We start from the raw sequence: 72,089 nt of genomic DNA, 5'->3' as shown, positions 1-72,089 counted from the left end.
CTATTGAAATCTGAAAATGTGTAAAATCCAGGATAGACTCCAAAACACTTTCTAAACTTCATATGAATTTAATATATGATCACACTTTAAACAGGTAAAATTGGTAAATTTAAAGCGGTTATCCAGCTATAGCATTAGTAAAAGAAATGCATAATGCTGTGTTTACACAAAACGATTATCGTGCGAATTTGCACGATAACGATCGAATTCGAACGATAATCGTACGTGTAAATGCAGCGAACGATCAAACGACGAATGATACATCGCTCATTTTGATCTTTCAACATGTTATCAAATCGTCGTTCGTCCTTCACAAAAAATTCGAAAATCGTTTCGTGTGAACAGTCGTTCGCCGATTTAACCAATGTGTGAGATAGGCTTAAGCGTTCGCAAAACGATCGCAAAACTAAATTTCCGTACGATATATCGTACCGTCTTAACGCTGATCGTTATGAAAAAAAAATCACTACTCCGACATCGTAAATCGTACGATCGGACCAGTTATTACGTGTAAACGCACCATTAGCTGTCAGTATCTGTGCAGGACCTGGAGCCTTAGCTCCAATCAAGCCTGAGGCTGGGACTACAGGTTGCATTTGTACCAGCATTTGTATCATATTCTTGCCTGTGATAGTATCTAGCGCCTAGTTTACTTGACCTAGCGGTTTCCTGCATTTATTCTCTGGTTACCTGACTTCGGCTATTAACCCTTTGACTACCCCACTGGACACGATTTAGTACTTTGCTGCTCGGTTGGTTTTGACTTGGACTCCTGACTTTCCCTTTATTGTGTTTTGTATTGTCTTGTTTTGTTCTGTGTTCCACTCAGTGAGATCAGGGACTGCCGTCCAGTTGTCTGTTGCTATTAGAGCTTCTGAGGCAAGTAGGTAGGGGCAGCGGGGCGGGTGCCAGCTTCAGGGCTCACCTGTCCTTGTGTTTCCCTGTCCCTATCCTAACACCTGGTCTTATAAAGGCTTTTGGATGCGATCAGTGTAAGTGGCTCACCCTCTTAGAGATCAGCTCAAAATGTAGTCTCCCCCTTCTCATCCTCTAAAAATATGTCAAGCTTATGAATTTTGCACCACCAGACTGCATAACCTAAATTTAGATTCCCAAACACATACTAGATATCAATATAAGGACTGAACCCTGCAAGGCCCCTGTCTAATTTTTTAAAGGTAGGCTCAATGAAGATTTCTAAAATCTGGACATGATGGACTCAGGATTAGGAAATTGAAGCCATTTTATCAAAAGTGTTTTATAAACAAGTGATTAGTAATTACTTTCTGCAGTCTTATACGGCTTTATCAACATTGTAGCTTCTTTGTAATGCTGGGAGGATTATTCTGAGGTCAAATTGCTAATAAACACACTGGGGGAGATTAATCCAGGGTGTAAAATTTAGACTGGTGCAAACTGCCCACAGCAACCAATCACAGCTCAGCTTTCCTTTCAGCACTGCCTAAAGCTGAGCTGTGATTGGTTGCTGTGGTTAGTTTGCACCAGTCTAAATTTTACACCCTTTGATAAATCTCCCCCACTGTGTTGAAACCCTTAAAGGAGAAGTCTGGCGAAAATTTTTATTAAAGTATTATATTGCCCCCCCAAAAGTTATACAAATCTCCAATATACACTTATTACAGGAAATGTACATAAAGTGCTTTTTTCCCTGCACTTACTACTGCATCAAGGCTTCACTTCCTGGATAAAATTGTGATGTCATTACCCAACTCCCAGAGCTGTGTGGGCTGTGACTGCTGGAGAGGATGAGGGCAGAGGGATGCTCGGTGTCCCTCCAGTGCTCTGTGTCCCAAAGTGTCCCCTGCCATCACCCTCTCTAGCAGCCACAGCCCGCACAGCTCTGGGAGTTGGGTCGTGACATCACCATTTTATTCAGGAAGTGAAGCCTTGATGCAGTAGTAAGTGCAGGGAAAAAAGCACCTTATGTGCATTTCCCGTAATAAGTGTATATTGGTAATTTGTATAACTTTGGGGGGGGGGGGGGGGGGGGGCAATACAAAACTTTAATAAAAAATTTTCACAAGACTTCTCCTTTAACCTCTTAAGGACCCATGACGTACCGGCACGTCATGGATCACTGTCACTTAAGGACCCATGACGTGCCGGTACGTCATCCCTTTAAACGGGCGCCGCGGCCGGCCGGGTCCCGATCGGGGGAGATAGCCTGCTATAATACATAGCAGGCCATCTCTCCCTGTCGGCATGGAGGGTTGTTAACCCCCCCCATGCCGACGATCGCCGCTATTGGCTGATAAGCCCATAGCGGCGATCGGAACCTTTCCGGGCCATCGGTGGCCCGATGACCCGGAAAAAAATGGCGGTCGGTGCTGTCCGAGGACGGCACCGACCGCCATTACTGTAAAAAGTAATGGTGGTCACGGTACCACCGTCCCGATCGCCGTGAACGGCCGGCCAGCCGGCCGGCCGTTCACGGCGATCAAAGTCCCCACAAGTAATAAATACCTGCTCCGGACCCCTCAGCTAGGTAGCTGAGGGGTCCGGAGCAGGTATTTGTACATTACTCACCTGTCCCGGGGTCCTGATCGGCGTCTTCCGGGTTCCCGGCGTCCACTTCCTCTTGTTGGGACTTCGGCTTCTTCCGTGAGTCCCGATCGTCTCTTTCCGGCTCCAGCGTCGTCTATTTTCGTATTTTTCCGGCTCCAGCGTCGTCTATTTTCGGATCTTGCGCTCTGCTTCCCTGTAGTGGCTGATACGTGTATTACACTTATCAGCCGCTACAGGGATGTTCAGAATGTAGTAAAAAAAAAAAATTTTTTCCCAATTTTTTTTTTTTCTATTTTCCGCACCCTATCGCCGCTGAGTGTTGATCAGCATCGCACGAAAGTGCGCTGCTAATCAGCAACTCCTCCTTTTTGGCGTAGGGTGTTTTTTTTTTTATATCCTACTGCCACGGTCTGCTGATAAGTGCCGAACATAAGTGCGGCATTCATCAGCAACACCATTTTTGGCGTAGGTTTTTTTTGTATACTTACTGTAAAAAACACGTAAAAAAACACTACATTACACCACACTACATTGAATAAAGTTTTACACTACACCACTACATACCCCATATACCAATCCCCATATAAAGATGGCCCCCAGGGTGTTTTCGGTGTCGGACGCATACATTATTATTGCCTCCGACACCGAAACAGCCAGTGAGGATGAATTGGGGGGATCCTTCTTTCCTCCATTCATCCTCATCCTCCTCATCATCCAGTGACGTGTCTGGGAGTAGCGTAGCGTACGCTGCCCCCCAGACACGTCTTTTCCGCCAGTACCGTCCCAATAAGAGATGACGGTATGGCGTGAAATTCTACAAACTCTGTGAGAGTACCTCAGGGTACACTTACAGATTTAGGGTACGTGCACACTGCGGAATGGCGAAGGATAACCCTTCGTGCATTCCGCAGCTGGCACCCGCCGGCGGACTGATGCAGGGGCGCGTCTCCGCCTGTGTCATAGACTCTATCCTATGCATGGGCGGATTCCATTATCCGTCATTCCATCAACACGTTGGACGCAGAGCGGAATCCGCCCGTGCATAGAATGGAGTCTACGACACGGACGGAGACGTGCGCCTGCATCAGTCCGCCGGCGGGTGCCAACTGCGGAATGCACAAAGGGTTATCCTTCGCGATTCCGCAGTGTGCACGTACCCTTAGAGTGTATGAAGGAAGGGACACCCGAATCCAGCCGCCAGATGCCCCCCCCCCCCATCCTCGGAGTTAGTGGGGAGATCGTCCGGGAACTGATCTTCCCACTGCTGGATAAAGGTCACCACCACCTGTACGGGGATAACTTTTATACCAGCACCCCCTCTTCCGGTCCCTCGCTGCCCGAGCTACTGTAGCTTGCGGCACGATCCGAACATATCAGAAGTAGTAATAGAGCCCTAATATTTAGCAGCCATGGAGCGGACCCAGCGCTTCTGGATATGAAGGACCCCGTATCGCACCAGGACAACATTTTCCAGGTGACGTCCCCCACACTGGAGAACAGGAGACCCCAGAAGAAGTGCAGAGTGTGGGGTAACAGGGGGATCAGGAAGGACACCATTTACCAGTGTGACACCTGTCCTGATCCCCCCGGCCTCTGCATACTGGATCGCTCCAAGGCGCACTACACGTCATTGGGGTTCTACATTATCTAAATTCTGTCCCTTATTCCTATTTCAGGGGTCACGTTGATCCAGGGATTATTCTGATCGCCATTATGGAGTCGGGAAGGAATTTTTCCCCTGTGATGAGGCTACTGTCGTCTGCCTCACGAGGGGTTTTTGCCTTCCTCTGGATCAACACAGGTTGAGTTTGATGGACACCTGTCATTTCCAACCTTATAAACTAATAATTGGCCTAATACCCCCAAATAAATTAGAATGGTCCCTTTTCCCCAGCTAAATAGGTATGGCTGCCATTCCCATTAGAGGAGGCCATGATGCAATTACAAAGCCTCTGTGCGGCCAGGACAGTAGAAACCCCCCACAAGTGACCCCATTCTGGAAACTACACCCCATAAGGAATCTAACAAGTGGGGCAGCGGGTATATGGCCCCCTGGTGACGGCCACATTTGGGACGTGAAAATGAAAAAAATAGTATTTTTTATTTTCACGGCACATGTCCTACACATGTGCCCATCACTAGTGGGGTCCATATGCTCACTGCACCCCTTGTTAGATTCCTTATGGGGTGTAGTTTCCAGAATGGGGTCACTTGTCGGGGGTTTCTACTGTTCTGGCAGCACAGGAGCTTTGTAATTGCGACATGGCCTCCATCCCCCATTCCAGCCTCTAAATGGCGCTCTGTCCTTTTGGTGACTTGCCCTGTGCCCATATGGCAAATTATGTCCACATGTGGGGTATTTTCGTACTCAGGGGAAACTACCCTACACGTTTTGTGTTCATTTTCTTTTTTAACCCCTTGTGGAAATGGAAAAAAATCAAGGCTAGACCAACATTTAGTGTAATTTTTTTAAAATTTTTACTCTAAATCATTGATCTTGTCTTGATTTTTTCATTTTCACAAGGGGTTAAAAGATAAAAAAAAACACAATGTGTAGAGCAATTTCCCCTGAGTACGGAAATACCCCACATGTGGACATAAAGCGCCATGCGGGTGCAGGGTAAGCCTCCAAAGGGAAGGTGCGCCATTTGGTTTTTGAAGGCTGGATTTGGATGGAATGGATTTCGAGGGGCCATGTTGCATTCAAAAGGCCCCTGTGTTGCCAAGACAGTTAAACCCCCCACAAGTGACCCTATTATGGAAACTACACCCCTCAAGGAATGTAACAAGGGGTGTAGTCAGCATATGGACCCCACTGGTGACGGGCACAAATGTGGAACAATGTGGCGTGAAAATGAAATATTAAATTTTTTACACTATAATGTTGGTCTAGCCTTGAATTTATCATTTTCACAAGGGGTTAAAAGAGAAAAAAACACACAAAATGTGTAGAGCAATTTCCCCCGAGTCCGTAAATACCCCACATGTGGACATAAAGCGCCATGTGGGCGCAGGGCAAGCCTCCCAAGGGAAGGAGCGCCATTTGGATTTTAGAGGTTGGATTTGGCTAGAATGGATGATGAACGCCATGTCGCATTTACAGAGCCCTTGTGCTGCCAAAACACTGTAAACCCCCCACAAGTGACCCCATTCTGGAAACTACACCCCTCAAGGAATCTAACAAGGGGTGCAGTGAGGATATGGACCCCTGGATGACGGGCACATTTGTGCCATGAAAGTGAAAAAATGAAAATTTTCACTTTCACGTCACATTTTTCCACATTTGTGCCCGTCACCAGTGGGGTCCATATGCTCACTGCACCCCTTGTTAGATTACTTGAGGGGTGTAGTTTCCAGAATGGGGTCACTTGTGGGGGGTTTCCAGTGTCTTGGCAGCACGAGGGCTCTGTAAATGCGACATGGCCCTTGAAATCCATTCCAGTGAAATCCAGCTTCCAAAAGCCAATTGGCGCTCCTTCCCTTTGGAGGCTCGTCCTGCGCCCGCTTGGCACTTTATGTCCACATGTGGGGTATTTCCGTACTCGGGAGAAACTGTGCTACATGTTTTGTGTTTTTTTTTTCCTTTTATCCCTTTGTGAAAATGAAAAATTGAAGGCTAGAACAACATTTTAGTGTAAAAAATACTTTAGTCTTTTTTCAAGCCATATTGTTTGGAAAATCTGTGAAGCACCTGTGGGGTCCAGATGCTCACCGCACCCCTTGTTACATTCCTTGAGGGGTGTAGTTTTCTAAATGGTGTCCCTTTAGGGGTGTTTTTTAGGTTTTGGCACCCCAGAGCCTCTGCCAACCTGAAGTGGTACAGTCAAAAATGACCAAAAATAACGGAGCCATTGAAATTCACTAGGCGCTCCCTTATATCTGAGGCTTGTGGTTGCGTCAAATAGCGCAATAGGGCCACATATGGGGTATTTCTATAAACTGCAGAAATGGGGCAATCAATATTGGGGTGCATTTCTCTGGTAATAGGTTTATAATTATGAAAAATATTGGATTACAATAAAATCTCTGCACAGAAAATTAAAATTTTCAAATTTCTTACACACTTAGCTTTTATTTCTGTGACTCCCCTAAAGGGTTAAAAAACTTTCTGGATGTGCTTTTGCAGAGTTTAGGGGGTGCAGTTTCTGAAATGGGTTGCTTCGTGAGGCTTTCTAACACACAGTCCCCTCAAATACACTTTAAACCTGAACAGTTCCCTAAAAATATCTGATTTTGAAATTTTACTGAAAATTTGGAAATTTGCTGCTAATGTTTTAAGCTTCCTATTGTCTAAAAAAAATGAAATATAGTTTAATAAATGCCGCCAACATAAAGTAGACATGTTGCTAATGCTATTTAATATATAATTTATGTGGTATAACCATTTTCTGTATAAGCAGAAAAGTTTTAAAGTTGGAAAAATGCATTTTTTCACAATTTTTCACGCTATTTTGGGTTTTTTCATAAAGATTCGTTATAAGTATCGACTCCAATTTACAAGAAATGTGAAGTACAATATGTCACGAGAAAACAATCTCAGAATCAGCCGGATAGGTAAAAGCATCCCGAAGTTATTAATGAATAAAGTGACACTGGTCAAATTCATAAAATTTGCTCCGGTCCTTAAGGCCATTTCAGGCTCTGTCCTTAAGGGGTTAAGGTCTGATTGTATTTTTTCACCTACAGACCCACATGAGCCCTTTTTTTGGGGCCACTAATTGTACTTTGCAATCGCAGACTTAAAATTTATATGCATGGTGAAATTAAAAATAAAACACAATTTTTTTTATTGGGAGGAGGGGTTGTGTTTACGCCGTTCACCCTATGGTAAAACTGACATGTTATCTATGTTCCTCCAATTGGTGCGATTACAATGATAGGCAACTCGCATAACTTTTATTTTATTTGACGGCATTTAAAAAATTTAAATCTTTAAAAAAAAGTGTTCCTTAAAACTGCTCTATTACCATTCTTTTAATGCTTTTATTTGTTGGTCTATGGGGCTGTATGAGGTTTAATTCTTTTCGCGCCATGATCTGTACTTTCTATTGGTACCTTGTTTGCGTATATGCGACTTTGTGATCATTTTGGTTTTTATTAACATTTTTCAGGACTTGATTACCAAAAATGCGCAATTTAGCAATTTTTTTTTTTTAACATACACATTAATTTAAAGTCCCCCTGGCGGACTTCTAATACAACTACACTGATCTATCATATAGATCAGTGTAGTAGGCTTAATACAGCACTGATATATTAGATCAGTGCTGTATTACTCTGGGCTGCTGCAGACCACATCTATAGATTACCGATCTGGGATCAGCGTCATTCCGATGGGTAAGGCTCAGCGGGGTAAGGAGAAGGGATCCTCCTCTGTGATCGCTTCGCGGGGGCCACCACAGAGGGGAACCGCAGGGCATTCAAATGCAGCTGTCATGTATGACAGCTGCATTTAAATGTCCTAATTAGCGCGCGGGATGATCGGCCCATGCCCACTAATAGCCACGGTCTTGGGCTGCTGAAAGCAGCTGGGATCGCAGCAGTTCAGAACGGGGTCGCAGAGCGGCCCCTCTGTGAACTCCACTAAAGGTGCTATGATGTACGAGGTACGCCATGGGTCGTTAAGGGGTTAATTCTTATTCGCATTACAAAGAAGCTACAATGTTTCAGGTTAAGCCTGCTAGGGACTTGTTTACATCAGCTGTCTCAGAAGGGAGGTAGGTGGAGGGGAAGAAAGGCTCTCCCATGGGTTTATGTGTCTTCAGCAGAAATCAGCTGCTCAGAACTGGGGGAAGGAGACTGAATAGACAATAAAAAGTATGGAATGAATTGTTTGTCTCACCATGGGCAGCAACATATCAACATTTATGTTTGAGTGGAATACCCCTTTAGACAGTAACCTGGGTGCTCACCATGATGACATTCTGCTACTAGCTAATGTTACCGCACAGATTATGGAGCTTTCCTTGCTGTTGTCACCATTTTTGTCCACTATATGGGGATCTTCTACAGATTGATCCTAACTGATGTCTCCTTATCCTTATATACCTGCTTTTTATACAGTTACTTTATGTCTAGCTCTAAGGAATTAGGATTTAGCTTCTTTACTCATGCCTGTCTTATAATTCTTCTGTTACCTGCAGATACCTTTGTCTAATTTATGCAATTACTTCTTTTAGGTACTATCTTTCACTTTTGTAATGATGTGATCTGGTTATATTTTGGAAGTGAAAATAAATATATGGTTTAAATAGGCACAAACTTTGTATAAATCAATAGTACATGGGCTATAAGAACATTTGTAATATATCTTATCAAACAAAAATGCTTCCTGCTAAACTGTCTTCTACCCTGAAAAATCAGCTAAGTCCTGCCCTGTAGCTAGCTCAGTTATCAAATTACAAGGAAGGCTTCACTATGGAGGGGGTAAGAGGGAGGGACATTAGACTACCCACCAGCTCTGGGAGAACTGAGAATTACAGATTAAGGCCATGATCAGACGTGGTAAAACAGCGGCCATTCTGTGACACAGCCATGTCACTGAACAGCCGCTGTCTGAGATGAACATCACTTTTTAATTGGAATTCAGGCACATTTGGGTGTGCCCGCACTCCAATTAGCCATAGCAGACAATTTAACGTACATTATCTGCACAGTCTATTTTGTGCGGCTACTGTTCAATGAATAGCGGTCGCATAAAATAGACATGTGAGTTTTCTGTACGGCCGCATGGAATCCCCGCCACAGTGTATACAGTGCATATACACTCTGTCCAGGACTCCATAGGGGTTAATGCGATCGGCTGTTGTGTTGAAATCAATTCAAAATGGCTGCAAATAATTTCCATGTCAATGATTTCCATGGCTGTAGCAAACAAGGGCCATTGTTCAATACACTGCGTGAACGGCCGTTGTTTGCATTGATTTCCAAGTGAAAAATAATGGCCGTTCTTGTCATAAAAAATACATTGTGTGAACATAGCCTAAGGATTCCTTCACACGTAGTGAGTTCGCTGCGGTTTTCACGGTGCACGTCTCTCAGTGAAATCTGCTGTGATAGTCAGTACCATTATAGTCTAGGGCCCTGCATTCTCCTAGTGGATTTTCATTCTGCTGTGAGAATGTAGTGGCAGCCATGTTTAATCCCTTTAGGCTGGAAACACACACAGTAGGTTTTGTTTTTGTTTTTTGGAAAACTGCCACTACAGTTTTGTTGCCAAAACCAGAAGTGGATTCAAAAGGGATGGAAACTATAAAGGGAATACATGTACTTTTCATTCTTGTTGGATCCTCTTCTGGTTTTGGCACAAAAACAGCAGTAGTAATTTCCAAAAAACTGCTGTTTGTTTCTGGCAGCAGAAAGCCCTGTGTTGGCTCTTAAATTGGAAATTGGAAATTAAAGAAATAAACTTTTACTACAAAATCATAGAACTTTATTAAAGTAAAGGTATAAATATTTTTAACTTCTCTGGAATACCGCAGAACCATTTTTAAACTAATGTATGTGGATACTATTTTGATGTCTAATATTAAAGGAGAATTCAGCCAAATTTTTGCTTAGGCCCCTGTAAAATAGAAAAAAATATATATACTTACTAGAGATGAACGTAACTTGAGCATACTCGATTCTGATCGTTACGCCGTAGGCTGCATCCATGTTTTCCTGGACTCCCTAGGACTGCATCGAACTTCTTCAGCCACCGTTATTCAAACACAGAACAACTGGACTTGAGCATGCCAGATCATGCCAGGCAGATCAAAATGCAGTGCTGTGTTAGGCTACACATGGCTGCTGAAGAGCCAGAACAAAACACTAGCAGGTTTTTCTAAAGACAAGTTCATACTACCCTGAGGGTGGGTTAACACTATGGAATTCGCCCGTAGAAGTTCTGTCAGATTCTGGAGCTCGTACCTGCTTGCGTCGGCGTGCATCTCCACCCATACCATTGAAATCATTCTATGGCCGGGCCGATTCCACCTTCCACCGAAAGAACTGATATGTCAATTCTTTCGGCAGAAGGCAGAATCAGCGTGTCTATAGAATGGGGTCTATGACACGGATGGAGACAAGCACCATCGCGAGTGGGTATGAGCTCCAGAATCTGACGGAACTTCCACAATGGATTTTTCGTCTATTTTCCAAAGTGTGCACATACCCTTAGGCTAGCTTAAATGAAAGCTTAAGGGTGCGTTCACACATACAGGATCTGCAGCAGATTCGATGGCACAGATTTTTCAGGCGCATCTACACGCGGCAATACCAAATATGTTCTTTTTATATGTTACTGATGGCTGTTAAATCCATATTTTTTGTAATTTGAGGTCCTACTGTAGTACTGCCAGGACTTCTGTAGTATGAGTAGGAAAGTTGGGGAAATAAAGGTACAGGCACATGTATTGAAAATTCACAGAAGGTCTGTACTAAAATCCATTGTAGCCTATAAGGCACCATGGCGGGATGAGCTTCAAAAACGATATATATGTGCGTTCTTTGTTATTATACATACACAACAGTCTGTACTTTATTCTTTTTTTAATCGGATTATCCCTAAAACTTAATACTAACAAATAAAACCATGCAAATTGGCTATAAAACATATTATATAGTATACATTAACAAAGAGGAATAACATTCTGGCATTTAATTTTCCACTTTATATAAGCTTTAACACTGTACATGAGAATTGAATATTTCACTTTTTTCATATTAAAGGGGTTGGCCACTTTATATTAAAATAGGTCTGTATAAAGTATTAGTAGTGTGCTTAATGTATATACTGACAGCAGCTCCCTGTTTACCTCATAAAGCTAAAATCAGACTTCCCTTCACCAGGCTGGGCTGCCCTGCTCTGTTTTGTTTCAGTCCACAAAATGGCCGACATGGAGGAGCATGTGACCATGCCCTGTCCACTGTGTCCTCAATAGACATATACAGGCTCAGTGGTGGACACTAGGGGGCGGGGCATGGTCACATGCTCCTCCATGTCAGCCATCTTATGGACCAAAACACCACAGAGCAGGGCAGCCCAGCCTGGAGGAGGAGAGTCTGATATTAGCTCTATGAGGTACACAGGGAGCTGCTGTCAGTATATACAGTGAGTACACTTACTAATACTGTACACTGAGCAATTTTACTATAAAGTGACCAACCCCTTTAAGGGTCTATTCACATATACAGGGTATTAGATGCATGGTTTTGATTCAGCAGGGTTTTCGCTTTATTCTTTTTTGGGCTTGTAACAAAAGACAAAACATGCCACATTTAGCATCAAAAACATGCAGCTTAACACACTGAACATGTGAAGGGAATCTTAAGGGGTATTGCCACAAACTTAATATAGTCTTACTGTACGCATACTGTAAAATAAGAAATATCTGCAATTTTAAACATTTACCAAAAAAGTTTTTTCCCAAAATTCTTTTTCTTTACAAAAAAATCTAAATGTTTGGGATTTCTCTTTCACAATGTTTTAAAGTTATGTACTTTATGAGTCTTCAAAAAAGTATTGGACATTTAACTTTGTGAGTAATTTATACAGTATGTCCACATTTTGAGCAAAGAGCCAAAAACCTACCAGTATTACTTTGCATGTAGGTGGTTATAGGCTATATATTCTGTATGACTGCCAAGTTGGTAGTCTGACTACCCTATATGTTGCATGGTGACATTCTTAAAGGGGTTATCCAGCGCTACAAAAACATGGCCACTTCCCCCTACTGTTGTCTCCAGTTTGGGTGGGGTTTTGAAACTCAGTTCCATTGAAGTAAATGGAGCTTAATTGCAAACCGCACCGGAACTGGAGACAACAGTAGGGGAAAAGTGGCCATGTTTTTGTAGTGCTGGATAACCCCTTTAAGTGTTCTATTCAGTGGTCACTATTTGTAGTGGCCTAAACCACTCTTTCATTTCAAATGTTGAGCCATACTTCTTCTTTCCACAGCTTGGAGCAAGAGATCTGCTTGGTCTGTGGTCACACTGACTCATAGTTTAATGACTTTTTCCTCCAGTAGTACAATAGGATCAGCAGAGCAAGGACTGCAATACTCAAGATGACCACAGCAATAGTGAGTCTGACAACAGCCCCTAAAGAAAATCACAAAGTTGTTTATTAGGACAAATATACATGTAGTTTATTACATAGGTTAATCTAGCTTTATTAAGTTGTCTTAAACTAATTAAACTGATTATCGTCCTTACTTGGCTGATTACGACTGCTCAGGCCAATAATCGTTTTGTGTACTAGCCCATCTTAAAAGGCAGACATGTCAGCTGATCGTGGTGTTTCAACATGTTAAAAGATGATGATTTGTGCAGTGATGTTTTGCTGTGTGACGCTCCGATTAATAGGAGCGTCGGCAGTAGACTGCCGCTGACATCAGTGGGCCGCCCAAACGGTCTAAGTATTGTTCGACGGCCCCTCCCACTGCTCCCCACTCGCTGTCTGTGCATGTAATAGCACAGACTATACTCTACATAGAGCACAGAGGAGGAGAAAGAAGAGGAAACAGACAGTAGAAAGGAGGTTGAGAGATCAGTCTGTGTGGGGGGATAAATGTAGCAATATGATAGGGGCCTATAGGAGCAGTATGTAAGAGAGAGTGGGGCTGTGGGAGCATTATTTATCCCATGGCTCCACTCTCTGATATATAATGCTCATGCTCCAATGGCCCCACTGTCCAATATATACTTCTCCTATAGCTCTGGTCCGTCGTTAAGCATTTTTTAGCATATTACTGGTGCATATAAAACTATAAATATGTTATACTTACCTGTTCCATTGGTGCTGGTGTCTCTTGCTAACTGCAAAACCTCCACTTCTCGAACTCGTCTTGGGAGTGACAGCCCGCTCAGCCAGTTACTGGCTGCGGGACTGTCCCATCTGAATCAGTGATTGGCAGTGATAGGCAGTCGCTCCCAAGACAATTGCCGGTAAGCAGCAATATGTTGAAAAATGCTTAACACCAGACAACCTCTTAAAAATACCTGATGTTTATTTTCATTGTCAGCCCATTAACGTGGTACTGTGGTGACAACAATGCCACTTGCATTGAATGGCAGCAGAAAGGGGTGCCAGGCCCCTCTGCTGCCACCAATGTTGTATCAGGAACTGTATAGCTGTCTAAGCCCTTCAGTTCCTATTCCCCTCCTCAAGTGCTTCTGCACAGCTGTTGACAGAGCAGGGTCTCATTGATATTGCTATTACCACTTGCTCGGCTAGAACCACAGCCAGAGTGAGCCGTGATAGCAGTCCCCACTCGTGGTGAAGAGGCTGAAGTGGGCTCAGGACTTAAGCCTGCTCCATACCCAATGACTCTCAACTGCTTTCAGCAGCTAGGGGCCACCTCTAGTAGCCAACATAGAGCTAACAGGGGCATGTACATGGCCTTTCAGGACATCAGAAGTAATAGGCCAAAATTACCTCACCAGAGCGACTGGAGTATAATGTGGTCTGGTCCATTAGCCCTTGTTCCTGAAGATATCTCTGGTAGGGTGAAACTAATTGCAGGGGTATATTTAAAGCGTAACTATAAAATATTTTGACCTTTCAGTTTTAGTTAGCTTAGGTCATGATAAGAATTTTTGCAATATACATTAATAACCTAAAATGAACAGTTTTTTAAATACATAAGGCTGATTATCCCCTTATAGCCCTCTCTGGCTCTGACTTATTTCTGCATTCCTGCTGGACACGCCCCCTCACTTCAGACCCGTACCTAGAGTACGGACTGTGACAGGAGGATCAGATAACAGCCCTGACACAGAGAGTAACATAAACAAAACCTCCTCCCCCCCTCCTAGCAGCACGTTCTCCCCCCTCCCCTCACAGAGGTGACTAAACAGAGCTGAGGGTGTTGTGTGTGAGGAGCAGCGCAGGGAAAGAGCTGGATGGAGGCACAAGTGTATCCACTGCCACCATCACTCCAATGTACTGCATGAGTGAGAGTGGGTGAGTCATTGAGGGGAGGACTACAAGTCCCAGCACAACACAGCTGTAGTCCTTCCATAGTACAAATAACATTCACTATCAGATGTCTGCAGCAGGTGCCCCCACCTCCATGGCTGACATTATCCTACAGAGTTATGAGAGCAGATGACTGTATCTAATCCCACTGTGTGTGATACCATCTGCTGGAGCTCTGTATCTAATCTTACATTGTGATACTGTATGTTGGGGCTCTATCTGATCCTGCTATGTGTGATACATCTGCTAAGGTGGTGCTCAGTGAATGGAGGGGCGCAGCCAGGGAGATGAGGGATAGGCCACACCCACTTTCTCTCAGCCAGGAGAAAAATTCAACTGGGGACCTGTCAGCAGGTCATGATGGGAGTTGTACTTCTGCTGCCTTTGGCCATCCAGGTTGCAGAAGTACAACTCTCATCATGCCTCTATTGGCAGGCCATGATGGGAGTTGTAGTTCTGCAGCCTGTGGCCATCCAGGTTGCAGAAGTACAACTCCCATCATGCCCTGCTGACAGGTCATGATGGGAGTTGTACTTCTGCTGCCTGTGGCCATCCAGGTTGCAGAAGTACAACTCTCATCATGCCTCTATTGGCAGGCCATGATGGGAGTTGTAGTTCTGCAGCCTGTGGCCATCCAGGTTGCTGAAGTACAACTCCCATCATGCCCTACTGACAGGTCATGTTGGGTGTTATAGTTCTGCAGCCTGTGGCCATACAGGTACACTAGGGGCTGTGTGGGTACCTGTGATTTATGTTGACCATATTAAAAACAATTTTATTTTTTTCTCATCAGGAAATCCTGAAGGTTTTTCCTGATGGTAAAAACGGATTACTGTCAGGAAATCCTGATGACATTTGAGGTCTCCTGATCAGGATTTCCTGACAGTAAAAACTGACACGGACGTGTGAATGGGGCCTAAGTCTTATTTGACATTTGACCTAATTTTATTAGGATATTATAAAAGATATTCTATGGAAGAGAAGATATGGAGGCACTCACCGTATAAAATTCTTCTTTATTAGTAAATGTCCATTAAAACCAACGAACAGAGTGTGTAGCAGTCGGCGGGGACGCCGTTCAGCAGCTGATAGTGTGACAGCTGTTTCCCGCGCGCATGCATGATTCTTCAGGCATTCACACGGGAAACAGCTGTCACACTATCAGCTGCTGAACAGCGTCACCGCCGACTGCTACACACTCTGTTCGTTGGTTTTAATGGACATTTACTAATAAAGAAGAATTTTACACGGTGAGTGCCTCCATATCTTTTCTTCCATAGAATATTGCTATTGTTGCTTTTGCTGCACTTCTGATGGATGAGCACCCCATTGTTATTCCTTTACCGCATGTCTAAGCCCTGAACTCCCATTGATTGTAGGTGGTAGTGCCGATCTGCTGTATCTTTATTGAGATATTATAAAAGATATTGTGGTGAATATTAGAGTAGATTATAGTAGATCATTGTCCAGGGTCAAATGTTGTGTCAAAACTATCATTTTTAACCCCTTATATACAGGTTTATTCAAGTTCAATACTTATTAGGGTGAACTCAGGCTCCAGAGAACCTAATACCCATGATGAGACAACCCTTTTAGGTTATAAGTAGACATTATAATTATCTGTTCTACATAGTGATAAAAGGAAAATGTGATCATACCTGAGATTTTATTATTCCCATCTACCTCAGCTTCACATTCTTTCTCCCAGTCTTCTACAATTATTGAAGATGTCAGCGCAGTAAAGTTTGCCAGAGGACATGATGAAGAGCATCCTGGCAAAATTAGTAAGTATGGATCTACTGATGAGTCATTCCGGTAATACATTTCAACAGTGTATTCCCTGTTAGAAAAAAATATAAAAAATGAATGTTGTACATGCTACATTATACAACCTAACTAAAGTATATTAAAGGAGAAGTCCGTCACGGGGCGAAAAAATCATTCCGGGCTGGGGGTGTCTGGCTGTCTTCTAAGCTCCCCTACGGCTTACTCATGATCAGGTTGATGGATGCCCTGCTCAGCGAGTCAGTTACTGGAGCAGGACACCGCTGCAGTAACTAATCGGCTGAGCAGGCTAAATCCCACCCGCTTGTGACATTCAACCCAGGTCGTGATGTATCCGTAAACCAGGAGAAGAGGACAACCGCAAGATACTAGAGCCTAGTGATGTGTCTCAGTGCGATCACAGAGACACATTAGCATATTGTCTTTTTGATTTCCCCACACCCCCTGCCCATAATTTTTTTTTGCCCCCCACCAGACCTCTCATTTAAGTGTTTATCTCTTAAAACCGTATATTATCTTCTATATTGCATAGACCAGTATTAGCACATCAGATCAAATTGAAAGTTATAACATTGGCCACTAGGTGTCGCTGTTTCTGCTCCTCTGTCTGTTATCCATACAGGCTTGTCTATGACAACTGAAGGGCTTAGATGAAATGCAGGAAGTATGGGCGGGGCATTCAGAGCTCTTTGCTCTCCTGTGCTGTCAATCACACTGCAGTGAGCACAGCAGCAGACTGCTGCTGCTATAATTTTTCTACAAGGGCCACTGTAAATGTAACTTTTCGTTGTTATATTATTACTTTCATCCTTTCCAAAGACATGTCTATCCTGAAATGTTATTTTACCACAACTGCAAAATTCACAGTAAAATAAAACATTTTTTTTTCAAAATATGCTGCAAAAATGGCATTATGTTACCATTTATGTTAAAATAATGCAATTTTTGCCTAATTTTGCCAAAATCTCAGCAAAATTAATATTATGTTACTGCGATTTTTAAAGCAATTCATAAGATGGTCCCTTACCTGTAACAATGTGAAACATAAAACAAAGACAAGACAAACCAACATGGAAGGAAGCAACGTAGTACAAAATCAGAATCCAAGTAGCGAGGTCAAGGTGCAATAAGCCAGAGTCAGGTAACCAGTAATAGCAAGACACAAGAAATACACTAGCACACCTAAAAAAGACTAATAGCTAGCGAAGGGTTAACAGATCAAGGAAGTATATAAAATAGGTCAGGGGTCCAGTCCAGCATGTGATTGGACCAGAAATAGAGATTCCGGCAAGAGTAAGTGGAAAGATAAGATGTCAATCACTTTGTCATAGACAAACATGTACTGCCAAGAGGCAGTGAAAAAGCAACAGCGGTATCTAGTGGCCAATGTTATAACTTTTAATTACACAAAGAAAACAAAAAAGGGAATTACAAATATGTTTAATTCTGTCAAAATATGCAAAGTTGTTTTTAATGACAGTGCTTATTTAAATTATCAATAATGAACAGACAAACCCTATAAATGAGATAAATTCTTCTTTTTTTGTGAATAATGTATATAACCACAAAGTTTATGTACAAGATGTGAGTTACAAACATGGTATACTTGTTTTAATATAAACTGTGAGTGCCATACTGAGGTGAAACTGCAATACCAATACCATATCTAAAGAAAAACAAAAGGTTCTCTCCAGCTCTCTTTAAAAATAATTCAGTGCTTTATTCTTAAAGACTGACACTTTTCAGGCTTACTAGTCCTTAATCATGGCTGTGACATATGGAACTTCACACAATCCACAAAATAGTGGTGCGCTTCTTGCGCCACATCTGATGCAGCAAAAATAAGCATGCCTCTATTCTGTGGATCACTGTGGGGATCGGAATGCAATTGTTTCCTACACTATAACAGGCGACAACCCTTTATTATGAGAAGTTCCATAGGACCCAGCTTTTAACAGAGCCATAATTAAAGGCTAGCAAGCCCAAAACGTGTCTGTATTTTAATTATGAAAATAAACCATTGAATTATTTTTAAAGAGAGGTGGAGAGAACCTTTTGTTTTTCCTTATATAAGATGCCCCTGGGTCAGGGATTACTCTCACGGGTTCCTGGAGCAGCATACAGCCTGGGAAACACATCATGAGACATTAAAGGATCTATGAGGAGTGCTGACCAATTGCTGCTTCTGGTTACAATCCCGTATCTACATTGGAAGTAAAAATTTAGTTTATTTCAACAAACAACTGGGCACTGGCTGTACTTCTCCTATACTTGCTGGATTGAATTTATGCCTTTATCTGTGGGGTACCTCGTGTATTAAAACTTACCACTCATGGCAGAATATAATAATATATGTGAAAGTGTCAGCTGTATCACTTTCTAATTAAGCCTTCAGGAGATTTGCCCTCATGTTTGTCCTTACCTCAAACAATGCCAAGGAGAACTTTTCGCATCTGCTTTCACAATTATATAACATAGTCTTTGCATTTTATTTGTCACCTACCCATCCGCAGCTTTGTAAAGTTCAAAAATATGGCACGAAGTGTAAGGAGGGATTTTTCCATTGGAGACATTCAGAGCCATCTGCAGAGCAGCTATTGTGGTATCATGCTAGAATAGAAGTATAGATTGTCTAAGAAAATGAGTTTTGTCACTGAATAGTTAATAATTAAGATATAACTTATATTGGAGCAATTAAAAATTGTATACAAATAAAAACTATGGGAGGATGGAGGATATTTACAAAGGGTATGGTTTTAAGTAAACACCCTTTAGTATTGGTTTGCACAGGATTTATCTCATGAGAGGCTCTCGCGAGAACAGTATTTATCATTCTACACCTCCCATAAAGTTGAAGTTTTTATGCAAAAAAAACAAACACCCAGCTCTGTTAAGAAAAAAGGTTAAAAAAAAAAAATTACAAGTCTTGGATTGTGACGAAAGTTTTTTTTTAACCCCTTCACGTCAGTAATCTGTATATATATGATCCTACTGCACATACCCCGTGCAGTAGGAATGTATATATACGTTCCTGACTGAGGGGCTACAGATGTGTGTGGGACCGCTGCAGTGAGAGCGGCCCCACACACATCAGTGTCCCGGGAGCCCAGCATAATGACAGGCAGCTGCGATCTCGCAGCTGCCTGTGATTAACCCCTAAATGCCGTGATGCACAGTAGTCAGTGACGGGACAAGCTCCTGTCACTGACTGATCTGTGGGGGTCCCGATCGCTTGTACCGAAGGGAGGGGGTAAGTCACTTTCCTTCGTCCTGTCGGATCGGTGTTCTATCCATAGAATCTGCTCTCAGGCAGGCTCTATGCACAGATCGCTGATAACACTGATCTATGCAATGCTATGGCATAGCATTAGTACATGCAATCTAATGATTTCATGTTTTACTGTAAAATAAAAGTGTAAAAAAATAAAAATAAAGGCTTTTAAAAGTATTTAAAAAACCTTATATAACCCCCCAATAAAAGTTTTAAATACCCCCTTGTCCATTATAAAAATCAAAATATGTAAAATAAATAAACATATTATATATCGTAGCGTGCGGAATTGTCCGATTTATTAAAATATAACATTATTGTTCCCACATGGTGAACCGCATAAAGAAAAAAAACCCACCAGGATTGCTGATTTTTTTAAATTACATATCAGAAAATAATTCTTAAAAGCCAGAGATATTAATAAAAACTAGAGATCATGATGCAAAAAATGACACCCCAACCAGCCCTGTAGGTCTAAAAATAAAAGCTGAGGAACATTGCATTAATTTGACCCGGACATCCATGCATCAATGGTCTCGGTCTTGAAGGGGTTAAATAAAAAGTGTTTCCATTGTGGCAGATAAGAAAAACTAAAAAAAAATTTGGTAATGCTGTAATTGGACTAACCCAGAGAATAAACGCGCATATTTAAAAAGGTGTATATTTAAAACACATAAGAATACAGACAAAAAATTTTTTTTATCCTCCCAAATTCATAAAAAGTAATTATGATTTTTAATATGAAACCCAAAATGGTGCCGGTACAAAAACAACTTGTCCCGCATTGTTAGGGTCCATAAACATCCTAGGAATGGACAGACCCATGGCCGGGCCGCTACTTGAAATTTAAATACATGAACATAAAATGCATGAACCAAACCTTATACTGTCTTGTGTAATTCTGTCTCAGAAAATCATATAGCAGCTTAAATAATTCAATTGCGCTGTTTTTTTTTTTTTACAAAAGCTGTGAAGATGGTGGGTATGTGCCATTCACTGGCGGAACTACCGCCGTAGCAGCCGTAGCGGCTGCTACGGGGCCCCGCCGCATCAGGGGCCCGTGACGCGGGCCCCTGGAGCTTACATATCCTGCAGCACCCGGCGGCTGAGCATGCCTCCCGGGTGCTGTAGCCGGGGGCCGGTCCCGTGCTCCTCCCGACCCGGAGACTCCTTTCCCCAACCATAGGGAAAAGGAGTCACTGGGCCAGGAGGAGCACGGGACCGGTCCACAGCGCTCATGTCACCCCCTGTCTGATGCTCGGCTGCCGTCTGATGCCGCGTCCTAGCCCCGGCAGCGCGCGTATCATAGAGTTCTGTGTGGGCTTGTGCTGCGGTTCAACTTCCGGCACAGAGACGTGTGCCGGAAGTCGCGGCCACAGGCCCACACAGAACTCTATGATACGCGCACTGCCGGGGCTAGGACGCGGCATCAGACGGCAGCCGCGCATCAGACAGGGGGTGACAGGAAAAAGGCTCGACGGGGGAGCGTGTTGTTAGGTGAGTTTTTTTTTCTTTTTTTTAAACTTACTTTCCTCGGAAGGGGGCATCTATAAGGAAGGGGGGGGGGAAGAGAGGGGGGCATCTATATGGAAGGGGGGGAGAGAAGGGGGCATCTATAAGGAAGGGGGGGGAGAGAAGGGGGCATCTATAAGGAAGGGGGGGGGGGAAGAGAGGGGGGCATCTATAAGGAAGGGGGGGAGAAGAGAGGGGGGCATCTATATGGAAGGGGGGGAAGAGAGGGGGGCATCTATATGGAAGGGGGGGAAGAGAAGGGGGCATCTATAAGGAAGGGGGGGGGGAGAGAGGGGGGCATCTATAAGGAAGGGGGGGGAAGAGAGGGGGGCATCTATAAGGAAGGGGGGGGGAAGAGAGGGGGGCATCTATATGGAAGGGGGGGAAGAGAAGGGGGCATCTATAAGGAAGGGGGGAGAGAAGGGGGCATCTATAAGGAAGGGGGGGCAAGAGAAGGGGGCATCTATAAGGAAGGGGGGAGAAGAGAAGGGGGCATCTATAAGGAAGGGGGGAGGGGGACATCTATAAGGAAGGGGGGGAGGGGGACATCTATAAGGGGGGGAGAGAGAGGGCCATCTATAAGGGGGGACACCATAGGGGGAGAGCAGGCCATCTATAAGGGGAGAACATAGGGGGAGAGGGGGACAACATAGGGGGAGAGGGGGATATAAACGTACAACATTGGGGGAGAGGGGGACATCTATAAGGGGACAATAAAGGGGGAAAGTGGGCCATCTATAGGGGGGGCAACATAGGGGACCATCTATAAGGGGACAACATGGGGGGGCATCTATAAGGGGGACAGCGGGGGGGGGGCAACATAAGGAAGCTATCTATAAGGAGGGGCGACAGAGAGGAGGGCCATATACTAAAATGGGATCACATAGAGTCAGCCTACCCACTAAATGTGGGTGTAAAGGGGCCAATACAGATGTGCAGTTGGTAGAGATGAGGATGGTGACAGAGTGTGGAGCCTAATATGTCTGTCTGGCAGATTATGTGGATTCGTGGCTCGAAGAAGTTCTCATAACAGCCCAGGGCAGATGGAAAAGAAAATGAAAAGGGAAGAACTCCGATCAGAGAAGACGTCTCCTGTAAGTCACCTGATGTAACTGTACTGTAATTTATATGGTGTATAGAACCTGTGTAGAGCTGAGTGTGTTGATGGCGTAGTGGTCGATCGAGAGGGGGTGGGGCCCCAATCAAAAGTTTGCTATGGGGCCCAGCCATTTCTAGTTACGCCCCTGGTGCCATTTGTATGGAGGGGGCATAAAAGGATGCTGTTACAAGCTGCAACACTTCTGCTATAAAATGTGCAGCACAAAATCCACCCCAAATCACGTTGATTTTGTTGCAGATTTTCCACTGCAGATTTTGGACTAGGTAAATTAAATTCAAAGATAACTTGGGGGTTTGGTGAACTACTGCTGCTGTTAGATTCAGCAGATTCATAAAGAGATATGTGAATCTGCCACTGCAGCTGCTGCACTTAGAATGATAGGTTAGACTTCCTGTATAGTTCATACAAGTTACTTGCATAGTGGCTAGAGATGAGCAAACCTTTCAAAGCTTCACTTTAGCAGTTTCACTATATTTTGGCACAAATTTCGGGCTCATCCTTTCAGGACAGGTAAAGGTACACACAGGTGAAGCAGAGACAAGTGCAACCCTGACTCTGTCCCACATCCACTGTCCATGCCTACTTGCCTCAACATGTCCTAGGTGACACAGGAGAACTTGGAGCCATCCCCTACGCTAATATAGGTAGAACAGGACACAAGACAAATACAAGATAAACTTGAGACAAGGACAAAAATACACAGTGGTGGGTGGTCAGCAAGCTAGGGTTAAACCAGGAGAGGTAAATACTAGTACAAAATCGCTGAACCACAAACAGAGTCAATGAGGCAAACAAGAGTTAAAAACAACAGAGGACTAAAATACAGACCAGCTCAGAAGACAAACTCTTAGTCAGAGATACAAGGCAAGGTCAGGATAGCTAACAAAGGGTAGAAAGCGAGTATAGGCACACAAAGGACACGCTATAGCAGGCCTGTGAATGACTGAGTCTTAACCCCTAGCCGCACTGAGCAGTTATTGTACGTCCTGGCAGGATGTTACTTTCAGCACCAGGACATACAATAAATGACCGGCTCCCGATGTTCACCGAGAACCACAACTAAACTGTCAGCTGATAGCTGACAGGTTAGTGTAGGTGCCGCTGGACCCCCTGAAGGGGTCCAGCACAGGCGATAATTGGCATCAGTTGATCGGTAACGATCCACTGATCCCGGTGAAGCCAGCACTAAATCCCCGGTCCCGGACTCTGCCGAGTTCCGGGATCCAGGAGAAGCTGGGGCAGAGCACTGCTGGCTCCCTGCACCGCCTCCCCACGTCACACATACCTCCCCCCACGCTGCCGGACTCCCCCCACTGCTAGCGCCGCCGGGATCTCCCGGCTGCCGGGCTCTCCCCACTGCCGCTGCCGGGCTTCCTCCCCCCTCCGATCTGGGCTCCCTCTGCTGCCGCGCCCCCCCCCCCCCTGCCATGGCTCCCTCCATTGCTGGGCTCCCCCTGCTGCTGTGCCTGGTACTCACCCGGAGAGTCACAGCAGAGGTCGCTCCTTCCCCCTCCTCACTATGAGCTTCGGGATCTGGGGATGGCCCCCTCCTGCTGCAGCATGTACCAGCATTTGTCTAATAACGCTGGTACATGCTGCTATATACTGTGATTGACAGCTCTGTGATCAGAGCTGTCAATCACAGCATCTGATCGTTCCAGGAGGGCAGAGCATGAATTCAGGCTCTGATCCCTCACTTTGTAAGGAGATCAGAGCCTATATCCATATACTGTAAAACACACACACACACACACACACACACTAAAAAATATACCCCCTCCCCTGTGATCTCCCAGTAATAAGGGAGATCTTAGTTAGTGTCCATCAGTCAGGGTCCATTAGTAAGTGTCAGCGTCCGTGTCAGCTAGTGTCAGTGTCAGCTAGCGTCCGTTAGTGTCAATTTCAGTGTCAGAGTCTGTTAGTAAGTGTCAGTGTCAGTCAGCGTCTGTTAGTAAGCGTCACTCAGCGTAATTTAGTAAGTGTCAGCCAGCGTCCCTTAGTAAGCGTCAGTGTTCCACAGTACGTATCAGTCAGCGTACGTTAGTAAGCTTTAGTCAGCGTCCATCAGTATCCGTCAGTCATCATCCGTTAGTAAGCATCAATCAGCATCAGTCAGCATCCGTAAGTGGGTGTCAGTAAGCGTCAATCACCTTCCGTAAGTTAGTGTCAGTCAGTGTCCGTTAGTAAGAGTCAGTCTGTGTCCGTTACTAAGCATCAATCAGTGTCCGTTAATAATCATTAGTCAACGTCCGTTAGTAAGTCAGCGTCCATTAGTAAGTGTGAGTTAGCATCAGTCAGCGTCCACTAGTAAGTGTGGGTAAGCACCAGTCAGTGTTCATTAGTAAGTGTGAATAAGCGTCAGTCAGCGTCCATTAGTAAGTGTGAGTAAGCGTCAGTCAGTGTCCATTAGTAACTGTAAGTAAGCCTCAGTCAGTGTTCATTAGTAAGTGTGAGTAAGCGTCAGTCAGTGTCCGTTAGTAAGTGTCAGTAAACGTCCGTACATTTACTGCTAGAGCAGGAGTGTACACATAGAGGTGCTCCCTCTCTTCTGAGCCATGTTGTGCACCCATACAATACTTTACGTTCACAAATTGGGTATTTTTGTACTCAGGAGAAATTGCTTTACAAATATTTGGGGGAGTTTTTCTTCTTCAAGCTTTTTGAAATTTGAAAAATTTGGGGTTTCATCAACATGTAAGTGTGAAAAATTAGATTTTTCATTTTCACAGCCCAATTTTGCAAAAAACTGTAAAAAACATGCGGGATTGTTCCCCTTATTAAATTCCTTAAGGGGTATAGTTTTCAAAATGGGGTCACTTGTGGGTGGTTTCCACTGTCTCGGCGTTAGGGGGGCTTTGCAAATGCAACATGGCCTCCTACATTCATTCCAGCCAAATGCACTCTCCAAAATATAAAGGGTGCTCTTTCTCTTCTGAGCCATGTTGTGCGCCCACACAACACTTTGCGTCCACAAATGGGGTATTTATAGAAACTGCTGATTCAGACGAATACATTTTTTTTATTGCATTTCACTTTTTATAGCTAGTTTAATATGAAATGAATGTTAACCAAAGACTGCCAATATAAAGTAGACATGTTATAGATGAGAATTAATTGATAATTTATGTGGTATAACTATCTTCCTTATTGGCAGAGACTTTCAAATTTAGAGAAATGCAATTCTTTTTTTTTTTTTTTTTTCACATTTTGGAGTTTTTCACAAAAAAGTTAAAGGTATCAGCCCAAATTTACCCCTAACATAGTAGAATATATTACGAAAAAACATTCTTGGAACCACAAGGATTGGTTAAAGCATTCCAGAGTTATTGACGCATAAAGTGACATATGTCATATTTGAAAAATTTGGCCATGTCATAAACACCAAAACTGGCTGTGTCCCCTTCCGGGGGCGGATTAACTTTACCTTAGGCCAAGGGCTGTTCACCGAACCTGGGCCCCCCCACTCCACTGTAACTATGGCAGCACTAGCGTGGCATTCATAGTACAGAATAGTCATAATGACCTCATTTGTGCAAAATCAAGGTAAAAATCAGCAATTTTTTACAAATCATGGCGGAACTATAGCCAGGAGACAATACACCACTGAAAGTATAAGTCTTTTTGGTTGGCCATGGGCCCCCCAGGAGCTCAAGGCCCTGGCTACCGCCCGAAAAGGACCTATTATAATCCGCTACTGGTCCCCTAAGGGTTAAAGAAAGACAGGTCCCGGTCTCAGAGGTGATTTGGGCAGACAAACAAGAACTTATGGTCCGTTTACACAGACAGATTTATCTGACAGATTTTTGAAGCCAAAGTCAGGAATGGATTTGAAAAGAGGATAAATCTCAGCCTTTTCTTTATGATTTGTTCCCTGTTTATAGTCTGTTCCTGGCTTTGGGTTCAAGAATCTGTCACATAAATCTGTCTGTGTAAACGCACCATAAGGGTGGGTTCATACTACAGAATTCTCACAGACAATGTCCGCAGAATTCCGCAGTATGTCCGCGCACAGCTGCGCGCCTTTCCGCCGGCTCCATAGACACCATTCTATGGGCTGGCGTATCCCGCTATCCGCCGAAAGAAGTGACATGTGAAATTCTTTTGCAAAAAAATAGTAATTTTTAATATCACATTGCTTTCTATAGGTGTCCCTTTCCACTATTGCCTAGCTACAGGGAGGCTATCGAGTCCAACTGGAACAAGGAGCTACTCCGTTGCAGTCCACCACCATCCTACTATTGGACATTGGACAAGCTGTGTACATGTAGCAGTCCCAGAGACGCTGTCAAGTTGTGTGCATACAGCAATCCCAGCCAGGCTTTTAAACTCTGAGCATGCAGTAGTCCTATTAGGGCCATCATCCTGTCCTGCAACAGCCCCATCATGAAGCGTGTCCTGAACAGAGGAAGGCAACTGTGCTGGAGTTCGACATACATAAAAGGCATGGCTTTGTGAAAGACCTAGTACATATCTGTATCCTGTTTGGTGCCAGGAGGTTTGTCAAAAGGGACTACCTCCTGGACTTTATTGTATAACCTGGAACTGGTAAGAAGTTGGAATACATTCCTATGCAAGGGCCACGGGGATGGGCTGCTGCCATAACCTAGCTGGGTGGGTTTCCACCTCCTACCTCTACATCCAAAGGTACCCAACTGTGAGAGGAAACCTAGATCAAGTTCTGTAGTCCACAGGTTGAGGTTATCTCATGGCCCCCTTTGGACAGTTATTGTTTGTGTTATTTACGTCCAATTTGGCAAAATTTTTAAGTTGTGCCATGTTGGCCACATTATCATTACACTATGTATGTGGCATGTATGTGGCATGTATTGGGGGGGGGGGGATTTTATTGAGGTTTAGTGTGTTAACGCCACTACAGTGATTGCTACTGCTCTACTACTCTGTACCATACTGAATGGTAATTACCAATGCCATATCAAGGGCCTTGAGTGTGGATCTTCACCTATGCTGCTATTATCTTGCATGTGAGGTATATGTGTTGTATTTGGGACAGAAATTTTCCTTTATTGACCCATCTGGGGCTGGCAGCTATACAGGTGCCTAACAGATAAAAGACTTTTACCTGTTGTAATTGTCGTTTGAGTAAAGTCACTGTTGAATGATAATACCTTGTCTCCCTGTTGGCTCATTTCTGCTTTACCTCACCAACACCAAGGACGACCCTATGATCACCTGACTCACTGGGCAACTTTACTCAGGATAGCTGTAAACTGTGGTGGATCACTGGCGCACCATGACTCATTGTACGTCAGTGAGCCATCAATGTCCACAGGTCTTCTGTGTAAAGTTAAATCAGTTGACCTGATGTAAAACTGTGTCTGGCAGCAGAATAAGTGTCATTGTCAATTATGTCAGTTATTCTGCTGCCAGACATGGTTTTAGAACAGGCCACCTGATGTAACCTAATATGTGATTCACTGGGTTAACTTCAAAGTAAAAAGATGTGGACAGGTTGTACTGGCACACAAATTGACAGAACATAAGCCGTTTCACAGCTGCGCAGCTTACACTAATCAACCTTTTATAACCCTCTCTAAGCCTACCTCTTTAACCCTGCCTCTACCTATCTGTCTCTAACTAGTGTAAATTAATGTGTTCAGTTCACTGCACAGGAGCTGACTTGCTACACTATATATAGTGATGGAGAAAGTGTGATGTTGTGGGGTGGAGCGTGGTAGGTGTGGCTTGCAGCCCATTGCCCGGCTGAAAGGGATTATAGATAACCCCCCGTGCTATGTGCAATCGTCATTTTGGAGGAACTTTCCAGTACATACTGTGATTATCTGCTATGTTTTCCTTGGCTATATTTGACCCTGGCTTCCTGAATTTGACTAGTCTTGTTTTCTGCCTGCTCTGACCTTTTGACTTTGTGACCCAACTAACCCAATTTGAGTTTGATTCGGTACCTCTGTTGTGTTTTAGTTTTGACCTTTCTTTTGTGTGTCTATCTTGTCTTCATTTTTGTATCATCTTAAGTCAGGGGCGGTTGCCCAGTTGTCTGCAGCTGCCTAGGGCTGACAGTGGCACAGTAGGCAGGGACAGTGGGCGGGGACTAGTGCTGTCTCCACAGTCTGTGTCCTCCCCGTTCCTTCCCTGACCAAGTGTTACCACCAGCCTCCTCACACTATGGGGCTATTTGAAGGCTATTTTTTTTGCACCATGATCAGAACTTTTTATGGCACCAATTTTAATTTTTTTCTGGATGTGATATGACCACAATTCTGCAGTTTTGGTGAATTTTTGTGCTTATGCTGTTTACCAAGCAAGAGGAATGTGAAAATAGTTCTGGCAATTCAGCACATGGCAATAGCAAAAATTTGGATTGTTTATTTTTTTTTATTTAGAAAAAAGGGAAAGGGGTGTAATTTAAACTTTTATTGTAGAATTGGATTTATTTATATATTAACTCCTAGACAACTCGTGCAGCACGGGTATGGCATGGGTTGTCTGGTCACAAGCTGTACACCATTATTTGCTATGTTGCTATGAAGCAAATTTACGAGCCCTCAAGGCTAATGACGGGCAGCAGCAATTGTGCTTCAGCCTGCAATTAACCCCTTTGCAAAACTTAGACTACTAAATTTCTATATTCTAAAAGTATAAATATAATGCAATGATGTTGACTGAGTATAATTCAGTGTTCCTGCGAGTGTTAACATGCGCTTTGCTTTACAGAGCAGATTGCAAAAATGAAGAGATGCAAAAGTTGGCATAAGTTATTTGAAATTCACCAACTGCTTTATGGAGAGTGCCAACTCTATAAGAGTACCCTTCTGTTTAGCTTAAAGAGGTTATTCAGCGCTACAAAAACATGGCCACTTTCCCCCTACTGTTGTCTCCAGTTTGGGTGCGGTTTTGAAACTCAGTTCCATAGAAGTAAATGGAGCTTAATTGCAAACTGCACCTGAACTGGAGACAACAGTAGGGGGAAAAGTGGCCATGTTTTTGTAGCGCTGGATAACCCCTTTAAAGACATTGAGGTCAGGGTGCTGCTGTATTATTCCTTCAATAATGTACCTGGTTTATACAGTGCATGTGTTCCATTCCCCTGTGCATATGATAATCACTTCTAATTATAGCCTCCATGTAACCATTTCAGAATAACGTTTGAGAAGAATACTAAATCTTAGGTGGCATTGTGGCAATTGTTGAATTTTTACTCCATTATTACTGGAAAAGAAAACCCCATGCTGACCATTGCTATAAAACAAAAAAAAAGGAAAAAAAAAGATGAACATACCCCAGAATACATTATTAGCTTTTGATTGCTGGATGGTGTTGTTGCTGCATATGTAATATTTTTTAAAATTGAACTCACAAGGACACCTACAGATGACAAAAAAAATAATATATAATAATCATAATCATGTTCAATAGAAGAAAAAAAATCTGTATAAAGTTCCATGCAAAGAAATGATAAATCTAACAAAAGCAGAAAAAGAAGCGTTCAATGGGAAAGTAAAAAGAGCTTTTATTTACCACAATTATACAAAAGCTCAAAAAAGGCTTAAATTACGGCAGAATGAAAAGACAATAATCAAGTGATAAAAACGGACTATGAACTCACAAACAGAAAGAAAAGAGGCTCATGTAGCTAAAACCCTATCTAGCAATCATGGTGTGCAGTATGCTCCCCAGCTAGTGAGTACTAAAGGTTAATTTTTATCTATGCCTGAAACCATATTCAGGATACAGCATAAGTAGAAAAGAAAATTTGTATGCATAGGACAAAGTGCAATTACAGTGCACGGCAATACTGGCACATCCAATAAGTATATGAATGGTGGGGAACAAACCCTGCACCATATACCTTAACCCCTTCCAGACACTGACAACTTTTAGACTCAGATCAGGCCAGTAACTAATACATTACAGCACAGATCATGTGCTGTAATATATTGCAGATGTAGCCAGTGTTAACATTATCCCTGACACAACAATTGTGTCAGGAAGCTATGTTAAGTGAAATAGAATGTCGAGTTAAACATGCTATTGTGATCAAGTTAACACAGGCTACGCCCAGGTTTACACAGTGTTTGACATCGGCCGTTCTGTGACACAGCGGTGTCATTGAACAGCCACTGTCAGTGAAGTTCACTTCTCTTCATTTGGAATGTGAGCGCATTCAGGTGTGCCCGCATTCCAAATCACCATAGCAGACAAATGCAAAGTGCGCCTGGAGCCGCACTTTACATTGTCTGCACTGTCAGTTTTGTGTGGCCGCTGTTCAATAAATAGCGGCCGCACAAAACTGACATGTAAGTTTTTTATGCAGCTGCATGTAATCCCAGCCAGAGAGTATACAGAGTGTATACACTCCGGCCAGGATTCCGCAGGACACACTGTTATTTTAATTTTCAATAAATAAATAATAATAAATAAATAATAAATAAATAAAGAATAATAATAATAATAAAATTATTTATTGAAAATTTACGTTGTTTGAACTTAGCCTAAATCTGTATATGTAAAGGGACAAAATAAAAGTAAACACACACAATACACAAATAATTAAATAAATAAATAAATAAATAAATAAATAATTAAATAATTAAAAAATAAATGAATAAATATACACATTCCTCATTCCCCCATTATATTTAATTCCTTATAAATAAAATATACGTATTTGGTATTGCAGCATCTGTAATGACCCCATCTATTAACCTGTTACATTAATTATCCCGCCCCACTTAACACCAAAGAAAAAATTAATAAAAAACAAGCCAAAATCACATGTACCGAAAAAGCATACCACTTGAAATGTCAGTTTATGTTGCAAAAAATAAACTCTTACATAACTCCACTGGCAAAATTTTTTAAATATTACAGCTTTTATAATACGATGAGACACAAACAGTTTTCATAGTATAAATGTTGTTCACTATAACTAATGCTATATAAAATCATGAGAAATAGAGATAACGTCATGTAACATAAACTAAACATGTAAACATGTAAAAAAGAATAATGAAAAACAGCTGCTAAATTGAATTTTTTATTCCTACCATCTCATTAAAAATTTAATAAAAAATGATCAGGGTGTCACATGTCCCCCAGAATGGTAGGGATGAAAATGTCCACTTGTTTTGCAAAAATATTTTGGCACCCCAAGGCCTCTGTGGCTTGATATAATGGCTAACAGAAAAAAAAACTAAATAAAAATTGCCCCCAAGTGGAAAAAAATATTAGTCAAAGGTGTGTAAGATGTGAAGACACGAACACAGATTTAGATCACCACTGGTAGTTTTGTTAAAAGGTTGTAACTAGAGATGAGCGAACCAGGTTCGGGTTCGAGTCGATCCAAACCCGAACGTTCGGCATTTGAACTTGGATAAAGCTCTAAGGTTGTCTGGAAAACATGGATACAGCCAATGACTATATTCATGTTTTCCACATAGCCTTAGGGCTTTATCCAACTTCAGCAGCCACCGCTAATCAAATGGCGAAAGTTTGGGTTCGGATCGACTCGAGCATGCTCGAGGTTCCCTCATCTCTAGTTGTAACTTATTCGCACAATATCTTTTTAGTTAAGACAAAGATTTTTGAGTTAAAGGTTGAAAAAGAATATAAGTGTGCAATATTGGGGGTGATGGAGGGGGAACTTATACCTAAAATTAGAAAATGAATTATATATTAATTGTTTTTTGTTGCACAGTTAGTGATTTTGAGGAATTGGATTTCGCCAAAGCCCCCAACAGTAGCAGAGTGGAAGGAAGTAGCAAGCACTATGTTGGGACATGAGCTGTGGCATCAAAGAGGAAAGCGGGGTTACAATACTGTGAATAAATGGGTACAAGGATGGAAGCAATATTGGAGATGGTTAGTAAAAACGTTCTTAGAATGGAGGATGAGCTATTAACCCCTTAACGACCGCAGACGTATGTTTACGTCCACACAAGATGTGTATCTTGGCACTGTCCCAGATTATAGGAGACCAAACTTGGACCTCACCGTGACTTTCCCTTGGTTTGTGTAACTCTACCGTAGGTGGTGCTCAGCTTGAGAAAACAGTCCAGTAAAGTCTTTGCACAAAAGGATAAGATGAAGTGCGGCAGCTCACCAAAATCGGTTAAAAGATGCTTTATTTGGATATAGAAGGCATCAACAGCAGGTACTATCCACACCTGCTGTTGATGCCTTCTATGTCCAAATAAAGCATCTTTTAACCGATTTTGATGAGCTGCCGCGCTTCATCTTATCCTTTTGTGCAAAGTATCTTTACGTCCTGCGGTCATTAAGGGAGTTCAGAGCAGGGCTGTGCGGCGACCCCGCTCTGAACCGTCGCGGTCCCGGATGCGGCATGTAGCACGGGACTGCGGCTATTAGTGGGCACGGTCCAATCGCCATGCCCGCTGATCAGGTATTCAGATGCAGCTGTCAAAGTTGACAGCTGCATCTGATTACCTTCCGGAGCCGTTCCCTGGTGTCTAGTGGGGTGGATCGCTCCTGCGATCCACACATCCTATACTGTCCAGGGTCTGCGCCGTAATGGCGCTGATCCCGGCTCGGCATTCGCTTGCTTCCGGCTGCAGCAGCCAGAAGCAATCCAATCTCATTGATCTATGCTGTATATGTATAAAGCATAGATCGTTATGAGAGATCAGTGTACTTATACTAGAAGTCCCCCATGGGGGCTTCTAGTATAAGTGTAAAAAAAAAAAAAAAGGTGTTGTTATTAACCCTTTGAGGACCAGGCCCAAAATGACCCAGTGGACCGCGCAAATTTTGATCTTAGTGTTTCCGTTTTTCCCTCCTCCCCTTCTAAGAGCTCGAGCACTCTCCGTTTTCTATCTACAAGCCATGTAAGGGCTTGTTTTTTACAGGAATAGTTGTACTGTGTAATGGCGTCATTCATTTTACCATAACATGTATGATGGAATCCCAAATATATTATTTATGAAGATATAAATAGGTGAAATCGTAAATAAGAATGCAATATGGTAACGTTTGGGGGGTTCCTGTGTCTACGTAATGCACTATATGGTAACAGCGACATGACACTATTATTTTATAGGTCAGCCCGAACACAACCACATGCAGGTTACACAGATTCTCTATTGTTATATATGTATTTTTTTATGAAATCCTTTTTTTTGGCAATTAAATATTAATAAAATGGGCCTATTATGACGATTATAACGGTTTTATTTTTTCACCTACGGGGCTGTATGGGGTGTCATTTTTTCCGCCATGATCTCTAGTTTTTATTAATACCATATTTGTGAAGATCGGACGTTTTGATCACTTTTTATTGATTTTTTTTAATATATAATGTAACATAAAATCGGTAATCTGCGCACTTTTTCCCCTCTTTTCGTGTACGCCGTTTACCGATCACAATGACGCTTGTTATATTTTAATAGATCGGACAATTACGCACGCTACGGTATTTTATATGTTTATCTATTTATTTATTTTTATATGTTTTATTTATATAATGGGAAAGGGGGGTGATTTAGACTTTTATTGGGGGAGGGGTTTTGGGGTAGTGTAATAGTGTTTTGAACTTTTTTTTTTTTACACTTTTGAAGTCCCTTTGGGGGACTTTTACATCAAGTACTTTGATTTATACACTGATCATTGCTATGCCATAGGCATAGCATTGATCAGTGTTATCGGCGCTCTGCTCATTGAGCCTGCCTGTGCAGGCTCAGTGTAGCAGATCGCCGATCGGACCGCACGGAGACAGGTAAGAGACCTCCGACAGTCCGTTTTACCGATCGGGACCCCCGCAGTCACACTGCGGGGGTCCCGATCGGTAAGTGACAGGGGACTCCCCATGTCACTTACACTTAAACGCCGCGGTCGCGCCGCGGTCGCGGCGTTTAAGGGGTTAATGACATGCGGCAGCGCGATCGCTGCAGCGTGTCATTACCGGTGAGGTCCCGGCTGCTGATTGCAGCCGGCCCCCACCTGCTATGAAGCGCGCTCCGCTCCGGGGCACGCTTCATATCGGGAGAAACACCCAGGACGTAAGGTTACGTCATGGGTCGTCTGGGGACAGACTTCCATGACGTAACCCTACGTCCAGGGTCGTCTAGGGGTTAATAAAAAGGTCCCCCTTCCCTGACTAAAGTTATAAATCACCTCCCTTTCCCCATGTTATAAAAAAAATAAATTAACATGTTTGGTATCGCCGCGTGCGTAATCGCCCAAACTATTAATTTATCACATTCCTGATCTCACACGGTAAACGGCGTAAGCGCAAAAAAATTGCAAAAAAAGTGCAAAATTGCGCATTTTCGGTCGCATCAAATCCAGAAAAATTGTAATAAAAACGATAAAAAAGTTGCATATGCGCAATCAAGGTACCGATAGAAAGAACACATCATGGCGCAAAAAATAACACCTCAAACAGCCCCATAGATCAAAGGATAAAAGCATTATAAGCCTGGGAATGGAGCAATTTTATGGAACATATTTTTGTTAACAATGTATTGAATTTTTTACAAGCCATCAGATACAAGAAAATTATACATGTTACATATCGTTGTAATCGTAACGACTTGACTTGAGTTGTTGTGTGTGTGTGTGTGTGTTTTTTTTTTCTTTCCCTACCATAGTGCCCGAGGGGGTGGGGGTGAAATAGGGACGGGGGTATAGTAAACAGAATGGTGCACTCCATACTTTACCCGATAATAAGTCATAGATTTTTGGGAGTAGGTCTAGAAAATTATTAAATGTTATAGGAGCTAAGACCATTGATGAATATATGTATTGTACCTGGAGAGGGGGGAACCAGGGTGGCTCGTTAGTCCTATGTTGATAATGGGGGAAAGGAGGGGTTAAAGGTTGGGCCGTGGGTCTGGACACAATCGGGAGGGAGGTTAAGGTAAATGAGTGTTTATAAGATTGAGTGGGGGCCTCGGTTGTTCCTAAGGCCGGCTCTGCTCTTCTGTAAGTCCCAGTAGTAAAATGATAAATATTTATTTTATATTTATTATTTTTATATGTTTTTATTTATTTATTTGCATTTAAGTATTTAGTTACTTATTTATTATTAATATAATATAATATAATAATATTATTTATCTATTTAACAACTGAGGTGTGGAGGGATGATTTGGAATAGAGGCTGACGGGGGGGGGGGGGGGGGGGCATAATTCATCATGATAAACGGTGGATGAGGCCCTTTCGGGAGCTTAGTAGACTGTATGGAGCATAGGTGGTCTGCCTGAATGGGCTTTCCCATGTTCCAGGATGGAATGGCTGGTTGTGAAAAGTTCTGCTCGTAAGGCAGAACTGCTTCAGAGAAGGGGCAGTTCGGCCAAAGAGGTACCCTAAATGGACGGAATTACCAGGTGGATAAAGAACAGAGGTAAATCTTGGTAACTTGTAATTTATTTTTTTTTCTTTTCCTCCTCTTCTACTGGGGGAGAAATGAATGCAAGGGGAGCAGAGGTCTGCTAAAGGAATAACCGAGACAGCTGGCAAAGAGTTAACTTTATAATTTTTTAATTAAGCTTGTCTGATGTGCTCTCCCGGCTGTGTCTGGAATCTGCGGTCAGTGTAGTAAGTTATAGTGATGGTGTTAGTATACTGTGATATAGTGATGGTAAGGGGAAGATATTAGAGGTTTAAAAATTAGCTGGTATCTTGTAAGGGGATGATTGAGCCCCCTGGTGAAATCCCCTTCGGAGCATAATGATGTTTTGTTTGGTGTTATAATGTATGGTAATAAACTAGACTGAGTAAATTTAGCAAATGGAGATTGTATGGGGTAGGATGTGGATAATTGAAGGTTTTAACATAATTTTATATTATGGAAAATTAATAAAGATTGTAATAAAAAAATGCCCCTAAATTCACCAGGCCTTTGTTATTTCTAAGTCCTGTGGTTGAGTCAGGTGACGCACTGCGACCACATATTGGGTATATCTGGAAACATCTGAGACAACAGTGATTTGCATTTCTCAGTTTTTGCTGTGTTAGGGCTCGTTCCCACTGAGGAAAGGTAGCGGAATTCCGCGACGGAATTGTCCGCCGCGGAATGCCGTTAGCCTCCCGCTCATAATGGGAGTCTATGGGAGGCGCGCGCTCCTGTGCTGTCCGCGCTGAAGAATGAACATGTTCATTCTTCAGCGCGGACAGGGCAGGAGCGCGCGCCTCCCATAGACTCCCATTATGAGCGGGAGGCTAACGGCATTCCGCGGCGGACAATTCCGTCGCGGAATTCCGCTACCTTTCCTCAGTGGGAACGAGCCCTTAAAGAAAAAATGGATTAAAATAGAATATCTACAAAAAAGTTAGATTTATGTGAAACACCTGAAGGGTTAACAAACTTATGAAATGCTACTTTGAATACTTTAAGGGGTGCAGCTTTTACAGTGGAGAGACTTATGGGGGTAACTAAAATACAGGCCCCACAAATCCACTCCAGAACTGAACTGGTCCCTAAAAAAAAATCTGAATTTGAAATTTTAATGTTAATTTGAAAAATCGCTGCAAAGTTTTGAAGTCCTCTAACATTCTAAAAGTAAAAGGACATTTACCAAATGATGTCAACATAAAGTAGACATGTTGTAGATGTTACAGTAATAATTTGCTCATGTGACATAACTATGTTTCTTAGAAAAAGAGAATTTTGAATAAAAATAATTTTTTCTAATTTTTGCACAAACATTAAGTTGTGCAAATCAGTGTTCACCCGGACTGGATTATTCAAGGAACAATCTAACAAGGGAATACATATGAACTCTCAGCATTATCAGAATATCAACATGTCTGCTTGTGTCTCATCTCCATGCTTGAAAAGCAGCAGCAGGAAAACCCCACCCACACTTCTTGTCTCTCTCTGACCCTTTACTATTTATAAACAAAGCTTTAACAACAACATAACACTATGTCATTATACATTCAATACTTCAGAGTAATGTAGCTGTAATAAACAGAATTAACAAGCAATATTTCAACAAAAAGTGTGTTTGTTGGTGAAGCAGAGTTGCAGTGGGGGGGGGGGCATGAACGGAGGAGGGGAGAGGGAGACGGAGAGGGCCTCACAGTGATCATTGACGAGGGAATGGGGAGGGAGGGGGAATGGAGACCAAATAACAAAAATGTAATAACAAAAACACATAGTTTACTGGAGACATGGCCCACTGAAGGCGATGTCAGTGGGTCACGTGTCCTCCGTCTCTTCAGTGGGCAGGGTTGTAATCGCTAACCCAGCCCATTGAAGAGACAGAAGATGCATGATCCACATCTTGGAAGGTAGGTGCCAGAAGGAAGGAGCGAGACGAAGTGGACTCCATTTGGCAATTTTTTTTGCATCCAGAGGGGCAGAAAAAGCACCAAAAGGGTGCACAACACATAATTACTTGCTTTGACCAATATGTGTAAATATGGGTGGGCTGTTACATAATGTAAAAAAGATTTTGGGTTGAGTACTCCTTTAATCCTTTATTGTTATTTATGAAAGACTCAAATAGGTGTTCCATCCATTGCTAAGTGTGTTGTGTTATGTGCTAAATTAGCCTGTGTAATATAAGATGATAGACATAATGACGTGCTACATAGGTCCTCTTAATTTGTCTGTGGCTTAATTTATTGTGAACCATAGAATACATATTTTTTTTTTTTTTTTAATTCTTTAATAGAATACATATTCTAGTAGCCACGGTCTGTGGGAAAGCAGATAATCTTAGGAGGTACACACCAGAGGATGGTCCTGCAAAAACGAGCCCTCATATGGCTCTGTATATGGAAAAATAAAAGAGTCTTGGCTCTTAGAAGTTGAGGAGTTCCAAACCTGAAAAAAATTAATGATAGGGAAGAAATTAAAGGAGAAGCCTGGGCAGGGAAGTTTTTTTTTAAAGTGTTGGGAAGGGGGAGGATGCACTTACATCCCTGGCTTTAGCGCTGGTGGCTGCATATCGCTACAGTCCCCAGCTTCTTCCTGGAGAGGGGACCTGGGACGTAACATTCCAGAGTTGCTCTGCCAGTTAGCGGCTAGAGTGGTGTCCTGCCCCTGCTACTGACTGGTTAAGTGGGCCTGGAATATAATGTCCCAGGTCCCCTCTAACCAGGATGCAACAGGAACCAGGGGACCAGAGTTTCAGTATGCGGCCCCCAGTGCTGGAGCCAGGGGGGTAAGTGCATGTTATTTTTTCATCCTCCCCCAAACTGACACTTTTGAAAAAAAACTCCCTGACTAGACTTCTTCTTTAATACATTAAATTGGTAAACTCCACCCAAGTAAATAGCAGATTATGCGCTAAAGCAGTGCTTCCCAATCTGTGAGGTGCCCCCTAGTTTCTGGTGAGCCATAGCTGCGACGGCAGTTTTTATAAAAGTGACAATAAGGTGCACAGTCCTTTCCCTGGCTGTGTTAAATTCTTGATTAGCCACATTATTGCCTAATTTTATACTTGTTTTAATGTTGTACAATTTAGGGTACAAATTAAAGGGGTTATGCGGTAAAATTTATTCCGAATCATCCACCCCCCACCCCCCAGAGACTAACAATTCATTCCATATAGACTAACATACCTCCTAGTAGCCTGGATTTTTCATGATGTTTGTATACTCCATAAAGAGTTGCTAATCCAATATTAGATAGCTGCAACAGTTTTTCCATGACATCTTTATTTGCCCAGTCTGGCAGAGTATAATTGTGAAGTTGCTGTAATAAATTGACATCAATTGATATGCAGTTTATTTTGGTGCTACCTCATTCACACCTTTGTAAACACCTTGTGGGTAAAATCGTGCCCTATAGGAAGTGGTGTATTCTTTCCAGTCTGACTTGCTGCTCTCTGCTGCCATCTCTGTCCATGTCAAGAACTGTCCAGAGCAGTAGAGATTTTCTATAGAAATTTATTACTGCTCTGGACAGTTCCTGACATGGACCGAGGTGTCAGCAGAGAGCGCTGTGTCAGAATGGAAAAATGGAAAGAATACACCACTTCCTGCAGGACACACAGCAGCTGATAATTAGTGGAAGACTAGAGATTTTTTAAATAGAAGTAAATTACACGTCTATATAACTTTCTGACACCAGTTGATTTGAAAGAAAAACATTTTTGCTAGAGTTGCCCTTTAAGAAGGAGTTAAAGACTAAATATATATATATATATATATATATATATATATATATATATATATATCCACTCCAATAGTGAAATACTATGAGGAGCAGCTCAGAGGTCTTAGGTTTTAGTGAAAAAGCTATACCTGGGCCCTACACCTACACAAAATAAAACCAACTGACCGAACTAATGATAACATGCTTCAAGTATTATATTCAGCCAACTGGAACCACACCCGTCCTGAATACGCTCCTCCCAGTGCAAGGACAGTGTTCACCGCAGTAGTAGATGCAAAGGATTTACAGCAACTCAGCACAGTGTAAAAACTTTATTGAAGCTTCACATAAAATCCACAAATATAAGCTGCTTGAGCGTTTCAATTGTAGACGATCTTTGCATTGCATAGCTATGATTAACCCCTTCCCCCAATATGACGTCCAGGGACGTCATGAAAAGCAGTGCCATTCTGCATCAATACGTCCCTGGACATCATGATTTCCCTGCCTCCCCCCACTGTCCCTATCCAAGATCAGGAAGCAGGAGGAGGCTGTGTCACACAGCCTCCTCCTGCTGCCACTGCCCGGAGGGGAGCCGCGCAACCCTCTGGACAGTTAACCCCATAAACGCTGCGTTCATTGCAACCGTAGCGTCTATGGGGAGATTCTGTGCAGCAGGGATCAGGTGGCGGGAGGAGGCTGCAGCATGTTGCCTCCTCCTGCTGTCACCGCTGTAATGCTCCCCCCAGGCACCCCCTTCCTTCTCCCTGTGTCCAGCCGTGCTTCCCCATCCAGATTCAGTCCCCCCAGTGCTCCCCCCGCTCCGATCCAGCTTCCCCCGTCCCCCGATCCGTGCTCTCCCTCCCCGTGTCCCCCAATCTGTGATCTCCCTCCCCGTGTCCCCCGTCCCTCGATCTGTGCTCTCCCTCCCCGTCCCCCGATCGGTGCTCTCTCTTCCCGTGTCCCCCTATCTGTGCTCTCCCTCCCCGTGTCCCCGTCCCCTGATCTGTGCTCTCCCTCCCCGTGTCCCCCGTCCCCCGATCTGTGCTCTCCCTGTGTCCCCCGTCCTCCGATACGCCCCACCCCGGATTCGGCACCCTCACCCTCCCTGTTTTGCTGATCGATCAGATCCCTGCGCTGATCGTTTGAATCAGCTGTAGGGACCTGATCGTTTGAATGACACTCATTCACTCTATAATGCATTACAGCACTGATTATGTGCTGTAATGCATTATAGATGTACTTGCAAAAGTAAATAAAAAAACCACACACACAAATACATAAATAAACAAATAATTAATTAAAACAAATAAATTGAATAATTCAATAAATAAATTAATAAAAAAAAAATTAAAATAAATATACACATTCCCCATCCCCCCTTTATAAATGATCCCCTAGAAATAAGATGCACATATTTGGTATCACCGTGTCCGTAATGACCCTGTCTATTAATCCGTTATGTTAATTATACCACCTGATTAACGCCATTAAAAAAATTAATAAAAAAACTAACCAAAATGACAATTTTTGTTAATCCTGCCCCCTAAAAAATATAGAAAAAAGCTATCAAAACGTCACATTGTACCCAAAAGGTGTACCACTAAAAACATCAGCTAATTCCACAAAAAAAAAAGCCCCCACATAACTCCATTGGTGAAAAAATTAAAATATTACTGCTGTTACAATATGCAAGACACAAACAGTTTTTATAGCATAAATGCCATAAACTATAACAAAAGTTAACGATAACATGTCATATGTAACGTATAGTAAACGGTGTACAAAAAAATGATGAAAAACTGCTGCTAAATTGTGTTTTTTATTCGTACCACCTCATAAAAAATTAAATAAATATTGATCATGGTGTCACGTGTTCCCCAGAATGGTACTGATGGAAATGTCTACTTGCCTTACACAAATATGTTGGCACCGTGATATAATGGCTATAAAAAAGCTGAAATAAAAAAAGACCCCAAAATTTCCCAGGTCTCTGTTATGTCTGTGGCCTGTGGTTGAGTCAGCTAACGCACTGTGGCCACATGTTATTGATTTGTAGAAACATTGAAACACGGGGAATAAATTGTGAGTTCCATTTCTCAGTATTTAGGCTGGGTTCACACTACGTATATTTCAGTCAGTATTGTGGTCCTCATATTGCAACCAAAACCAGGAGTGGATTAAAAACACAGAAAGGAGCTGTTCACACAATGTGGAAATTGAGTGGATGGCCAGCAAATAACAGTAAATAACTGCCATTATTTCAATATAACAGCCGTTTTAAAATAACAGCAAATATTTGCCATTAAATGGCGGCCATCCACTCAATTTCAACCAATTCCTGGTTTTGGTTGCAATATGAGGACCACAATACTGACTGAAATATATGTAGTGTGAACCCAGCCTTACTGTGTTAGAGGAAAAAATGGATTAAAATGGAATATCTGCCCGAAAAAATGAAAATTTTACATTTCCCCTCCAACTTGCTTACATTTCTGCAAAACACCTAAAGGGTTAATAAACTTATGAAATGTTACTTTGAATACTTTGAGGGGTGCAGTTTTTACAATGGAGAGATTTATGGGGGTAACTAACATACAGGCCCCACAAATCTACTTCAGAACTAAAATGGTCCCTAAATAAATCTGAATTAGAATTTTTCCTGAAAATTTGAAAAATCTCTGCAAAATTTTGAAGCCCTCTAACATCCTAACAAGTAAAAGGACGTTCACCAAATGACGTCACCATAAAGTAGACATGTTGTAGATGTTGCCTTAATAATTAGTTCATGTGGCATAACTATTTTTCTCAGTAAAAGAGAATTTTGAATATAAAGGATTGTAAATTTTTCAAATTTTTGCACAAATGTGTTTTTTTTTTTTTACAAAAATCTATTGAGTGTATCAACCAAAGTATACTACAAACATAAAGAGGAATATGTGACGAAAAAACTATCTCAGAATAACTGCAATAGTTAAAAGCATCTTAGAGTTATCACTACATAAAGAGAGATAGGTCAGATTTGCAAAATAGGCTCTGGTCATTAAGGCCAAAACAGGCTGCAGAAGCAAGGGGTTAAGATTGAGTACGACTGAAACGCGTAGGCAGCCTATATTTGTGCATTTTATGTGAAGCTTCAATAAAGTTTTTGGACTGTACCGAGTTGCTGGAAATCCTTTGCATCTAATGATAACATGCTAGTAAATTATACATAGACCTTACAATTCCGATTTCTTGCACGGTCGCTTGCAGTTGCTAACTCAGTCAAAAGTATACTTAGAGCATTGTAAATGCAATTAAAATGCAATTATATTTACCTCACAGTGCAAAGTATCATATATTATCGACCACTTGTAAGCTTCATTCAGTTCCTTTGATGAGTAACCAGTGTCATTTTGTAAACTATGTATAAAGTCCTATAAAAAACATTGTTTAGATGTGTCCACTTTTCAGTGATCAATTAAAAACAAACAAACAAAAAAAACCACAATGTGTATGGTAAAAGCACGGCTGGTATTTACAATATGATTCTTAAAGGGAATCTGTCACATTGTCATACAGCTGTCCGAAAAGAAGCCACAAAACTACATGTAAACAAAGCCTGACAATGCAGTCTAATTTTTCGGCAGCATGTTAAAGAGCAGGAGCTGAGAGGATTGATCTATAGTTTTGTGAGAAAAGTTCCTGGATAGCTTGTTATTTGTTCATGTACTGTAAATCTCATGTAAAGCTCATTCTGGGATAGTCAAATGGGTGGCCCTACTCAGTAACTGATTAAATGATAGCTATCTCTATATGTACATTTAGGGTATATTCACACGGGCGGGCTCGCAGCGAGATTCTCGCTGCGAGCCCGGCAGGTCCTGTCAGTTCCCATAAACTACATACTTGCTGCGGTCTAAACGACCGCAGCGAGTATGTAATTATACCGCGCTTAACCCCTTCTACTCCCGCCGGCTGTAAGCAGCATACATTACCTGTCCTTGCTGCACGGGTCCGGCGTCCTGCTCTCCCGTCCGGCCAATCAGTGGCTGCGGCTGGGCAACACACTAATTGGCCAGATGGGAGAGCAGGACGCCGGACCCGTGCAGCAAGGACAGGTAATGTATGCTGCTTACAGCGGGGGAGCCGGCGGGAGTAGAAGGGGTTAAGCGCGGTATAATTACATACTCGCTGCGGTCGTTTAGACCGCAGCAAGTATGTAGTTTATGGGAACTGACAGGACCTGCCGGGCTCGCAGCGAGAATCTCGCTGCGAGCCCGCCCGTGTGAATATACCCTTAAAGGGGTTTTCTGACCTAAAAATCTCTCAATATACAGAGCTTTTATTTTAGCACAAATAGCTGTCAGTCATTGAGTTGAATTAATGTTTCTATATTTTAAAGTGTCACTGTCATTATAACTTTCAAAATCTTAATCAACAGTAGATGTGAAATAAAACAAGTCTGCAATATACATTATTATTTTTGTTGTTATCATCATGCTGTAAAACAAAGCCTAACTTAGCAGAAATTAAGCTGCAGTCTCCCGAAGGCAGATTAGGCTAGGTTCACACTGCGTTTTCAGCATCCGTTTAACGGATCCGTTTTTTTTAACGTCCAGAAAAATAGGGTCAGCAACGTTTTTTGGTCCGTTTTGGTCCGCCAAAAAAAACGGATCCGTTTTTTTTATAATGGAAGTCAATGGAAAAACGGATGCACACAAATGAATCCGTTTTTTGCAATCCGTTTTTCATGCGTTTTTTGCAAAAAACGGATGCGTTAAACGGATGCTGAAAACGCAGTGTGAACCTAGCCTTATCTGGTTGTAAAAAACAGACTAAACACAGGAATTCTGGCCAGTACAGAGAGTCACGACTCAATGTGTCCATCATTCACATGACTGCCTTCTCTCTGTGAGCGCTCAGATAGGATACACAGGACTTCCTGACAGGAACAGGAAGTGCTGTGTTTTCCATGATAACTAAAAAAACCCTGAATATAAATTGCAAACTTGCTTTATATCACATCTACTGTTGATTTAGATTTTGAAAGTTATAACGACAGTAACACTTTAAAGAATTTTTCTATCTATATTGTAAAATAATCCTAAAATCTTGCAGATTTCATTTTTACCAATGGGGCTAAAACTAAGCTGAGACTTCCTATTGTATCTGTTGTGATAAGAGGAGTCTGCTGCAAAGTGATCTGTACAGCATTGCAGCGACATGTGACACCAGTAGATAGAGGCGACAATAACAGCTCCCTGTGGAATGACCTTTTCAAAGGTCGCAGAGTACACTCAAGGGGACAGATTATGTCTATTGTTGTCTATGTCCATGAGCCTTGCTGTAAAGCATGTCACTAAATGCTGTTAGGAACAGCCCAGGCAAGATGGCAGCCCCCATAACAATGTACAAAAAGGGAAATAAAACAAAGTTACAGTCAGAAAATAGAAACAGATTAGAATAAAATAACAACATTTAGTAGCTGACTCCAATCAGTTAAAGAAAATTTAGGTAAAACATTCCCTTTAAATGTAACTTTTCACTGCTGTTTAGATGGCATTGGAGGTTTCACACTGTATTTGGAAAGTACAGCAAAAGTGGCCCTCACTTTCAGTTAGGACTGCAATTTTAACATGTAGTACGATATTGTGCATATTGTCTTTTGTTGACAAAATATATATTATGATTTCTGGTAATCTATGGGTCTTGTTAACTCTCCTTTTTGGGTATGCATGTCTTAAACTAGCCTAAGTGTGGTGCCCTACTAGGACACTACCAGTGGAAAGTGTTTTGCTCTTTAAATATGATTGAATGTGTTATGATTTTAGAATGTGTGTTTGTACAGTATATTGTATGAGGTTTGAAGATTAACCTCTTAAGGACCCATGACGTACCGGTGAGTCATGGATCACTGTCACTTAAGGACCCATGACGTACCGGTACGCGGGTCCTTTAAGAGGGCGCCGCGGCCGGCCGGTACGTAATCGCGAGAGATGGCCTGCGGAAATACACTGCAGGCCATCTCTCCCTGTCGGTATGGGGGGTTGTTAACCCCCCCCCCATGCCGACGATCGCCACTATTGGCTGATCAGTTTAGATCAGCCAATAGCGGCGATCGGAACCTTTCCGGGCCATCGGTGACCCGATGACCCGGAAAATAATGGCAGCCGCTGCTGTCCGAGACAGCACCGACCGCCATTACTGTTAAAAGTAATGGTGGCCACGGTGCCACATCCCGATCATGGCAATCAAAGTCCCCAAAAGTAATAAATACCTGCTCTGGACCCCTCAGCTAGGTAGCTAATCAGCAACTCCTCCTTTTTGGCATAGGGTGTTTTTTTTCTATATCCTACTGCCACGGTCTGCTGATAAGTGCTGCACATATGTGCGGCATTTATCAGCAACACCATTTTTGGCGTAGGTTTTTTTAATACTGAACCGTTTTCGGTGTCAGATGCATACACTATTATTGCCTCCGACACCGAAACAGCCAGTGAGGATGAATGGGGGGGATCCTTTATTCCTCCACTCATCCTCATCCTTATCATCCAGTGATGTGTCTGGGGGTAGCGTAGTATACGCTGCCCCCCAGACACGTCTTTTCCGCCAGTACCGTCCCAATAAGAGATGACGGTATGGCGTGAAATTCTACAAACTCTGTGAGAGTACCTTAGGGTACACTTACAGATTTAGGCTGCGTTTACACTACGTATATTTCAGTCAGTATATGTATATTTCAGTCAGTGTATTTCAGTCAGTATTGCAACCAAAACCAGGAGTGGATTAAAAACACAGAAAGGATTTGTTGACACAATGTTGAAAGTGAGTGGATGGCTGCCATTTAATGGCAAATATTTGCTGTTATTTTAGAACAACGTCTGTTATATTGAAATAATGGCAGTTATTTACTGTTATATGGCGGTCATCCACTCAATTTCACCATTGTGTGAACAGATCCTTTCTGTGTTTTTAATCCACTCCTGGTTTTGGTTGCAATACTGACTGAAATATACGTAGTGTGTATGCAGCCTTCAGCGTACGTGCACACTGCGTAATGGCAAAGGATAACCCTTTGTGCATTCCGCAGCTGGCATCCACAGGCGGACTGATGCAGGCGCGCATGTCTCCGCACATGTCATAGACTCCATTCTATGCACAGGCGGATTCCATCGTCCATCCAAAGAATGAACACATTGGACAGAGAGCGGAATCCGCCCGTGCATAGAATGGAGTCTATGACATGGGGGGAGACGCACGCCTGCATCAGTCTGCCGGTGGGTGCCAGCTGCGGAATGCACAAAGGGTTATCCTTCGCCATTCCGCAGTGTGCACGTACCCTTACAGTGTATGAAGGAAGGGACACCCAAATCCAGCCCCCACCATACCCCCCCCCCCCCCCCCCATTCTCGGAGTTAGTGGGAAGATCGTTCGGGAACTGTTCTTCCCACTGCTGGATAAAGGTTACCACCTGTACGGGGATAACTTTTATACCAGCACACCCTGTTTTGGTCCCTCGCTGCCCGAACTACTGTAGCTTGCGGCACAATCCTAAAATATCAGAAGCAGTAATAGAGCCCTAATATTTAGCAGCCATGGAGCGGACCCAGCGCTTCTGGATATGAAGGACCCCGTATCGCACCAGGGCAACATTTTCCAGGTGACGTCCCGCACACTGGAGAATGGGAGACGCCAGAAGAAGTTCAGAGTGTGGCGTAACAGGGGGATCAGGAAGGACACCATTTTCCAGTGTGACACCTGTCCTGATCCCCCCGGACTCTGCATACTGGATCGCTTCAAGCATACCAGGCGTCATTAGAGTTCTACATTATCTAAATTCTGTCCCTTATTCCTATTTCAGGGGTCACGTTGATCCAGGGATTATTCTGATTGCCATTATGGAGTCAGGAAGGAATTTTTCCCCTGTGATGAGGCTACTGTCGTCTGCCTCATGAGGGTTTTTTGCCTTCCTCTGGATCAACACAGGTTGAATTTGAGGGACTTCTGTCATTTTCAATCTTATAAACTGATAATTGGCCTAATACCCCCAAAATAAATTAAAATTGTCCCTTTTCCTCAACTAAATAGGTATGGCCGCCATTCCCATTAGAGGCTTGCCATGATGCAATTAGAAAGCCTCTGTGCGGCCAGGACAGTAAAATCCTCCACATGTGACCCCATTCTGGAAACTACACCCCATAAGGAATCTAAAAAGGGGGGCTGTGGGGATATGGCCCCCTGGTGACGGCCACATTTTGGACGTGAAAATGAAAAAATTGTTTTTTTTTTATTTTCACACCACATATTCTACATATGTGCCCGTCACTAGTGGGGTCCATATGCTCACTGCACCCCTTGTTAGATTCCTTATGGGGTATAGTTTCCAGAATGGGGACACTTGTGGGGGTTTCTACTGTCCTGGCAGCACAGGAGCTTTGTAATTGCGACATGGCCTCCACCCTCCATTCCAGCCTCTAAATGGCACTCTGTCCCTTTGGTGGCTTGCTCTGTGCCCATATGGCACATTATGTCCACATGTGGGGTATTTTCGTACTCGTGGGAAATTACCCTACACGTTTTGCGTTTATTTATTTTTTTAACCCCTTGTGGAAATGGAAAAAAATCAAGGCTAGACCAACATTTAGTGTAATTTTATTTAAATTTTTACACTAAATCATTGATCTTGTCTTGATTTTTTCATTTTCACAAGGGGCTAAAAGATGAAAAAAACACAAAATGTGTAGAGCAATTTCCCCCGAGTACGGAAATACCCCACATGTGGACATAAAGCGCCATGTGGGCGCAGGGCAAGCCTTCGAAGGGAAGGAGTGCCATTTGGATTTTGGAGGTTGGATTTGGCTAGAATGGATGATGAACACCATGTCGCCTTTACAGAGCCCTCATGCTGCCAAAACACTGTAAACCCCCCCAAGTGACCCCATTCTGGAAACTACACCCCTCAAGGAATCTTACAAGGGGTGCAATGAGGATATGGACCCCTTGATGACGGGCACATTTGTACCGTGAAATTGAAAAAATGAAAATTTTCACTTTCACGTCACATTTCTCCACATTTGTGCCCGTCACCAGTGGGGTCCATATGCTTACTGCACCCCTTGTTAGATTCCTTAAGGGGTGTAGTTTCCAGAATGGGGTCACTTTTGGGGGGTTTCCAGTGTTTTGGCAGCACGAGGACTCTGTAAATGCGACATGGCCCTTGAAATCCATTCCAGTGAAATCCAGCTTCCAAAAGCCAATTGGCGCTCCTTCCCTTTGGAGGCTCGTGCTGCGTCCGCTTGGCACTTTATGTCCACATGTGGGGTATTTCCGTACTTGGGAGAAACTGTGCTACATGTTTTGTGTTTTTTTTTTCCTTTTATCCCTTTGTGAAAATGAAAAATTGAAGGCTGGAACAACGTTTTAATGTAAAAAATACTTTTGTCTTTTTTCACGCCATATTGTTCGGAAAATCTGTGAAGCACCTGTGGGGTCCAGATGCTCACCGCACCCCTTGTTACATTCCTTGAGGGGTGTAGTTTTCTAAAGGGTGTCCCTTTTGGAGTGTTTTTTAGGTTTTTGCACCCTAGAGCCTCCGCCAACCTGAAGTGGTACAGTCAGAAATGACCAAATATAACGGAGCCATTGAAATTCAATGGGCGCTTCTTTATATCTGAGGCTTGTGGTTGCGTCAAACAGCGCAATAAGGCCACATATGGGGTATTTCTATAAACTGCAGAAACGGGGCAATAAATATTGAGGTGCATTTCTCTGGTAATAGGTTTATAATTATGAAAAATATTTGATTACAATAAAATCTCTGCACAGAAAATTAAAATTTTCTAATTTCTTACACACTTAGCTTTTATTTCTGTGACTCCCCTAAAGGGTTAAAACACTTTCTGGATGTGCTTTTGCAGAGTGTGGGGGGGTGCAATTTCTGAAATGGGGTGCTTTGTGGGGCTTTCTAACATACAGTCCCCTCAAATACACTTTAATAAGGCTGGGTTTACACGCTGTAACTGTGCGGCTGTATTTTTTATGCGGCTCTAAATGTGCGGATGAAACTACGGCCGTGGGAAAAAATAGACATGCGGCTCAAAACATACGGTCATTTACTTGGAAATCTGGTTCAACTAAAAATAACAAATAAAATCTTAAGAAAGTGATGCAAACACCTCTGGATGCATCTGGGAAAGCAGGGAAACAGTTTACATGAATTGCTATTACCGGGGTTTGCGATCCTCTGCAGTATGCCGATGTCGATGCCTCTCATGGTTAATATATTGAATAGATAAAACACATTTTCTTTGTAATAAAGTCCCTTTCGTTGTTCAATAATTTAATTCTAACGAATCCATCATTTTGCAATTAAATATACTGTTAAAATAAAAATATATATAAATAAATGTATATTTATATATATATTTATTTTTTGACAGTATATTTAATTGCACAATGATGGATTCGTTAGAATTAAATTATTGAACAACAAAACTGATTTTATTTCAACGAAAATGTGTTTTATTAATTTAATATTAATTAGTACAGGAAGCTCCATAAGCCGTTAATTCATATTGCCGGCAAAAGAGCATTCTGTACTAATCATCACTTTACTTTAATTAAAACATCAAATGTTTCTTCTAATTATGTTATCACAATAGCATTATTAGAAGAAACATTTAGAATTATATGTGCGCTCAGCTGATTGACTGATCGGTTGAGCGCACATATAATTAGCGGGTCCGCAGTACAGTGACTTCATTGTGCTGCGGACCAGCGAAGAGGACACATCATGGTGAGTATAGAGCTCTCCCCACCCCCTCCCCAGCACTGCACCCCTCCCAGCAAGGAAGGGGGGTCTCTTAACCCCTTCCTTGCTGGGATGGGTGCAGTCTGACATCAGTCTGGCCCCCAAGGGGTTAAAGGGGATGCAATACATCCTCCCTTAACCCCTTGGGGGCCAGACTGTAAGCAGCGATCTGTAAAGATGCTGAATACTGTAAGGTGCACAACACCGCTCACAATGATGGGTGTTGTGCTCCTGTTTGTGTGTTTTTTGTGTGTTTCTCCCTTTTTGTTTTTCAGATATCGGCATCCTGGGGATTACGTCAGATTCGGTGGACTACGTCGATGACCAGCGGTTGTTTTTTTTTTTTTTTTTTTTAATAAAATGGTCAATGAGGGGGGTGGGGGTGTTTTTATTTGAATAAAATAATTTTTTAACTTGTGTCTTGTCTTTATTTCTTTACTTTATAGACTTAGTAGTGGAAGCCGTCTAATAGACGGAATCCATTACTAAGTCGGGGCCTAGTGTTAGCTGGTATAAAATGGCTAACACTATTTCCCCATTATTACCCCAGTACCCAATGCCACCAGGGGTACTGGGAAGAGTCGGGTGCCAGTGGTCCCGGAGCGTCAAAATTGGCGCTCCTGGACCGGGCGGCAGCAGGCTGGTAAGATTTAGGCTGGGGAGGGCCTAAACCAATGGCTCTTCACACCCTGGTGTTACCAGGCTGCTGTCGTTTGGTTTTTAACCCGGCTGGTTATAAAAATAGGGGGGACCCTATGCGTTTTTTTTAATTATTTATTTATTTAAAAAAAAAAAAGCATAGGGTCCCCCCTATTTTTATAACCAGCCGGGTTAAAAACCAAACGACAGCAGCCTGGTAACACCATTGGTTTAGGCCCTCCCCAGCCTAAATCTTACCAGCCTGCTGCCGCCCGGTCCAGGAGCGCCAATTTTGACGCTCCGGGACCACTGGCACCCGGCTCTTCCCAGTACCCCTGGTGGCATTGGGTACTGGGGTAATAATGGGGGGTTAGTGTTAGCCATTTTATACCGGCTAACACTAGGCCCCGACTTAGTAATAGATGCCGTCTATTAGACGGCTTCCACTACTAAGTCTATAAAGTAAAGAAATAAAGACAAGACACAAGTTAAAAAAAAATTTTATTCAAATAAAAACACCCCCACACCCCTCATTGACCATTTTATTAAAAAAAAAAAAAAACAACAACCGCTGGTCATCGACGTAGTCCATGGAATCCGACGTAATCCCCAGGATACCGATATCTGAAAAACAAAAAGGGAGAAACACACAAAAAACACACAAACAGGAGCACAACACCCATCATTGTGAGCGGTGTTGTGCTTCTTACAGTATGCAGCATCTTTACAGATCGCTGCTTACAGTCTGGCCCCCAAGGGGTTAAGGGAGGATGTATTGCATCCCCCTTAACCCCTTGGGGGCCAGACTGATGCCAGACTGCACCCATCCCAGCAAGGAAGGGGTTAAGTGACCCCCCTTCCTTGCTGGGAGGGGTGCAGTGCTGGGGAGGGGGTGGGGAGAGCTCTATACTCACCCCGATGTGTCCTCTTCGCTGGTCTGCAGCACAATGAAGTCACTGTACTGCGGACCGGCTAATTATATGTGCGCTCAGCCGATCAGCCAATCAGCTGAGTGCACATATAATTCTAAATGTTTCTTCTAATAATGCTATTGTGATAACATAATTAGAAGAAACATTTGATGTTTTAATTAAAGTAAAGTGATGATTAGTACAGAATGCTCTTTTTCCGGCAATATGAATTAACGGCTTATGGAGCTTCCTGTACTAATTAATATTTAATTAATAGAACACATTTTCGTTGAAATAAAATCAGTTTCGTTGTTCAATAATTTAATTCTAACGAATCCATCATTGTGCAATTAAATAAACTGTCAAAAAATAAATATATAAATATACATTTATTTATATATATATTTATTTTAACAGTATATTTAATTGCAAAATGATGGATTCGTTAGAATTTAATTATTGAACAACGAAAGTGACTTTATTACAAAGAAAATGTGTTTTATTAATTTAATATATTAAGTATTAGAGGCATCGGCATTCGACATCATTGCCGGCTTTTTTTGAAGTACTCCGTACGGACCGCCTGTCAATCCGCTGCCGCATATTCAGCCGCAAACAATGGTCTTGTTCATTTTTTACGGGTCTGTTTACGATAGGGCCGTAGATTCATACATAGTGTGCACTGTGCAGCCGTATATCGTATACTTTCCAGCGTACGCATGAACCACCAAAAATACCGCCGCACAATTACAGCCGCAAATACAGCCGCACACTTCCATAGTCTAAACCTGGCCTAAACCTGAACAGGTCCCTAAAAATATCTGATTTAGAAATTTTACAAAAAATTTGCTGCTAATGTTTTACGCTTTCTATTGTCTAAAAAAATGAAATATAGTCTACTAAATGCTGCTAACATAAAGTAGACATGTTGCTAATGCTATTTAATATAATTTATGTGGTATAACCATTTTCTGTATAAGCAGAAAAGTTTTAAAGTTGAAAAAATGCATTTTTTCAAAATTTTTCACGTTATTTGGGTTTTTTTCATAAAGATTTGTTATAAGTATCGACTCCAATTTACAAGAAATGTGAAGTACAATATGTCACGAGAAAACATTCTCAGAATCAGCCGGATAGGTAAAAGCATGCCGAAGTTATTAATGAATAAAGTGACACAGGTCATATTCATAAAATTTGCTCCGGTCCTTAAGGGGTTAAAGGCGAAGTCCGGCGAAAATTTTTATTTAAAATTGTATTGCCCCCTAAAAGTTATACAAATTACCAATATACACTTATTACGAGAAATGCACGTAAAGTGCTTTTTCCATGCACTTACTACTGCATCACGGCTTCACTTTCTGGATAAAATGGTGATGTCACGACCCGACTCCCAGAGCTGTGCGGGCTGTGGCTGCTGGAGAGGATGATGGCAGAGAGATGCTCAGTGTCCCTCCAGTGTCCTGTGTCCCTCAGTGTCCCTCTGCTATCATCCTCTCCAGCAGCCACAGCCCGCACAGCTCTGCGAGTCTGGTTGTGACATCACTATTTTATCCAGGAAGTGACATCACCATTTTATCTAGGAAGTGAAGCCTTGATGCAGTAGTAAGTGCTGGGAAAAAAACACTTTATAAGCATTTCCCGTAATAAGTGTATATTGGTGATTTGTATAACTTTTAGGGGGCAATACAATACTTAAATAAAAATTTTTGCCAGACTTCTCCTTTAACCTATAGTATCTGTATGTCCCATATGAGGTCCACTTCTTAATATAGAAACTAATGTGATGGGCAAATCTAACATTTCTCCATCTAGCCAATTCATATAAAATGCCTTTTTCTAGTTATATTGCATTAAGAGAGCTTTGTAAAATTAAATTACCTTATAAGGATTCACAAGATTGTCATACTCTTGTGATGCATATGTTTCACTTTGTAGTTTGTTATATCGAGGGCAGTTTTTTAGTGGTATGGAAAGCAGCTAAAATAAAGCAAAAGCATGTAAAATTATAATCCATTTTTATTGACATTATGTCCAGGTTATAGATGTAGTCTGGTTTACAGGCAGTTATATAGAAAGAGTTCTCTTTATAGAAATAGAAAGTGTTCTCTAATATGTTTATTTAGTCGAAATGACAAACATTAATGACTGCCTATAGTGATTTTTACTCAGCTTTTCACAGAGCCTGAATAGCTTATGTTGCTATACAAAAACTTTGTTTCATTGTGTTAAAGATTTATATTCCATTCAAGACATACAGTACCTTGATATGCTATTTTCTCATAACCTTTTTTTACTGTACAATATCTCTGACATGGGTATTCTTGAGTTGCTGAAGCAGTGTAGCCCATAGTGCAAAAATGTGTGTAAGGGTGCGTTCACACTGAGTAAAACAGGCAGAACTCTGTGGTGGAGAGCTCCTCCTGCCTCAGTGTCCCACAGTATATCTATGGGAGGGCGCACACCTGCGTGTACGTCGCTGTGCGCTCAAAGAATTAACATGTCAATTCTTTGCGTGGAGAGCGGCAAGATCGGAGGCGTTTAAGCCCTCCCATAGAGATACTGTGGGACACTGAGGCAGGCGGGATTATGCCAATTTTAGTCAGTGTGAACATAACCTAAGTCTAGATTTACACTGTGCTTTTGTTGTCCATTTATTGTATATATCTGTTGTATGCCATACTGCAGGATCCATTTTCCGTTGACTTACATTGTAAAAATAAATGTCAGTAGAAGGCAGCGCCCGCACTAGAGGTGTCAAAGGCTATACGGTATATGGGATAGGTATGTAGACAGATGAATATCCAGTGGATCAGAAGCCGCGGTGCAACGGAGGAAAAGGAGACTGTATATGGCAAAAGCGTGTAGAGGCAGAAATCCAATGCACTCACCGGTAGTAGCGGTCTTCAATGGTTTATTGGTTACAGACCATCATCGGGAGGGGAAGGGTGGAACAGGTGCAGGAGCGACTCAGCAAACAACAGTTTCACGCCGCAGCGCTTTGTCAAGTTGGAGTACGTCACTGCCGGAATAGGCAGACCTTATATTATTACCAAATTAGTGAACATACGTGCAACATATAATTACAACACAAACAAGTGAGTGAATATAAAGAAAATAATAACCACTACAGGCAAATAAATCTTACAGGAAAACGCTCCAGTCATTTCTTTCATTTAACCCATTTGGGCCGGTAGCATCTAGTTCGGCGATCCATATCGCCTCCCTTCTAAGTAATTTCTGATGCCTATCTCCTCCCTTTTCATTCAGGTCGACCCTCTCAAGACCCAGAAAACGCAAGCATTTAGTATCGCCTGCGTGTACATTGTTCACATGGTCTATAAGGCGGGGGACGCCTTTCCCCGTTCTTATAGAATAAGCGTGTTCTTTATAGCGGGTCCACATAGGTCTCTTAGTTTTGCCTACATAAAATTTATTGCATGGGCAAATAATGGTATATACGATGAATGAGGATCTACAAGTGATTAAACTGTTGATCTGACAGTTTACACCATTTAGTGTAATGGAATCTGTGGTCATAAGTTGAGGACAATACTTGCAAGTGCCACAGCGTTTATTGCCTTTTAATTGAGTACCTGTGAGCCATTCACTACCCGTCTTTTTTTGGGTGGTATTCATATTGAGTAGGTCGCCTAGAGTGCGGTTTTTACGAAAAGTAATCAAGGGGCCTGCAGATGCCGTATCATCAATGTCTTCATCTTGTTCCAAAATGTGCTAGTGTTTATGGATACTTCTAGTTATGATGTTGTCGAGTGGTGAATTTTGGAAGGCAAATGTAAATCTTTTAGGTTGAGTGTCAACTGTGGGTTTGGTCACTAATAAATAGTTCCTAGTAAGTGCATCTGCTTTCTTTCTAGCTTCTTTAATAACTTGGGTTGGATATTCCCTCGCCAATAATCTATGTTCTAACTCAAGGGCTTGTTTGGCATACATCTCAGGAGTATTGTTAACCCTTTTTAGGCATACCATTTGGCTAAAGGGGATGGAGTTTTTTACCTGGGCTGGGTGGGAACTAGCATAGTGGAGTATAGAATTACATGCAGTCTTCTTTCTAAAAACAGATGTTCTAAGTTTATCTTCAATGACTTCGACTTGGACGTCAAGGAATTCCAAGGACTTCCACCCTATTTTGTAAGTAAACAGCATGTTAACGCCATTGTTAGTATTAAGGAAATCAACGAAATCAATAAAGTCTTTTTCCTGCCCTTCCCACACCACGAAGACATCGTCAACGAATCTGAAGTATGTCTTGATGTTCCCGATGTGTGGGTTACAAGAATTGAACACCAAATCATTCTCAATTTTAGCCAAAAATAAATTTGCGTATGTGCAGGAGACCAGCGTGCCCATGGCCGTCCTGATCTCCTGCACGTTCCACTGGTCCTGGAACAAAAAAACATTATTTTGCAAAATAAACAGTAGTGCTTCTTTGAGGAAGCTTCTAAATTCAGAGGTCTTTTCACATCTGGCAACAAACCAATCGATAGCCTCTACACCCGCAACATGTGGAATGCGGGTGTAGAGGCTCTCTACATCAATGGACACAAGGATAGAGTCTTTGGAAAGATGCACCGATTCTAGTGCGGTAATGAAGTCCCCAGAATCTTTACGGTACCCTGGAGTCTCGACCAGTAAAGGTCTGAGTGCCCAATCGAGAAATTGCGACAGATACTCGGTGGTAGAGCCTATTGCCGACACTATGGGGCGCCCAGGTGGTCTGTCCAGACTTTTATAGACTTTTGGAAGGAAATACCACCTGGGGGCTCTGGGTGACGGTGGTAAAAATTTCTCTGCTACACGTTTGTCATTAGCTCCTTTGCTACTATGTTTATAAAGAAGAGTACGTAACTACTCTTGTATTTTTGGCATGGAGCATAGGTGCTATGATCCTGCAATTGCCTTTTAGCTTCTTCATTGTAATAGGAGTGTGACATAACGAGTGTGGCGCCTCCTTTGTCGGCCCTTTTTATGGCCAATTCAGGGCGATTCCGGAGCCTTTTCAAGGCTCTATTTTCGGAGGCTGTAAGATTGTTAACCTGCTTAGGATATACCAAGGCTTTAATGTCTTGAGTGACAAATTTCTGAAATGTATCAATGGGCCCACCGGGTGTAATTTGAGGGCAGAAGATGGATTTGTTCCCACCTCTGAATGGAATTTGGAGATCGGGTCTCTCCATTGAGGATATTATAGGTGCATCGGCCAGAATGCGAGTGCATTCGGCTTCTTATCTGCTGAAATTAGCAGGGACTTGAAAACCCAAGGGTCCGACAGTACGAGTCATCGAGCCTGGTTGCTGCTGATTAGTGATTTTATTAGAAAAATGTTTTGCCAAGTTAATCTTACGGACTCCTTTGAAGATATCAATGTCAAACACAGTAGGGGAGAATTTTTCAGTTAGTCCAAAGTTCAGACCTTTGGCAATGAGACGAGTACATTCTGGTTGTAATGTCGTTCCTGAGATGTTCACAACATTGGGGCGTCATTCAATGTCTCCACGATACTCGTTTCTTGGAGGCGCCTCTTATTTCTTTGGCGTCTCGCTTTTTCTCCTCCTCTCTGTGTCGCACACCTAAAGGGCCGCTCCTTGAATGATGTTCTTGATTAGAAGTTGTAGCTCCTTCATCTGAAGCACTTGTGTCGGATTCCGTTGTCCAGTATTCAGACACTCTTTTCTTTGTCTTCAATTTCCTTTTACTTTTATGATTTTGTTGAGACTGTTGCAATCCAAAAAATTCTTTTCTGATCGTAGTCGAGTTAATCTCGCATACACTTGTCACGTTTTGTTTCTTTTATTTCTTTTTGCATCTCATTAAGTTTCTTATCCAGTCTTGCAAAATACGCTGTGGTTTGTGCTACTGTGGCTCTAGTGCGGTATTCTAGTTTCATGCGACACTCAACCTCAAAGATTTACATTTGCCTTCCAAAATTCACCACTCAACAACATCATAACTAGAAGCATCCATAAACACTGGCACATTTTGGAACAAGATGAAGACATTGATGATACGGCATCTGCAGGCCCCTTGATTACTTTTCGTAAAAACCGCACTCTAGGCGACCTACTCAATATGAATACCACCCAAAAAAAGACGGGTAGTGAGTGGCTCACAGGTACTCAATTAAAAGGCAATAAACGCTGTGGCACTTGCAAGTATTGTCCTCAACTTATGACCACAGATTCCATTACACTAAATGGCGTAAACTGTCAGATCAACAGTTTAATCACTTGTAGATCCTCATTCATCGTATATACCATTATTTGCCCATGCAATAAATTTTATGTAGGCAAAACTAAGAGACCTATGTGGACCCGCTATAAAGAACACGCTTATTCTATAAGAACGGGGAAAGGCGTCCCCCGCCTTATAGACCATGTGAACAATGTACACGCAGGCGATACTAAATGCTTGCGTTTTCTGGGTCTTGAGAGGGTTGACCTGAATGAAAAGGGAGGAGATAGGCATCAGAAATTACTTAGAAGGGAGGCGATATGGATCGCCGAACTAGATGCTACCGGCCCAAATGGGTTAAATGAAAGAAATGACTGGAGCGTTTTCCTGTAAGATTTATTTGCCTGTAGTGGTTATTATTTTCTATATATTCACTCACTTGTTTGTGTTGTAATTATATGTTGCACATATGTTCACTAATTTGCATATAAGGTCTGCCTATTCCGGCAGTGACGTACTCCAACTTGACAAAGCGCTGCGGCGTGAAACTGTTGTTTGCTGAGTCGCTCCCACACCTGTTCCGCCCTTCCTCTCCCGATGATGATCTGTATCCAATAAACCATTGAAGACCGCTACTACCGGAGAGTGCATTGGATTTCTGCCTCTACACGCTTTTGCCATAAAATAAATAAACTGGTCCATTTTTATAATGAACACAAAGACATGGTTGACCATGTTATCGGTAGGTTAAAATGAAACATGGATACAGTGAAACAGAGGCAAAAACACAGTGAACCTAGCCGAACTCCAGCTAATATTTATATTAGTTAAGTACACTGCAGCCCACTCAACTCTTTTTGAACTCGAGGTCTGGACTTGCCACCACAAGCAGGCCTGGGGTGACCTCTTTCTAGAGCCCGAGTGGCAAACTGGCAGCCTTACAGCAATTTTGCAACTACAATTCCCATTGTGCCAGCCAAAGCTGGAGGGCTGCCAGTTTGACACCCTTATTCCAAAAATAGGTACAGTTTCCAGAGCTGGTGCTTGCATCTGTTGAACATGATATGCCATACTTGTTTGTAAACACCCTGTAAAAATTTTAAAAAAATCTGCAAATGTCTAGGATATTCACAGCGGATTTCATCAAGTGCAGTTCAATAATTCATTAAATCTGTGGGTGACCAAGGCTAGATAAGTATGGGTTTTAATTTGATTCCCTACCCCAGCAGCATAATTATTTTTACTCTAACGGGGACATGTATCAAGCGGCGTATTTCCTTTTTTTTGGAAAGTGCCGATTTGCCAATATTTTATTCGGAAAATGCCCATTTCGGCCGGGTATGCCAGGGGGGTGGGGAGGAGGTTTGGAGGGGGCGGTACGGGGGCGTGGACTCCGAGTTTGCGCGATTCATCTTTAGTTTCGCCAAAAAATATACAGGAAACCTACTCCAGCTCTCAGCTGGCTTAGGTTTCCTGCCGTGCTCACCAGCACACGGGATTGATTCAGAGGCAGTCCGCCTCTACATAAATCTCCATAGTGCCAGAGCTGTAGGGACATTTTTAAGTCCGGCGCAAAAAACATCGGACTTAATAAATGTCCCCCTAAGTCTATACCACTTTAAGGTTATTATTGTATTTTCTTTTAAATAGTTTATTAAGTGTCACAAAACTTCTTTCACAAAGAAATTTCAAAACTCACATGGTCCTCTGAAAGTGGCACTGTATGGACAGGAATTGGTCGCCATGGGATATTTTTATTCCAGATTTGCCTGTCCACAGGTGGATACAGACCAGCAAGGTTTGCCTGGGCACTCATTAATGTGCGATCCACATCTGTGCTTCTTACATAAACCTAAAGATAGAGAATAAATTAAATAAATAATGTGTTTAAAATAGTTTTAATTATGATTCTTATAGCGTTTCTATTTTAAGGTTCATAGGTCTGTGTGTGTTTTATTTTTTGTGCCATGACGTGTAGTTTTATTTGATACCACACTTGTGTATATGCGACTTTTTGATCAGTTTTTATTAAAAAAAAATCAGCAATTATGCTCTTTGTTGGGTTTTTGTATTTACACCAATTACCTTGCAAGATCAGGAATGTCTAATAGAAATAACAGTTGTGAGTTCACACAATGCATAGAATAATGGACGCAGCCATCAAATTAATGTTCGTTATTTTAAGTTGTTCACGCACAGATTTTTTCAGAGTTTTTTTTTTATAAAATCCAATGGACATTTAAAAAAGCGACACCCAAAAGGGTGTTAAACTTGGCCATCACTCAGCCAAACTTAAAAAAATTGAAAAAAGCACCTGTGGCTGTCATTGCAATGACAGCCGCCAAAGAATGTTAAATATCGGCCGTTATTTGATACTCAAAATAAAGGCCCTTTTTTTTATATACTGTAGATGCTACGGACGGGAAAGCCCTGTAGTGGAGTTTTTCCCCGCTCCCAACATGATATTGATACGTCACGCCGGGCGGGGAAACACTCCACTACAGGGCTACCTCGTCCGTAGTCTCTGTAAAATATGGGATGTGGGAATAAGCCCTTAGACTGCACAACTGTATTTATAACAAATAAGGCAGGGGACGATACGGAGATCTCCCGCCCAATCTCTTACCTGTCCCCTGTCTTGTGGATAGAGGTCAGGTTAATTTTACCTGGACAACCTCTATAAAGTCTATAAAAAATGTCACTCTGTGAACACATTTTGAAAAAAATTATATATATATTTTTTTTACAATTTATGCACAAATAGTGGTTTTCCATAGACAGCACATTACTGGATTCAAAATAAGGCTGCAGTTAATACCTATTTTACTGTGTGTGAACAAAGACTTAAGGGCTTTTCTTTATAAGGCTATGTTCACACTATGTTTAACAGCATCTGTTGCATAGCATAAAAGTCCGGAAGTAATAGGCAGGTACATTATTTTAACACCTGTTCTAAACGTGTGTTAAATTAACGATGCATGAACACAGCGGGCGGCATTGCATTGACTTAAATGCATTTCCACCCCTCTAGTAAAGAACGGACACTGATTCCATTGCAATCAGCATCCGTTCTTTACTGAAATATTATGTAGTGCGTAAACATAACCTAAGACAGTCTCATAAATTGACATTTGCCATTAATCTTTCACAGATAAAGGCTATGTTCACACAATGTTTTTGAATAATGATTATAATTTACAGCCCTAATTGTTAAAACACTGCAGTACTTTCTCCGCACTATCTATCTATCTATCTATCTATCTATCTATCTATTTATCTATCTTATGTTATCTTCCAAATTTCTGTAAAATTATGACTGTGTCACAGAAAGTCTATTTACTGTACTATCAATATTTCATTATTGTTTTCACACTCCTCAAAAAGACATGGTTATTTAGGGAAGCACTGATATATTTACCTCATGCCTACTATAAGTTTCATTCAGAAATTCAGAATATCTCTTCCTCAGATACTTCCCCAGCTCATAGTGTTGTTCAATACCAAGCTGTTAATTGAGAGAGATGAGTATTGATGAAAAATGTCAGCAGGTTTCATATTTACATTATCACTATTTTATGATGTTTGTTTATGTGTTGGAAGGCCACATTACATTGTATGAGAAAGGTCACCCAGAATGACATTTCTATTGTTTCCCAAGACTCTGCTTGTTTCCAGAACCTGTCCCACTGTGCCTTTTGAAAATAGACAGTTACATTGAAATGCTTGATCTGCATAAGTGTTATGGATGAATGATGAAAATAAAAGATCACCCAGGCAGTACTTTCATTACAATACAGCACTTTTAAAAATGTTTTTAGTAAGGATTGTGAGAGCTCAACCAACCCAAAGATGGATATCCTATGTGGCCTCAAGACCAAGAAATGGAAATAACAAGGAATATTGTATGCTCTGAAGAAGTTCTTCCTCTACTTTGATAGATTTAGTATTAGATGTACAGTGTTGTAAATGTACATCCATTACTGTTAGCATTATATCACTATTGTTGTGTCTGTAAATCTATCTATTCACTTTGTTTTATCTCACAATTGCTTTTATCTCATTGCACTTTATTGCATTAAAACAAAGTAGAGGAAGAACTTCTTCAGAGCCTACTATATACTTTGTTATTTCTACTTTTTGTCAAAATATTTTGTAAAATGCAAATACAAGTCCAACCAGAAGCACTGCAACAAGGATTTGCATCCCGTCTGCTAAATTTAAGAGAAACTAACAGAAGCCTCTAGCCTGCTGTAAAGTTCCCATAGAGCATGGGACACTGAACATTAAGACAATTTTCTTACCTTCATCCTCAGCACTTTTGCTAAATCTTCACTTACATATCAACTAAAGTAAGACAAGGGGAAAACATAAACGCCCCCTAACACCTGTACCAGTTCTCAAAGCTGAGCATTGGAAAGCCATTGCCCTGTGGAAGCCCTTGTTACCTAACAGTGACTGTGACCTCTAGCTGTGGACACCTCAAGTCCAAGCTAGCCTGCAGGTGCATCATCCCTCTCCATAGCTTGTTACCACTCATCCAAGCAGAGCACTGAATAAAAAAACTAAACCGCTTTCCTGGGCACTTGACATCAGTCGCTTTAACCCCTTAACGAAATGGGGCGTACATTTATGCCTCCGCAAGCTGGGCCTTAACGCAAAAGGGGCGTAAATGCACGCCCCACCGGGGGGCTGAGCTCTTTTCCTAGCAGGTGGGGATCGGTTGCAATCAACAGCCAGGCCCCCACCGTTAATGACGGGTTGCCTTGGGGTGTTTAAGTGTAATTGTCAGGAGCATCTCCTGTCACTTAGAGATTGGGACCCCCGCAGCATGTCTGCGGGAGTCCCGATCGTATGGCCTGACTGCCAGAGGTATACTCCTTACCTCTGTGCAGTCCGATCTTCTGGTAGAGTCTGCCACAGGCACCAGGCAGCCTGTTTCAGGAGATTACAGATAACACTGATTCCTGCTATGCTATGGCATAGCAGTGATCAGTGTTACTGATGTAATGATGTAAAAGTCCTCTAAGAGGACTGTAAAAAAAAAATCAAAAAATGTTTTAAAAAATGCCCCATAGCCCTTCCCCCAATAAAAGTGAAAATCACCCCCTTTTCCATTTTTACATAAAACACATACAAATAATCTGATCTATTAAAATAAAACAATATTTTTCCTCCATGGTGAATGGCGTGAACAAAAAGCCGTAAAAAAACGCAGAGATTGCTTTTCTTTAATTACATTTTATGTAAAAAAAAATTATAAAAAGTGATCAATACATCTGATCTAGAATTTTTTTTTTACTAATAATAACTAGAGATCATGGCGCAAAAAATGATGCCCCATATGACCCCATAGGTGAAAAATTAAAAGCTCTATAAGAGTCACAAAAGGGCCATTTTAACCCCTTAAGGACCGGGGCAATTTTGATTTTTGCGTTTTCGTTTTTTCCTCCTTGTGCATAAAAGGCCATAGCAGTTGCATTTTTTCACCTAGAAACCCACATGAGCCCTTATTTTTTGCGTCACTAATTGTACTTTGCAATGACAGGCTGAATTTTTGCATAAAGTACACTGCAAAAGTAGGAAAAAATTCAATGTGTGGTGAAATTGAAAAAAAAAAAACACATTTTGTGTTTTTAGTGGATATGTGTTTTTACGCCGTTAGCCCTGGGGTAAAACTGACTTGTTATATATGTTCCACAAGTCGTTACGATTAAAACAATATATAACATGTATAACTTTTCTTGTATCTGATGGCCTGTAAAAAATTAAAACCATTGTTTACAAATATATGTTCCTTAAAACCGCTCCATTCCCAGGATTATAGCGCTTTTATCCTTTGGTCTATGGGGCTGTGTCAGGTCTCATTTTTTGCGCCATGATGTGTTCTTTCTATCGCTACCTTGATTGCGCATATACGACTTTTTGATCGCTTTTTATTAACATTTTTCTGGATTTGATGCGACCAAAAATGCGCAATTTTGCACTTTGGGATTTTTTGGCGCTTAAGCAGTTTACCGTACGAGATCAGGAATGTAATTAACTAGTAGTTCCGGCGATTACTCATGCGGCGAGACCAAACATGTTTGTTTATTTATTTATTTATTTATTTATTTACTTTTATTAATAACCTGGGAAAAGGGGGGTGATTCAGACTTTTATTAGGGGAGGGGGCTTTTTATTAATAGCAACACTTTTTTTTTTACTTTTACACTTATACTAGAAGCCCCTCTGGGGGACTTCTAGTATAAGTGCTCTGATCTCTCATTGAGATCTTTGCAGCATAGATATGCTGCAGAGATCCATGAGATAGGCACTTGTTTACTTCCGGCTGCTGCAGCCGGAAGTAAACGAGTGCCGAGTCGGGGACGGCGCCATCTTGGAGCGGTCCTCGGCCGGCTTCAGTTACGGAGATCGCTCCTCCGGGATAACATCCCGGAGGAGCGATCTCCCCACTAGACACCAGGGATGACGCTGCGTCCGGTAATCGGATGCAGCTGTCAACTTTGACAGGTGCATCCGATTACTGTATTAGCGGGCACGGCGATCGGACCGTGCCCGCTAATACCTGCGGTCCCGGGCTACAAGCGGCACCCGGGACTGCCGCGGTTCAGAGCGCGGCCGCCGCGCGGCCCCGCTCTGAACGTCCTTACAGACCGCAGGGCGTAAATATACGCCCGCGGTCGTTAAGGGGTTAAATATACCTATTTGCAAAAAAAAGTTTTACTGTTATTAAAAATAGTAAAACGTTAGAAAACCTAGTAAACATGCATATCGCTGTGTTCAGACTGACCTATAGAATAAAGAAAAATGTCAGTTTTACCGTAAAGTGCATTACGTAAACATGGAACCCCCCCAACATTTGTGGAATCGCATTTTTTTTACCCAAATTCACCCCATAAATGATATTTTGGGGCTTCCGTCATTCATTTTATGGCAGAGTGAGTATGGTGTCTGTGTGTGTCTGTGTTTTTGTTTTTTTTGGGGGGAGGGGGGGGTCCCACGGGAGTTGTCCTTTAAGGGGTTAAGAATACTGCTGGCACCCTGACACCCTGGCAAACAGCTGCTGTTTTTGCTTTGAATGCTTTTCCTGCAAGGGTTGATGTAGGGAAAATGTAGTATAACATAGCTTCCAATGGTTGTCTACATACTTTAACAAAGGCTTGCAGAAGAGGAACTATGATGAACTGGGAGTCTATGTTTATATGTACATAAGCTGTCCTAATGAGACAACCTGTTTAAGGGGTTAAAAAGGACTGTCTACTATGAACAATTACATTATAATTGACATGGTCCCCAACAATAATCTGATCACAGTTTGTGATCAGGGACCCCTAGCAGTCCAAAGCAATCTGTAATTTGCCAACATTTTTAATAACTAGGCTTGTAAGGCTATGGTTTGAAAGTCCCCTTTAAAATCATCACGGAAAATAACCATTTTCCATGATGTATAACAATGACTCAAAAGCTTGGTTACAAAGCACACAAATGTGCTTGGTGGTTGCAGATTAAATTTTATGGACCAAATGCTTGAACATTGCCAAATTTAAAAGAGAAGTTAAAAGGAACTTAATTAAGAAAGTATTTCCAGCATATAAGGCGACTGGGCATATAAGACGACCCTTTACTTTTAAGCAGATTGTCAGGGGTTCACCTTATACGCTGGAAAATGTTAACCCCTGCCTGACCGCAGCCCTGCTGCAGTCAGGCAGGGGTTAACTACTGCTAATTAAAAAAACAAACAAACATTTAACTCACCTAGGGCCTGTTCCCAGCCTCCGCGCGTCTCCGATACCGTTCCCGACGCAGGCAGTGTGACATACACTACCTGCGCCGGAGAGATGCCGAACCTCTCCCCGGCAGCCGAGCGTCTCATCGGAGAGGCTCAGAGATGCTCGGCTGTCAAAAGAGCTTCGGGAGAATGAGAGAGGCGCCGGGAAGCTTTGGATCTACAGGGCACAGTGATGGGTAAGTATACTTTGTTTATTATGTTCACAGCACCCCCTGCCTTTCTGCTTTGTTATTTCATGGGACTTCTTTAACTGTTTTGTTCACTTTTTATTGAGGCACAGCAGGGAAGGCAGTTTTCACAAAAAGTGACTATAAGCAGCAACAATCATGGCTGCTATAATGGTTTAGCTATGTTTTGTACTTCTTTTAATGTTCAGTAGTCAAATAAAAGGTACACTATTTTTAACTTCACAAAGGTCACCTTAACTTGGGTCACACTAACTTACAATGTAACATACAACACTTAAATTCTTTGCTATAATACAAGAAGAGAGGTGCCTTTGAGACTTGGCCATTCTTCAGTCTAAGACTCTTTCTCTCAGTTTCTCCAGTCTACCAGTTCAATAGAACTGGGAAACACAAACCACTGTACAGGGCATCCGACCTCTTCAATTTCTCAGGTCACGGACTCACCTGTTTACTGTTCAAATAGAATTTTAACATGCATATTACCCTTTATATCTGTTACAAAACCAAAGAAAGAGAGGTTGAATGACAATAATGTTTGAATACATACTATACCTCAGTTAGCTGTCCAAACCCATCAGGCCAAGAATCTTCTTGATATTTGTCCTTAGGAAATGTCTTAATTGGACTTCTATCACCATGACGAAATACCTTTGAAATATTATGTACAATTATTACATACATAAATATTTTTTACAAATACACTATATACTGTCCACTGTTCAGTGTACAATATAAGTAAGTCACTCACTGCACTTACTGACAGCAGCTCACTGTGTACCTCAGAGAGCTAAAACCACACTTCCCTCCTCCAGGTTGTGCTGCCCTGCTCTGTGGTGATTCTGTCTGTAAGATGGCTGACATGGAGGAGTACGTGACCATACCCCGTCCCCCAGTGTCCACCACTCAGCCTGTATATGCCTCTAGTGGACACTGGTGGAGGGGAATGGTTAAATGCTTGTCTCTGCTGGCCATTTTATGGACATAGTCACCACAGAGGAGGACAGTACAGCCTGGAGGAGGGGAGTCTGATTTTCACTCTATGAGGTAGACAGGGAGCTGCTGTCAATAAGGGCTGTGAGTACACTTACTAAGGGTCAGTTCACACGGAGTAAAACTGATGGAATTCCACAGCGGAATTCTCCTCCATGGAATCCTGCCAGCCTCTGTGTCATACTGGCAGTCTATGGTAGGCTTACGCGCCTCCTCTTCCGTGCGGAAGAATTGACTTGTTAATTGACATAGTGGGGAGCGTTGTGTATAGCAATAAAAAGCGCTGATTCATTCTTCATATGTATTTCCCAGAAGAAAAGTAATTGGGCCTAGGCAGAAATCTGATCTGTAGTAGCTTCGCCAATATTGGTATCACTTCTCAAATAGATTTGTTTTGGAGTCTTGCAGTCAAAATGTCAAAGCCTTCAGTGAGTGTGACATCCTTTATCTAATCCTGGTTGTTAGAGCACTATCCTGAGATTAACCTGTTCACTGCAATGTATTATTATGGTAAAAGGGGGTAAGGGCGCCATTACTGTCAATAGACAGGTATTGTTGCTCATCACTACCTTTGTAAAGGGTTTATCCAGATTAATAAAGAATACAGCTACTTCTTTGCAGAAACAGCAGCACCCCTGTCTGTAGGTTACTATTCAGCTCTATTGCCTTTAATGAAACTAGAGCTGCAAAACCACACCCAAACTGAGGAGAAGAGTGATGTTGTTTCTGTGAGAAAGCAGCCATATATTTGAAAGCCTGAACAACCCCTTTAAATGGGGCTAAATTGCAATACCAGACACAGCCCTATGAGAAGTTTGTTTTTGGGAAAAGTTTCAGCCTTTTTTTAAACCTACACACCCCCTTTAAGCGTCTATGGGAAATGAGGAACAATTTTACAAGCTTCCCCAAGATTTGTTTTTGCTGCAGGTTTATGGTAGCTGCCATTGAACTTTGAGGGGTTTGTCTCCAGATGAGATGGCAGCATGCAACCTGTGAGCACCTGGCAGAAATCAGGGTGCCATCTTACATTGTGTGGAATGAGTTAGGCTACTGGGAGAGAACAGAAAAGCAATCTATAGTCGAAACGTCACATGAACTGGTGTGAATAAAAGGTTGCTTCTGTTCTATGTGCTATCTCCTACACTACATTAGGTTTATCTAAAGATCCTGCTTCTAGACTGGTGAGGTGTGCACTTCAAGCATTTTTTCCTGTGAATTGTGGTCCTGGCTCCTGCCTCACATATTTAAAAACCAAATGCACACCATCAGCTCGTAACATCTATTGATCCATGGAGGTAATAGAGGTTATATACACTGTGACATTCTAAAGTTTGCCAGTAAAAGAATTACACTTGTGTTAAGTTTTGTGTGGACCCCCTTCATGTCCCACCATGTGGCTATGTTCACACAACGTTTTTTCAGCACCGTTTAAAATAATGTCCATTATTTTGAGTCTAAAATAACAGATTAGCTGTCTGGCCCCCCCTTAGTGCAATGACTGGTGTTTGTACATTATTCTAGTTTGGGGTTACTAATTGGACTTTGGGTGTGGCTTAATTGAAAAGTCCATTGAATTTAATAGTAAAAACGGAGAAAGAACGGTGCAAAAAGAAAAACTGTGTGTGAACTACTAATAAAAAACGTCCGCTGTTTGCAAAAGACGTCATGTTCATTATTTTGACGTCCGCGGCAAAAACGTCTGTTGTTCAATACACTGTGTGCATTGGACGTCCGTCTTCCCATTAACTTCAATGCATTGCCACTGCAGTCAGTTAAATCGCGGCAAAAACTGATGTTTTTTTAAATATGAAAATCGGCCTTTTCAATATTTTTGACGTTGTGTGAACATAGCCTGTCCTAAATTCCTGCCAGGCATGAACCTTTTACCTAGCTGGTTGTTGCTATCAACAAATATTGGGGAGTTATTCAGTTACCTCTGTAAGTAACTCTCTTTGGCATAGATCACTAAATAATATGAGAGTGAGCACATCTAAAATGAACAGGTGGTAGGCATACCATATGTATAACCTATGCAGCTATCATCCCCTATTAGAATCTATGAGCAAGTTAGGATGCCCTAGCCTGCTTATACAAAGAAAAGAGCTCTGCCAGACCCTGCAGGAGCAACGTTCCTTTCTAAAAAATGGCATAGGTGAAAAAATGTCCAAACCGCAGGGCGGGCGTGTGTGAATGCTGGTTAAACACCCAGAGTCATAGATAAATCCAACTTGTTTAATGGTGGCAACGTGTTTCAGCCCTCTAATATGTTTGTTTGTAATACTGGTGTATTTAAGAAAGTTCTTAGTCATGCTTTGTAAGTGCGTGAGAAAGGCCCTCCTGTATCAGAAGGCTGAAACGCGTTGCCACCATTAAGCAAATTGGATTTATCTATGACTCTGGGTGTTTGACCACTGTTCACACACGCCCGTCCTGCGTTTTTGAAATTTTTTCACCTGCGCCATCTTTTAGAGGGGAACGTTGCTCCTGCAGGCTCTTTTCCTCGTATATGGTATACTCACAACGTTCGGTTGGTGAGGCCCCCTCAATGTGCAGCGGTGATTTTCGCTATCACTAGAGTTGTGCCTACTTGCACAACTCTAAAAGGTGAGTACCTGGGGACACCTGATTGGTGACCCTAGTGTATTTTACACCGGTACCTAATGATATTGCACCCAAAAGAGCCCTTCTGTTTTCTTTTCTTCTAGCCTGCTTATAAACAAAACTTCAAAGGGAATCTATTAGGCAACTGAAAAATCACATTAGCTTGGGAACCGAAGTCATTACATTTTATAGTTATATACAGTACTTACTTTACCATAAGGCTATACTGTGTTTTCAAACTATAATTTGCATATTCCTAATTCTTCCAGACATCAATTATGTTCTGTCCTTTCAAAATCAGTATAATATAGTGCCAAAAATGTATATTGGCAGCTTTAGATTGTGGTAGAAATACCAGCTACAGTAATTACAAACAGTAACATTAATAAATGAAAAAAATACATAATATACGATAATGTGTAACTCACTATTGAAACATGCATACAGTAAAACAACTATACTCATAATGAATCCCATATTGCCATACCTATTAATGACAATAAAAAAGTAGCTGCTGATGGACTGTATTCAATGAAGTGAAAAAAGCAGGTGTATAAATATCTAAATACACTTTAGAGTACATAAATATAACAAATGTTGCTGCATTTGAAAAAAAAATGCATATGAAATAGCTCAACATACTGATGTTTGTTTCTGTAGTCAATGCAGATAAACCTACTGCATTATTGGAAGTTACTTACAGCAATACACAACACATTCCAGAGGTTGAAGTTACAGATTCTGACTCTGTTCTACAGTATCTGTAATTCTACTATATATAAATTCTTAGATAACTGTATATATATATATATATTTTTTTAAAGCAATCAGAATTTATACTCACCATAACAACAAACTTCAGTGTCTTTTCTCCACTTGTTTGTCCAATTACAAGAAAATACATTGTGAGAATAAAAAGGCTTGATATAAACCATCTTGAGTGGCTGACACTGTCTTTTGTAGGAGACATATTGTAGCTTTAACCTTGCTGAACTGGTAGATCTAGCTAGCTGCTTAGACAATACATGGCATACTTAAAGGAAACTGGGTGGAGCCAGGTGTTAGAACGCCAAAGTGAAAAAAATAATAAGTGATTTCAAAGACTGATGTGTCACCTTTGCCAGAATGGTTTTACCTGAGTTCTTATTACTTCCATAACACACTCCACCTATTGCATAATGTACTGCACACCTGCAAGGAACGTCTATGGAGATCATTGTTTCTGTGGCATTATTCTGTTATCTAAAATTTGTCCGTAATGAATATGATCTAGTTTCTTAGGTAAGTAAATATTGTAGTTATATACTTTAAAGGGGTTATCCCAAGAATAAAAATTAACTGCTGTCCAAAGGAAAGACATCAAGCTGATTGTGAGGGGCCAACCTCTGGGACTGCTATAATCATGAGAACAGAGGTCAAATATCTCCAAAGTGAATAGTGTGGCAGCTCGCATGCTCAGCCAACACTTTATATACTCTCTATGGGACTTTCAAATTGCTAAATGCTGAACTTGTTAATGTTAAGAAGTCCCATAGACAGTAAACGAGAAGGTGGCTGAGCATGCATTCTACTGTGCCATTCACTTGGGAGACAGTTGATCCTGGTTCTTGTGATCTGTGGAGGTCCCAGTAGTTGGGACTCCCACTAATCAGCGGGTTACCTCCTATCCTGTGGATAGTGGATAACATTTAATTCTGGAATACCCCTTTATGCTCTTTTGAGATTAAAGGGGTACTCCACCGTGGGGGCTATTTTTAGAGGCGTCCACTCACCTCCCCGGTTCCAGCGGCGGGTCCCACATTGCGGCGCTCCGGTGCCTGGTTCCCGGCCGCTTCCATGGTCACCGGGCACCGGAGCGCCGCGATGCGGGACCCGCGGCTGGAACCTGGGAGGTGAGTGGACGTCTTTTTTTTCAGCCACCTCCTCCCCAGCCACATCTAAAAAATAGCCCCCACACTGGAGTACCCCTTTAAACTCTACATTTAGTCTGGATTTGCACATATAGTAGCTGTAGTGTCTCATGTGGGTAAACTACCAAGTGTCAAACCCTGAATTGCTATTTGTAGTGTTATAGGCCACAAGTATTCATCTACTGCCAAAAACAGCACTGCTGCCATGTTGGCTGCAGGAACATTTTTTTTTTACAATTGACTTGTGGGCCCCGTTGAGTGTGCTGGCAAATCAATTAACCATTCACTACAATGTAAAGTACGGCCGCTGCCTGTACTTTACATTGTGTGAACAGCTATAATAGGTATGTTCATTATTATTCTAAAGAACAGTCAGTAAAAAAGTGAACCTGTAACTTCAGAGACCGGCCCAGAAGTTCCAGCAGCATCTGCGGGCACCGGGCAAAAGCAAGAAGCACACCGGGAGCATGGAGAATTATATATAAGGTTTTTTTTTTTTTTTTAAACAGACATTGGCTATTGGCTGCACATGATTATTACATGTAGCTGAAATAAACAACAATGATCAGCCGGTGATCGATTCATCAGCTGATCGTTGTCTTTATTATGAAGTGATAATCTGCCGAATCGGCCCAATTTGGTAGATTATTGCTCCATGTAATAGGGCCTTAAGAAGGAATTGCAGCAAAGAAACTGTATTTGAGACAGAATCCTCTGTCCTCAGGTCCAGATTTAAGAAGAGTCTATATTCTAAAGCATTGGTTGTACAAGCCTATACACCGAGTAAATGTAAAACCGGGTCAGAGTTACTACAGGGGAAGGGGGGGGGGGGGGGGGGTTATTAGTATGTGTACAGAAT

The 72,089-nt window shown here is 42.1% G+C and overlaps 1 protein-coding gene across 1 annotated transcript; it reads right to left on the bottom strand.

Moving 5' to 3' along the window:
* Window positions 1-12,298: 12,298 nt before the first annotated feature.
* On the bottom strand, window positions 12,299-70,319 carry ACP3 (acid phosphatase 3). The gene is made up of 11 exons (XM_069958338.1): window positions 70,165-70,319; window positions 66,282-66,377; window positions 61,171-61,257; window positions 59,452-59,604; window positions 53,442-53,540; window positions 42,539-42,637; window positions 38,687-38,819; window positions 29,435-29,520; window positions 18,777-18,883; window positions 16,147-16,328; window positions 12,299-12,609 (listed from the first exon to the last, which is right to left on the bottom strand). Exons 1-11 carry the CDS (start codon window positions 70,288-70,290, stop codon window positions 12,497-12,499), a joined length of 1,281 nt encoding a protein of 426 aa, XP_069814439.1. The 5' UTR covers window positions 70,291-70,319; the 3' UTR covers window positions 12,299-12,496.
* Between the last annotated feature and the right edge of the window lie 1,770 nt (window positions 70,320-72,089).

Source organism: Dendropsophus ebraccatus, chromosome 2 (assembly GCF_027789765.1).
Source record: "Dendropsophus ebraccatus isolate aDenEbr1 chromosome 2, aDenEbr1.pat, whole genome shotgun sequence".
NCBI lineage: Eukaryota > Metazoa > Chordata > Amphibia > Anura > Hylidae > Dendropsophus > Dendropsophus ebraccatus.
Note: the sequence above shows the minus strand (reverse complement) of the source record. Positions and strands in the feature narration are given on the sequence as shown.

Bases quoted from the DNA above. Each gene is read 5' to 3' on its own strand.
- ACP3 (XM_069958338.1), bottom strand. From the start codon at position 70,290: ATGTCTCCTACAAAAGACAGTGTCAGCCACTCAAGATGGTTTATATCA. The intron at 66,378-70,164 runs GTGAGTATAAAT...AATATTTCAAAG, and splicing joins CACTGAAGTTTGTTGTTATG to GTATTTCGTCATGGTGATAG. The intron at 42,638-53,441 runs GTAATTTAATTT...TGTTTTTTATAG, and splicing joins ATCTTGTGAATCCTTATAAG to GACTTTATACATAGTTTACA.